This window comes from Leptopilina heterotoma, unplaced genomic scaffold (assembly GCF_015476425.1).
Source record: "Leptopilina heterotoma isolate Lh14 unplaced genomic scaffold, ASM1547642v1 Lhet_493, whole genome shotgun sequence".
In the NCBI taxonomy this organism is placed as follows: domain Eukaryota; kingdom Metazoa; phylum Arthropoda; class Insecta; order Hymenoptera; family Figitidae; genus Leptopilina; species Leptopilina heterotoma.
Window position 1 is genome coordinate 1 of NW_025111107.1, and position 63,132 is coordinate 63,132.

At 30.0% G+C, this 63,132-nt stretch overlaps 3 protein-coding genes and 1 long non-coding RNA gene across 7 annotated transcripts; 2 read left to right on the top strand and 2 right to left on the bottom strand.

Moving 5' to 3' along the window:
* Positions 1-1,759: 1,759 nt before the first annotated feature.
* Positions 1,760-6,774, bottom strand: LOC122507641. Its single transcript, XM_043620456.1, has 6 exons — positions 6,365-6,774; positions 6,091-6,227; positions 5,685-5,861; positions 3,692-4,177; positions 2,444-2,639; positions 1,760-1,869 (listed from the first exon to the last, which is right to left on the bottom strand). Exons 1-6 carry the CDS (start codon positions 6,537-6,539, stop codon positions 1,760-1,762), a joined length of 1,281 nt encoding a protein of 426 aa, XP_043476391.1. The 5' UTR covers positions 6,540-6,774.
* Positions 6,775-20,258: 13,484 nt separating this feature from the next.
* LOC122507642 (head-specific guanylate cyclase) lies at positions 20,259-34,425 on the top strand. Of its 2 annotated transcripts, XM_043620459.1 has the most exons (12): positions 20,259-21,641; positions 21,811-21,884; positions 22,527-22,609; positions 28,786-29,131; positions 29,830-30,199; positions 30,698-30,877; positions 31,980-32,118; positions 32,526-32,692; positions 32,899-33,042; positions 33,261-33,415; positions 33,524-33,704; positions 34,070-34,425. In XM_043620459.1, exons 1-12 carry the CDS (start codon positions 21,375-21,377, stop codon positions 34,079-34,081), a joined length of 2,118 nt encoding a protein of 705 aa, XP_043476394.1. In that variant the 5' UTR covers positions 20,259-21,374; the 3' UTR covers positions 34,082-34,425. The 2 variants fall into 2 exon arrangements, with proteins under 2 accessions (XP_043476394.1, XP_043476392.1); XM_043620457.1 differs by having other exon boundaries at positions 20,260-21,641; positions 33,524-34,425.
* Positions 34,426-34,850: 425 nt separating this feature from the next.
* Positions 34,851-38,677, bottom strand: LOC122507644. The gene is made up of 2 exons (XR_006302130.1): positions 38,553-38,677; positions 34,851-37,183 (listed from the first exon to the last, which is right to left on the bottom strand). It is a non-coding gene; the product is annotated as an uncharacterized LOC122507644 (long non-coding RNA).
* On the top strand, positions 38,582-47,621 carry LOC122507643. Of its 3 annotated transcripts, none has more exons than XM_043620460.1 (4): positions 38,582-39,186; positions 41,175-41,320; positions 41,771-43,391; positions 43,733-47,621. In XM_043620460.1, the coding sequence occupies exons 3-4, from the start codon at positions 41,846-41,848 to the stop codon at positions 44,686-44,688; spliced, it is 2,502 nt and encodes an 833-aa protein (XP_043476395.1). In that variant the 5' UTR covers positions 38,582-39,186; positions 41,175-41,320; positions 41,771-41,845; the 3' UTR covers positions 44,689-47,621. The 3 variants fall into 3 exon arrangements, with proteins under 3 accessions (XP_043476395.1, XP_043476397.1, XP_043476396.1); XM_043620462.1 differs by lacking the exon at positions 38,582-39,186 and adding an exon at positions 39,567-39,767; XM_043620461.1 differs by lacking the exon at positions 38,582-39,186 and adding an exon at positions 39,855-40,083.
* The last annotated feature ends 15,511 nt before the right edge of the window (positions 47,622-63,132 follow it).

Genomic DNA, 63,132 nt, shown 5'->3' on the forward strand with positions numbered 1-63,132 from the left:
TTACTTCCACTCTCACTTCCACTCTACTTCTACTTCCCACTTTTACTTCTCACCCCTTCTCCTAGTTCACTCACTTCACACTTTCTACTTCACACCTCACTTTTCTTCTCATACCTTCTACTTCCTACTCCTACTTCCTACATTATGTATTTTTGCACTTCCCACTCTCACTTATTATCTTCCACTTTGACTTCCTAACTTCTAGTTTTTATAATCTTCTTTTCACTTTTACGCCTTGTTGACACTCACACTTTCAACCTTACACTCATAATCGTTAATCAGGTATTTTCATTTAAAAGTAAGAGTGGTGTGTGAGAGTGGAAGTGGGACGTGAAAGTGTGAAATTGGAGTGAAAAGTGAGAGTAGAGTGTGAATGTTAAAAGTAGAAAGTAAAGTGGAATATGGAAAGTCAAAGTCGGAATAGAAAGTGGAATAATATAAGTGGAAGGTGAGAGTGGAATGTGGGAAGTGGGTTGGGTAGTGAGAGTGAAAGTGAAAGTGGAAGTGAGGGAAGTGAGAGTGGGAAGTGGGAGTAGGCAGTGAGAGTGGGAAGCGGAATGTGGGAAGAGAGAGTGGGAGTGGGATAGTTACAGAATCGACCCCCTGTATGTAAAATTGTCCAAAATTGGTATAAATAAACACTTATCGTAACGGTTCTTTATGGTGCCCTTATAGGTCCTTCTTTTACCTGGTAGGTAAAAAAGTAGGTTACATTTTCCCTAATGCGGATTTGTAGGAATGATTTACAAAATCTGTAAATAAAATATACCATCCTAAAAATAAAATTTAATATAGCTTTTTTAAACCCCTTCCTTAGGGATCAATAAGTCATTAAAGAATAGTCATCAACTTGTTTGGGAAAGATTACAACAAAACGGGGTTTCTCTGGTTGGCTTCTTCGGAAAAGTGATGTTCAGATAATTTTATTTTATCGATTTTTGTGAAGTTAACCTAAAATGGTCAAAAAGAAAGTTTTCACACAGATGTTCTTGTCATTTCCGGTCAATTTTTTGAGAAAAGTTAACCTCATAATACAAAAATCAACAAAAACAAAATCGCGCAAGTTTGGTCCTTGCTAAAACCCAGTTTTAAACGGTGCAAAGTAGGGAAATTTCTCCATGGGAACACCCAGTTTTCTAATTGATGTTCAGGTCGTTGCAGGATGCCTTCTTTGAGATAATATTATTCGTCTAATGTTGAGATACTTTCTGGTTGACTTATTATAAAGAAGTTGAACTCAAAATGTAAAATATTTTAACAACAAAGTACCAATGTAATCTTCTATGTAGAAATTTATTCCTGCCAATTCTTAAGGGATTTGACTTCAAACTATGAAAATCATTAACAAAAAAATTAGCTATAAACTATTGCCAAATTTTGCCGGTCTTGTCTTTTTAACAGTTCAATTTTCCTACATCCCTCTGTATGGAATGCGCAAGAATTTTTAACCATGTCTACTGATTCTATGTAAATATGTGAATGTAATATATATGAAAACGTGAGTCGTAGGTACTCTAAATGCAATAAATCAAAGACAGTTTTATAAATGCGTAATTTTGTGTTTTAAGAAATAAATCACATAATTTTATATTAAGGAACAATTGAAAGGAAAAGTGATTCATATTTTTTAATGCATATCTTGCAGAATAGAGAATAAAAATAGCAAAAATATCACTAAAATCAACATGTCAAAAAAACTATTTTAATTTGAAAATCCAAACATTTTGAACACAATTTTTAGAGTAAAACACAAACATTTTCAATTCATTTTGTTTCTCATCTCGCGAATTTTACTGCGAATGCTTGATTTAATAATCTGGTCATCTACGGGTTTCCAGTTCACTCTTTTGGCAAACGAGCGAGAGTATTCTGTAAAAAATTGGTTTAATTTATGAAATTATATTAAATGAAAGTGAAAAGTATTATGCGAAATGTAAAAAGTGGAAGGTGATAAGTGTAATGCGGAAAGTGAAAGTAGAATGCGAAATGTAAAAAGAGCAATGCAGAATGAGAAATGTAGGAAGCGGAATAAGGAAAGTGGAATGTGGAATCTGAAAAAAATGGAATGGAAAATGTGTAAAGTAAATTGCGGAAAGTAAAAAGTAAAATGCGTAATAGTTTTGTGATTGTCACACTTGCTGGAAAAATTTACTAGAAGAGGGACATTTCGATAAGTTGAGGAAATTTACTAAAAACTTCCGGAAATCCTGGTAGTAACTGACATAATAGTGGAAAATAGAATATTTATTTGTAAAAGGAGAAAAGTATAATATTTTATGTGCTTTTGATACTATAGCGAAAAAATAATAAGGGGAAATAAATAAATAAATAAATAAAAATAAATAATAATAAATAAATTATTATTATAATAATAAGGGGGGATAAAGGAAAAGAAGGTGAATTAGATCTAAAAAGGGATCCCTAGATCACATAAGAAACTTACTTAAAATTTTATTAACTGCATCTTGTTTCTGGTCCTTTTCTTCTTTTGACAAACTTTTAGATAATAGAACCTCTTCTTTAATTGTAGAAATTAAAAGAAATCTACATAATATTGCTTGGGAAGTTGATTTTTTCTTTGCATCATTGAAAGCAGTTTTGTCTATGTAAAGGTCACTCTCTGGATATAATTCGACAGCCTAAAATTTGATTTTAATTAATTATGGAACTATTACACTTAAAAAATTTATGGCATAATGGTTTAATAAGAGAGTTCAGTTTTTGTAGTGAATTTTTTATAAATGAATTACAGTACTAGTCTAATTGCGAATTTTAAGAAATTTAAGGTTTTTTAAAGACATTATTTCTTATGTTTTTGAATTTAGAGAGACAAAAAGAGATAGGTATAAAAAACGAGAAGTATGAATAGAGAACAGAGAAGGTTTAACAGAGAATAGCAGAAGGGAAGAAAAAAGTAGAACATTGAAGAGACATAAAAGGAGAGAAAAGAGCGATAGAAGAGAAACAAGAGAAAATTGAAGTTGACAGTGCGAAGGAAGAAAATGCAAGATAGGAGAGAAAAAATGGAATAAAGACCCGTGTAGAAATTAAAAATAGGCTTTAATAAGGCCCTGAATAGATGCCCTTTCGAAAGTGAGACGCAAACTAGGAAAATTCGTCAGGACATGTCTAATTTCGTCACGCTTGGATTATCAGGTGATGATGTGGAAAAATAGACAGGTTCTAACTAGATCGCCTTGTCAGTGCCTGAGTAGAATATCAGAATGTGTGAATTCAACTAGAGGCATTCTAGCCAGGGCCTGATTGAAATATTTAAAAGGGACATAAATAGATCCAGTTAGATTTCCCTATCTGAAAAAGAGGGCATTCTAGTCAGTGCCCGATTATCACCTATCTAGAAATTTCTAGTGTGGTTGACTTTACTAATTCCTCATCAGCGCCCCTTTTCAAGTAAGGCGAAGTAGGGAAATTTCTACACGGGGAATAGTGGAGGAAAGAAAATTAAAAAATGGTGGAAAAAATAAAGAGGACAAAGATAAAAGAGGATAAAGGATAGGAATTGATAAGACTGAAGAAAAAAAATTAAGGTGGAAGGAAATGAACCGAGCAAAAGAAGAAAACAAGCAAATAAAGAAGGTAGAAGAAAAATAAACGAAAAGAAAAAACGAAAAGAGAAATGAAAATATCTATACGCAAGACTTCTTGCTAAATCTATTATGCACTATATTACCTGATCATTTGCAGTCTGCTTTGTAAATAAAAAAATATTTAAGTCTGTGTTATTAACTGCGTTCGGGTCAATATCATCTTCCGTTTCTAAAATGTTATCTTCAGAATGGTTGTCCAAAGTCGGTCTTAAAGAATTAGAAGGTGGTTCTTCAATCGTAGAATGATATTCAGTCAAAGAAGAAAGTTGACCCTCAATAAAAGGACGAAGCTGATTTTCAGTCGTAGGATCATCTTGTTTTTGATTCGAAGAAGATGACTGCCCTTCATTGACAGGTCGTGGCATTTTTTCAGTCGAAGGATCATCTTGTTTTCGATTCGAAGAAGATGTCTGCCCTTCAAAGACAGGTCGTGGCAGATTTTCAGTCGAAGGATCATACTGTATTTGATTCGAAGAAGAAGGTTGTCCATGAATGACGAAAGTCGACGTTTCACCGGTATCAAGATGAATTAGCTCCGAACTTTGATCTGACAGGAAATCTTCTAATGACTGAAACAATTTTTATATTTTAATATTATAACAAAATTAAAATTGTACGTATTATTAATAACTTCAATCTAATAAATTTATAAAAAATTATTGAAAAATTCGTTACAAATTTTGTCAATATTCAAAAATTAAGCAAATGTTGAAAGTTAATTTTAGGTTAGGTACATTTTTATTTCTCGTTAAAAATTTTTTATAATTCTACTTTTGAAGTATACTTATATAAAATGTATAACAATGATATAGTTTATTTATAATTTTAATGTATACTCAAAAACATAAATATAGAATTATCTTGCTATTTAAATTAGTTTTTTTAAATAGCTTCTATATTCCCAGGTAAAAATAATTCTTACGAAATTCGTACGATTTTTTTTACAAATTTTGTTCAGAAATCTGGCCAGATTCGTACAGAATTCCTATCAAATTCGTATGGAATTCCGCACGAAATGAAAGCTAAAAGTTCCTCAAAAGTTTTCGGCTGAAATTCGAGCGAATTACGAACGGATTTATTTTGGAAAATTTTTTATAAAATTCTGCTCGGAAATTCGTACGGAAATTCCGCCGAAAATTTTTGAAGGAATTTTTAGTTGCCATTTCATGCGGAATTTCACACGAATTTCTAAGCAGAAATTTTATAAAAATTTTCCAAAAGAAATCGATTCGTAATTCGTTCGAATATCATGCGAATTTCGTATGGGAATTTCGCCGAAAATTTTTGAACAAATTTTTGGCTTCCATTTCGTGCGGAATTCCATACGAATTTCCCAGCAGAATTTTATAAAAAATTTCCAAAATAAATCCGTTCGTAATTCGCTCAAATTTCACACGAATTTCGTATGGAAATTTCGCTAAAAACTTTTGAGGAAATTTTTAGCTGATATTACGTGCGGAATTCTATACGAATTTCCGAGCAGAATTAAAAAAAATTTTCAAAATAAATTCGTTCGTAATTTGATTGAATTTCCCACGCAGTTCGTAAGGAAATTCGGCCGAAAATTTTTAAGAAATTGTCAATAGAATTTCCGTGTCAATTTCCATACAAAAAAATTTCACATATCCATTAAAATTAACGATAATGTAGAAAAATTGTAATAAATTATTCATTTTTAAATATTTTTTCTATTTAAAACGCTCTGTTTGTAATTAAAGTCTATTTCAATAAGGAAATTCAAACGTTTTGGTAATTTTTTCAAATAAAAAAATTTAAATTAAATATCATCAAGGTTAGGCCAAAATATTTTTTAAATTGTAAATTCTTTGGTAATAAATTTCACTTCCTTAAATTGGACAGTGATAAACTTATTTCTAAGGACTTTAATATTTGGAATATGTGTTTATGTCAATTTTTTTGAAAAATAGATTTATCAACTTTTAAAAATTGCTTAAAATAAAATATAAATAATAAATAAAGTGCTAAATCATTTAGTAAATTATTGAACCATGTAAAAAATTGATCGAACTTGTACTATTTCAGATTTGTAGAGTAGTAAAAATTAATACTTATTACCTTTTTAGCTTTTTCCAAGGTAGGTGTTATATCTTTTGCTAAACGTAAAGCAATATTAATATTGTTTAGTGCATAAGATAATGTAGAGCATTCCAAAGTATCCATATCCAAAGTTTTCAATATCTCCTTTGCACTAGAAATGTTTGCTTCTTTGCGCAGAAGTTTCTGATTTATTTTCTGAAAATCATATTTAATAATTACTTAGAATTTCTTTTATAATCTTATAAAATTCAGTAAAATAAAATTTTTTATCACCTTTCTTATTAGAAATAATGAACTTATGATGAGTATCAACAAAATTTAAAAACAATTTTTAATAATAGAAAAGAATCGTTGAAATAATAAATGGAGATTTGTTTAATTGCAATATCAAAACTAGTAATAATCATAATATTAATAAGAATACCTTCTGAGGATTGTCATCTGACAGTGCTTGATTTTTTTTACAGCTTGTTGTGGATTTTTCGTTTCTTTTTCTTTTTAAACTTCTTGTTGCTTCTTGTAATTTTTGAGTTTTTAATTTTAGCAAATCTGCTTCATTAGCTGAAATAAACAATGAAAACATTTCTTAACTACAAATTTCATGAGTGAACGATTGTGACTTTAACCTTAAAAATTATAGTATATAATTTCAGGGAATTAAATTGAAGTTTGATTTTTAACAGATAAATAATACTTACTTGAGATTCCAACTATTTTCCCAGAATACTTTTTTTTGTGTCGTGCACGCTCTGGCCACAAATAATTGATAGTTGATCCAACCTTTAACTCCACTATTTCATTCTCATCAACAGCAATTGAACTTTTTTCAATTATGGTAAAATAACCATCGCCTTCCAATAAATATTGTTCCATTTTTACCAAGTAATAAAAGACCGAAAAAAGAAATTGGAAAATGTCAACTTTATCTTTGACAACATACAACAAAACACTTGGTTACCTTGGTTTCCTTGGTTACCAATTAAACGTTATGTTAACAACGTTCAAGTGATTACGGATTTTAATTTGAATCTTCTTCAAAGTAAAATTTATTCTCTTTGTTATAAATCAGTGGAAAACTTTTAGACCAACGTGTAAATAATTTATATTGTAAGTATAAGCAACAAATTTATAATTATTAGTTTTTATAAATTTAAATAGTTACATTATTTGAGAATAAAATTTTTGATCATTCTTGTCATAGAGGCCAAATATCATACTACTATTAATTATTATTTTTGATATTATTATTATTATTATTATTTATATTATTATTATTATTATTATATTATTATTATTATTATTATTATTATTATTATTATTATTATTATTATTATTATTATTATTATTATTATTATTATTATTATTATTATTATTAAAAGGAACGAACAAATTTTTTGATTAAAATAAAAGTAAATAAATTAATTAAATTTTAATAAATTTCTTTTTATGGTTATTATTCCTAAATGGAAAAAATAATAAAAATCAAACACTTCTTACTACTTAATTATGTACGAAAATAATTTAGTTCTAATACAAATTTTAGGATAAGAACTCCGGAACTGATTTGCATCCACGTAGACCGTCAAAAATAAGCATGGATGAAAACGAAGATGCGGACTTTATAGACGAAGTAAGTAATTTTATGCTTTATATGTATAATATGTGATTAACAATACAATTTATAATCAATTTTCATTGATTATAAATAATTTTTTTAAAATCTAAATAATTTTTCGCTCCTTGTCGCAATGCAAAATAAACAAGAAGCTACTATTTTCATAAATTCTTAATCACATTCACTCATTAAAAGCGAAGTATCAGCGAAATCAGTAATATTATTTTTAATTCTGAGAGTCCACTCTCACAATAACTCAAAAAATATTATTATTGTTATCAATAATAATAATAATCATTCAAACAACGGGACTTTCTTTATCGACTATGAAGATTCTTGAACAGGGATGCTATTCTGTAATTCACGCTGACTTTTATTTCAGCCTCACTATGTCTCACTCTTATTTAACCCTCATCTCACTCTTATTTCACTCACACTTTCACTAACTCACATTATCCCTCTCATTTCACCCTGACGATAACATCATTTTCACTTTCACTCTCACTTCCCCTCACTATCATTCTCGCTTATCACTTACTTTCTCTCTCAATGTCATTTTAACCTTCAAATGGAGTTAGAAACACTCTTATTTCACAATCACTTTCACTCTCGATTCACCCGCACTTTCAAATCAAATGACTTTCATATCACTCTTATTTTATACCCTCACCCTTACTCTTCCTTTCCTTTCACTCATAATTTCACATACGTTTCAAGTTAACTTTTTCTCTCATTCACACACTAGCTTTAAATAACTTTCACTTATTTCATTTCCTATTCCCCTTACTTTCTTCCTCACTCTCACCTTCAGCCTTACTTTCTACTACTCTCACTCTTAACTTCAAATGGCTTTCACATCACTTTTATTTTACCCTTACTCTCTCACATTCTTATTCTAACTTCAAAATAAATTTTGCTCACTCTTACTTTACCCTCACTTTTACTTAATTCTTACACACACATTCATTCTTATTTCACACGCACTTTAACTCTCGAGTCCCTAAGCTTACTTTCTCACTTTTTCTTCAAATAACTTACACTTACTCTCATTTTTACTTCTCTCTGACTCACACTTTCTCTCTCGCATCACCCAAACTTTAAATGATTTTTTATCTCTATCACTTCACCCTTACTCTTATTTCATTCTCACTTACACTTCCACTCTCGCTTCACCCTTTCATTCACTCTCACTCTCATTCCTCACATACTTTCCCTCTTGATTCCCCAAACTTACTCTGTTACTCTAAATTAAAATAACATACACTTACTCTCAATTTTACTTCACTCTGTCTCACAGTTTTCCTTTCGCATCACATTACTTTCACTTTCACTCAAACTGCAAATGCTATTTGCTCACTATTACTTTACCTAGACTGTCACCTCATTCTCACTCACACTTTCACTTTCGCTGTATCCTTACTTTCACTCTCATTTCACACACTATCACTTTCGATTCTCTAAACATACTCAACAACTTCAAATAATTTACAATTACACTCATTTTTACTTCACACTGACTCACACTTTCCCGATCGCAACACTCTTACTTTATCTTTCACTCACTTCTTTTTCTATTCCCCTTTACTCTCTCCCTCACTCTCACCTTCACCCTTACTTTCTCCTACTCTCACTCTTAATTTCAAATGTCTTTCACATCACTTTTATTTCACCCTTACTCTCTTACATTCTTATTCTAACTTCAAATAAATTTTGCTCACTCTCACTTTACCCTCACTTTTACTTCATTCTTACTCACACATTCACTCTCATTTCACTCACTATAACTCTCGAGTCCCAAAGCTTACGCTCTCACTCTTTCTTCAAATAACTTACACTTACTCTCATTTTTACTTCACTCTGACTCTCACTTTCTCTCCCGCATCACTCAAACTTTAAATGTTTTTTTATCTCTATCACTTCACCCTTACTGTTACTTCATTCTCACTTACACTTCCACTCTCGCTTCACCCTTACATTCACTCTTACTCTCATTACTTACATACTTTTACTCTTGATTTCCCAAACTTACTCTCTCACTCTAAATTCAAGTAACATACATTTACTCTCAATTTTACTTCACTCTGACTCAGCTTCCCTCTCGCTTCACTCTTACTTTCTCTTTCACTCAAACTGCAAATGACATTTGCTCACTATCACTTTACCTAGACTGTTACCTCATTCTCACTTACACTTTCACTCTCGCTTTATCCTTACTTTCCCTCTCACTCTCATTTCACTCGCTATAACTCTCGATTTCTCAAACTTAGTGTCATACTCTATCTTTAAATAACTTACACTTACTCGCATCACTTACTTCCTCTATTACTCAAACTTTAAATGAGTTTGGTTCACTGTTACTTCATTCTCACTTACACTTTCACTCTCGCTTCACCCTAACTTTCACACTCATTTCACATTCACTTTCACTCTTAATTCTCTAAACTTACTCTTTCACTCAAACTTCAAATGACTGTTGCTCACTATCACTTTACCCTCACTTTACCCTTACTTTTCCTTCCCCATAATTCAAATGAGAGTGAGTAAGAAAGTCAGGGTGGTGCTAGAGTAATAGTCTGTAAGTGTGCAGTGAGGGTAAAGTGAAGAATGTGTAAAAAAACGTGGTGTGGTGTGTGAGTGAGTGAGTGAAATTGAGAGTGAAAGTTCTGGCTAAGTAAGAATAATTCTGAACTAAAAACGAGTGAATGTGAAACTAATTAAATATTAAAAGGGTAAAATGTATATGAAAGTAAAGATGAAGTGAGAGAGTGAGTGTTAAGCGAAACTGAGAGTGAAATAAAATTAAGGGTGATGTGGATATGAAAATGAGAGTGTGTGTGAAATGGAAGTGGATTTAGAGTAAAGTGAAGTTACAGAATAGCATCCCAGTATGAACGAACCAAATATTGGCGAGCTAGTGTTGGGGAAATAAAAATCCGATGGTCAGTACCGCAATATAATAGATTTTCTGCTTGGGGGTTTTAACAAAAACATCAACATCAAAATACCAAGATATTTTTAAGTAGAGCAATAGTTATTAAAGAAGCTCCAACTAGCACACAATTATCAACACCCATTGTATTTTGGACAATCAATTTTAAAGTGTAATATTTTTTTGCGTAAAACCAACATAAAATGTTGAAAAATAAAGTGTGTGCTGATGATTGTGTATAAGTTGCAGCTACATTGATTTCTGGGATTACTATATGTCTGTAAACATTTTCTTTTATAGGATCCCGACAATGGCTCTGGTTTCACAGAAGATAGTTGGTCAACAACATCGGATAATTTAGCTGACAATTCTTCGACTGGTCAACTTTCAACCTCATCATTGTCGTTGACATTAAACTCAAGTAATAGAGCTTCTGTAGAAATTGATGATTTGTCAACATCGGATGTCTTAGTTAGTTCTCCTGCTTCGACTAGTATTAATTCACTCTTATTATCACCATCGAGATCCGGCTCAAATAGTAGCGCTGCTTTACAAGAAGCTATTTTGTCTCTTGCTTCGATTGATTCTACCGCTTCGAATAGTCAACCATTATCCGATAACGCAAATGTGTCTATTAGTAATTTTGAATCACTTTCCGGGATGAATGATCTGTCTAATGTTTCTTCAAGTGTATCAATCATTTCTAATACTTTTGCAAATTCTGTTCTTTCGGAATTTGAAATTAGCACCGACGAAGATAAAGAATTTACAAGTGAATGGCTATTTTTACCACTGTATGAAGGAACAGACACGTCAAATGGGGATGTTTTACGCCAAATACTGGATATTCATATTTCCAGTGCAGGAACAAAACAAATTTTGGACAAGACAATACAACTTATTGTATCTACATTGCCACCAGGAGCCAGTAATTTCCCGAAGTCGAGATATTTTGTTTTAAAAATTATAAATCAATTAATGCCTCATTCGTTCTCTGAAACATTCATCAGACACAGGATCTGTGATGTATGTTTTAATTATATAGGTAAATTGGATCTAATCCCACGAAACACAACCTGCAACGTTTGTTCGAACTCCGATTTAAATGGTTTGATTATGCAATTTAGTATCACAACTGCCATACAGGATGCATTCGAAGTCGGGAATCTGAAACGTTTCATAGATGAATATGAAGAAGAGTGCAATTCTCAGCAACTAGATCACATTATTTACGATATAACTTCTGGTCATGAGTTCAAGCATTTGAAAGCCACAGTAATTATGGGGAAGTATGATTTATGTTTAATTTGGAACGCTGACGGGATCCCGACGGATAATGACACTGGACAACTTTGGGCTTTACAAGCGCAAATTGTAAATGTCCACCCAAGGTATAGAAGAAGGTTTCAAATTCTTTCTGCTTTATACTACAGTAACAAGAAGTCCAAGCATAAACCGGAGATGTCATCATTTCTTAAACCATTTGTTGAAGAAACAAGGCAAATGTATGAAAATGGAGTTAATTGGAAAAATAAGGAAACAGGTGAAACTGTAACTAGTAAGGTGATTGCTCCAGTTGCTACATTGGATGCTCCAGCTAAAGCTGCTGGTATGGATACAATGCAGTATAATGGTGAATGCAGTTGCCCTACTTGTGAGCATCCTGGTGAGAATTATCAAAGAGGAAGAGGCAGAGGGTGTAAACGAGTTTTTCCAAACAGTGATAAGGAATATACGCTAAGAACTAAACAAAGAATATTGAACCAGGCAACGAAAGCGATTTTCACTGGCAAGGAGCACGTAAAAGGTATAAAAGGGCCGTCGATTACATTTCTCATTCCACATTTTGACCCATCAAAAGGATTCGTGCCAGACTATATGCACGCTGTACTTTTGGGCGTTATGAAAATGTTACTGTTTCTTTGGTTCAATACAAGTAATAAAGATAAAGCTTTTTACATCAGCCCAAAAACAAAGGAAGAAATTAACTTACTTATGTCTGATATTAAACCTGAGGATAATGTTACGCGGACGCCAAGATCGCTAGAAGTTATAAAACACTGGAAAGCTTCAGAATTAAGAGCCTTTCTTCTTTTCTATGGACCGATTCTTCTGAAAAATAAACTGGAAAAAAAATATTATGACCATTTCTTGCTGCTTGTAAGAGCTATTCACATTCTGTTACAATCAGAGATCAACAGTGAAGAGATTAACTTAGCCGACACATATTTGTATTTGTTCGTAGATCAAGTTGAAGACTTGTACGGAATTGAAAAATGTACTTATAATGTTCATCAGCTATTGCACCTGGCTAGACACGTCAAAATGTGGGGACCTTTGTGGTCTTGGTCGGCTTTCCCGTTTGAAGATGGAAATGGATATCTTGTACGTATGGCACATGGAACGAAAAATTTAGAAGTGGAGTTAGCAAATACTATGAATTTTCGAAATGCTCTCAGGTTCATTGAAAATTTAATGGATTTACGACTTCAAGATAACGACTCTATTGGAACTACACTTGGAGCTAAAGTAGATTTTGAATTAATGGAAACACATCTTGCTGCCTTAAGAAATGCTACCGGATATTCAGAAGATCAACTGAAAAATAAAGTCAAATCAATTTATCGAAGATATAAAGTAAAAAATCAAAAGTATACTTCCATTCTTTACGCTAAAGAAACAAAACGAGTTAACTATTGTATTCACTGGAACAATCGTCAAAATTTCGGCAACATAAAATTCTTCATAAAAATTGACAATGTTATTTATGCAATGGTTCAAGAGCTTTTACGTTCATTTGATTATAATCCACATCTGCAAATCAATAACTCAGAGCTTGATCTGCGTTTTAACGACATTTTCATTCCGGTTCGAAATTCCTGTTGTATACATGCTCTACCTGTAGCACAAATAAGTGGAAAACTCGTTTTTATAAAGAATTATGTAAGCTTTCTCCCAAATGAAATGGAACATAAATAGAAAGTATTTGTACTACGTAAAATTTATTCGTTATTAAAAAGGTTTCGAAACTGTTATTGTTGTGCGTATGCTAATAAATTAATAATTTTTAAAAGTCAAGTTTATCTAAGTTTATTTTGACTATTTTTGAAACAAAAAACCTAAAAAACAGACTGCTGTAACTACTTTGTTTAATAAATTTATCATTTTTAAGCGTATAAATAACAGTTTTATTATTCCTTAGCAGGGCTTTTACATTTTTAGCTTAACTTCTTTAAAGAACCATAATAGCACAACATTTTAGCTAAATATTGTCTGACAATATTGCGCGAACTCACTTAATCTAACATTTTCTTTAATTTTACTTACATTTAATTCACCCTCACTTTACCTTCATCCTCATTCTTACTTCGACTTCACTTACTTACATTTAGTTCACTCGCAATTGCACTTTACCCTCACTTTCAATTCACACTCACTTTCAATTTTACTTCTTTACATTCAATTCTCCCTCACTTGAACTTCATTGTCATTCTTACTTGAACTTCACTCACTTACATTTAATTCACCCTCACTTTCTCTTCACACTCACTCTCATTTTCACTTCACATTTACATATAATTCACCCTCAATTTAATTTCGTCCTCATTCTTACTTCCACTTCACTTACTTACATGTAGTTCACTCGCATTTGTACTTCACTTGAACTTCATTGCCATTCTTACTTGAACTTTACTCACTTACATTGAATTCACCCGCACTTTCTCTTCACACTCACTCTCATTTTCACTTCACACTTACATATAATTCACCCTCAATTTAATTTCGTCCTCATTCTTACTTCCACTTCACTTACTTACATTTATTTCATTGCCATTCTTACTTGAACTTCACTCACTTACATTTAATTCACCATCACTTTCTCTTCACACTCACTCTCATTTTCACTTCACATTTACATATAATTCACCCTCAATTTAATTTCGTCCTCATTCTTACTTCCACTTCACTTACTTACATTTATTTCATTGCCATTCTAACTTGAACTTCACTCTCTTACATTTAATTCACCATCACTTTCTCTTCACACTTACTCTTATTTTCACTTCACACTTACATATAATTCACCCTCAATTTAATTTCGTCCTCATTCTTACTTCCACTTCACTTACTTACATTTATTTCATTGCCATTCTTACTTGAACTTCACTCACTTACATTTAATTCACCATCACTTTCTCTTCACACTCACTCTCATTTTCACTTCACATTTACATATAATTCACCCTCAATTTAATTTCGTCCTCATTCTTACTTCCACTTCACTTACTTACATTGATTTCATTGCCATTCTAACTTGAACTTCACTCTCTTACATTTAATTCACCATCACTTTCTCTTCACACTCACTCTCATTTTCACTTCACAGTTACATATAATTCACCCTCAATTTAATTTCGTCCTCATTCTTACTTCCACTTCACTTACTTACATTTATTTCATTGCCATTCTTACTTAAACTTCACTCACTTACATTTAATTCACCATCACTTTCTCTTCACACTCTCTCTCATTTTCACTTCACATTTACATATAATTCACCCTCAATTTAATTTCGTCCTCATTCTTACTTCCACTTCACTTACTTACATTTATTTCATTGCCATTCTTACTTGAACTTCACTCACTTACATTTAATTCACCATCACTTTCTCTTCACACTCACTCTCATTTTCACTTCACATTTACATATAATTCACCCTTAATTTAATTTCGTCCTCATTCTTACTTCCACTTCACTTACTTACATTGATTTCATTGCCATTCTTACTTGAACTTCACTCACTTACATTTAATTCACCATCACTTTCTCTTCACACTCACTCTCATTTTCACTTCACACTTACATATAATTCACCCTCAATTTAATTTCGTCCTCATTCTTACTTCCACTTCACTTACTTACATGTAGTTCACTCGCATTTTTACTTCACTTGAACTTCATTGCCATTCTTACTTGAACTTTACTCACTTACATTGAATTCACCCGCACTTTCTCTTCACACTCACTCTCATTTTCACTTCACACTTACATATAATTCACCCTCAATTTAATTTCGTCCTCATTCTTACTTCCACTTCACTTACTTACATTTATTTCATTGCCATTCTTACTTGAACTTCACTCACTTACATTTAATTCACCATCACTTTCTCTTCACACTCACTCTCATTTTCACTTCACATTTACATATAATTCACCCTCAATTTAATTTCGTCCTCATTCTTACTTTCACTTCACTTACTTACATTGATTTCATTGCCATTCTTACTTGAACTTCACTCACTTACATTTAATTCACCATCACTTTCTCTTCACACTCACTCTCATTTTCACTTCACACTTACATATAATTCACCCTCAATTTAATTTCGTCCTCATTCTTACTTCCACTTCACTTACTTACATTTATTTCATTGCCATTCTTACTTGAACTTCACTCACTTACATTTAATTCACCATCACTTTCTCTTCACACTCACTCTCATTTTCACTTCACATTTACATATAATTCACCCTCAATTTAATTTCGTCCTCATTCTTACTTCCACTTCACTTACTTACATTGATTTCATTGCCATTCTTACTTGAACTTCACTCACTTACATTTAATTCACCATCACTTTCTCTTCACACTCACTCTCATTTTCACTTCACACTTACATATAATTCACCCTCAATTTAATTTCGTCCTCATTCTTACTTCCACTTCACTTACTTACATGTAGTTCACTCGCATTTGTACTTCACTTGAACTTCATTGCTATTCTTACTTGAACTTTACTCACTTACATTGAATTCACCCGCACTTTCTCTTCACACTCACTCTTATTTTCACTTCACACTTACATATAATTCACCCTCAATTTAATTTCGTCCTCATTCTTACTTCCACTTCACTTACTTACATTTGTTTCATTGCCATTCTTACTTGAACTTCACTCACTTACATTTAATTCACCATCACTTTCTCTTCACACTCACTCTCATTTTCACTTCACATTTACATATAATTCACCCTCAATTTAATTTCGTCCTCATTCTTACTTTCACTTCACTTACTTACATTGATTTCATTGCCATTCTAACTTGAACTTCACTCTCTTACATTTAATTCACCATCACTTTCTCTTCACACTCACTCTCATTTTCACTTCACACTTACATATAATTCACCCTCAATTTAATTTGTCCTCATTCTTACTTCCACTTCACTTACTTACATTTATTTCATTGCCATTCTTACTTAAACTTCACTCACTTACATTTAATTCACCATCACTTTCTCTTCACACTCTCTCTCATTTTCACTTCACATTTACATATAATTCACCCTCAATTTAATTTCGTCCTCATTCTTACTTCCACTTCACTTACTTACATTGATTTCATTGCCATTCTTACTTGAACTTCACTCACTTACATTTAATTCACCATCACTTTCTCTTCACACTCACTCTCATTTTCACTTCACACTTACATATAATTCACCCTCAATTTAATTTCGTCCTCATTCTTACTTCCACTTCACTTACTTACATTGATTTCATTGCCATTCTTACTTGAACTTCACTCACTTACATTTAATTCACCATCACTTTCTCTTCACACTCACTCTCATTTTCACTTCACACTTACATATAATTCACCCTCAATTTAATTTCGTCCTCATTCTTACTTCCACTTCACTTACTTACATGTAGTTCACACGCATTTGTACTTCACTTGAACTTCATTGCCATTCTTACTTGAACTTTACTCACTTACATTGAATTCACCCGCACTTTCTCTTCACACTCACTCTCATTTTCACTTCACACTTACATATAATTCACCCTCAATTTAATTTCGTCCTCATTCTTACTTCCACTTCACTTACTTACATGTAGTTCTCTCGCATTTGTACTTCACTTGAACTTCATTGCCATTCTTACTTGAACTTTACTCACTTACATTGAATTCACCCGCACTTTCTCTTCACACTCACTCTCATTTTCACTTCACACTTACATATAATTCACCCTCAATTTAATTTCGTCCTCATTCTTACTTCCACTTTACTTACTTACATTTATTTCATTGCTATTCTTACTTGAACTTCACTCACTTACATTTAATTCACCATCACTTTCTCTTCACACTCACTCTCATTTTCACTTCACATTTACATATAATTCACCCTTAATTTAATTTCGTCCTCATTCTTACTTCCACTTCACTTACTTACATTGATTTCATTGCCATTCTTACTTGAACTTCACTCACTTACATTTAATTCACCATAACTTTCTCTTCACACTCACTCTCATTTTCACTTCACACTTACATATAATTCACCCTCAATTTAATTTCGTCCTCATTCTTACTTCCACTTCACTTACTTACATGTAGTTCACTCGCATTTTTACTTCACTTGAACTTCATTGCCATTCTTACTTGAACTTTACTCACTTACATTGAATTCACCCGCACTTTTTCTTCACACTCACTCTCATTTTCACTTCACACTTACATATAATTCACCCTCAATTTAATTTCGTCCTCATTCTTACTTCCACTTCACTTACTTACATGTAGTTCTCTCGCATTTGTACTTCACTTGAACTTCATTGCCATTCTTACTTGAACTTTACTCACTTACATTGAATTCACCCGCACTTTCTCTTCACACTCACTCTCATTTTCACTTCACACTTACATATAATTCACCCTCAATTTAATTTCGTCCTCATTCTTACTTCCACTTCACTTACTTACATTTATTTCATTGCCATTCTTACTTGAACTTCACTCACTTACATTTAATTCACCATCACTTTCTCTTCACACTCACTCTCATTTTCACTTCACACTTACATATAATTCACCCTCAATTTAATTTCGTCCTCATTCTTACTGCAACTTCACTTACTTACATTTAGTTCACTCGCAATTGTACTTCACTTGAACTTCATTGTCATTCTTACTTGAACTTTACTCACGTACATTTAATTCACTCTCTCTTTCGCTTCACACTCACTCTCAATTTTACTTCACCTTTACATTTAATTCTCCCTCACTTTAACTTGATTCTAATTCTTACTTGAACTACACTCACTTTTACTCTCTTAAATTTAATTCACCCTAACTTTCTCTTTACACTCACTCTTTTTTTCACTTTACACTTACATTTGATTCACCCTCACTTTAAACCCATCCTCAATTTCGCTTTATTCTCATTTTTACTATCACTTCGCACTTACAATTAATTCACTATCATTTTCAACTTTATCCTCAATTTTACTTTAACATTACACTTACATTTAATTCACCCTCACTTTAAACCCATCCTTAATTTCACTATACTCTCACTTTCACTATCACTTCACACTTACATTTAATTCACCTTCACTTTTTCTTCACACTTACATTTAATTAACCCTCACTTTAACTCCAAAGTTAATTTAACTTTACTCTCACTTTTAATATCATTTCTCACTTACATTTAATTTAACATCACTTTAACTTCGTTCTTATTCTTACTTCAACTTTACTTACTCACTTTTACTCACTTACATTTAATTCACCCTCACTTTCTCTATACACTCACTCTTATTTTGACTTCACACTCGCATTTTATTTACCCTAACTTTAACTGCATCCTCAATTTCACTTTACTCTTACTTTCACTATCGCTTCACACTTACATTTAATTCACCCTCACTTTCTTTTCACGCCTACTTACATTTAATTCACTTTTGTTTTAACTCCATCCTAAATTTCATTTTACTCTCACTTTCACTATTACTTCACACTTACATTTAATTTACCCTCATTTTAACTCGATCCTCAATATCACTTTCACTATTAGTTCACGTTTACATTTTATTCACCCTCACCCCCATAGTTTACAACTATTTTTGAGCTATTTTGCCATGGTTGTGTCTCGGGAGAGACAGTGTTTTCTAAGCTGGAATTTTGGCATGGAAGAGGATTTCTACAATTTTTAAATAGCTTATAACTATTTTCCATGTTGGGCCTGGGTAAAGAAATTTGTGTTTTTTAAACCAGAGTTTTGACATGGATGGGGATTCCTATTTTTTAATTATTCGTAACTATTTTGACATGGTTAATCGAACTTTGTAAAAATAGATCATGAAAATTAAATAATGATAAAAAATAGATGAAATAAAAATCATTTGGTATGAAAATAGATGATTTTATACCAACTTTATTGACTTCATAGAGAGCCCTCATAGGAACCCTTTTTTACATGTAGGTTAAAAAATAGGTCAAATGTGACCTCAATTTTGACCTATGGTAACGACCCTTTAAAAAGCTCTGATGGGACCTCTTTTTGACCTGTGGGTAAAAAGTAGGTCAACATTACCTACATTTTGACGTAACGTGACGGCCCTCAAGAGGGGCCCTTAAAATCCCTGACTCTGGCGCGACAATATTTTGTAGCTCTAATTTGACTTAAGTTTTAACTTTTATATATTATTTGTCTTTTATATATTATAACTGCCTAAGATTCTATAATGGTCCCCTCTCCCAAAAGGCAAAATATGACCTACTTTTTTACCTACCAGGCAAAAGAAGGACCTATATGGGCACCATAAAGAACCGTTACGATAAGTGTTTATTTATACCAATTTTGGACAATTTTTATATACAGGTCAAAAGTAGGCCGCATGGCCTAATAAATTCCTTATTAACCTGATAACCTGCCAATGTTGCGTCAACATAATTAATGTTGAGTCAATGTTGTGTGTACATTGTTCGGAAATTTTTGCAATATTGCTATGCAATATCGGCACAAATTCGCGTAAGTCTGTAGGGTGAGATACTCATGTGATACTCAAGCAAATTTTTTGTGATACTCACGCGAATCTCACGCGAATCTCACGTGAGATACTCACGCGAGTCTCACGTGAGAAACTCACGCGAATTTTTCCACCTGGGACTTTATAATATCTTGATACGAATACTTGACAGTTAGCGCGATGATGGTATAAGAATTAATTTGAAATATTTATTTTAAATGAAAACCTCTCCAAGTGAAAATTCTCTTAAATTTGAAAACCAAAACAATAATAATAATTAAGAGGGTGTGTTAAAAACTCTTGGCATACATATTTTTAAATATCTAAAAATACCTTCTGGGTAAAAGCATTAAAATGTCATGACAAGCCGCTCGCTGACTGAGAAGCAGAACAAGCAGAATGTAGGTAAGAAACACTACGTTGACCTGAAAAATTAGAGGGAAAGAAGGGTCGCGCGCGAGGCCAAGTAAGCGAGAGTTGTGTTCGGGTGTCTTGAGTAAGTACATAGTGAAGAGCACAATTCGAGACAAGAAACGATGAGATGAGGGTAGAGAAAGTTGGAAAAGCACGTTGCAGCCATAAGAAGAAGATAGCAATACAAGAGTGAAGCAAATAAAATGAACTTTTGCGCTTGCGTTTGCACCACCCAAACCCTTCTTTTCCCTTTCTACATTCAACCCCTCAACTCTCGCAATCATATCGGTTCTTCTCCAACTATTTTCCTATTGCTGTCCCTCAATCTTTCACTCTGTCGCTCTCACTAAATTCTCCTCGCGCATCCGTTCAATTCACCCTCCCACATCACATGGCGCTGCTGCTGGTTACTCGGCTCAATTTCCAACTTTCAGTATGGCGCTACGCGCTCCAAGACGGTATCGCACACCACCCCCATATTATTATTATTATTATTCTCTAAAATAATCAGTCCATCATTACATCATTTAGGCATTAATCTCACTTATTGCTATTCACTGTGAATGTGCGCGAGAAGAAACTACAATAATGAATTTCAAAAAGAATGTGGGTGCAAGTGTGAGTTCAAGTGTTCTAAAGCCCCTTCTCATAGCTTCCTGGATATATAGTTGATGATCAGTGACAGAATTTCATTTCCTTCACGAGATATGTATACATATACATACATCTGGAACAATCCTTAAATAATAATAATAATAATAATATATAGACAGCTATTTGTTTATGTAGAGTTTTGGAAAGATAATGGTATTATTAACTAATAAAAAGGACTCGCTATAACACCTTAATAGGTGTTAAAACACCACAATAGGAAAAGTCACCTTATATTAATTGAATTAATGCATAACTAAAAACAAGAATCGAAATGGCTTGTCCTTTTTCACAATCGTTTGCAATAACTAGTTGTAAAGAAAATGAAGAAGAAGAAGAAGAAGAAGAAGGAAAAGACGTTACAGACGATCATCCGAGATATAATCGAGGAAGACGAGATGATAAGCTCAAGCCGTTTAGACAATCTTCAGTGCAAATTACCTCGTCCTTGCTTGGTGAGGAAATTGACGAAGAAGAGGATACCCAGACGCTCAACCTTAAACATTTGCGTGCCGCTGTACTTATGCTAACAAATCCATCGGTAAGAAACGGTTCCTACTTGGCTGTTTACTTTTATCTATAATTATATCCACCCACAAAATTCAACCATTTAACGATTACAAAAAATGAATACTAGATAAATGGTTATTATTTAAAAGGTTCAATAACCCTATAATGAATTGATAATGTACAAATTTTTTTTATTACAGAATGAAGTCATTGCTGTCGCTCTAGAGGCTTTCTTAAGCAAAAATCAAGTTCCATTCACAATTTCTACATCATTGTAAGTATTTCAAGCTCTTTTAATTTAAAAAACTAGCAAACAGCCAATCATTTATTTTCATAAGTATAAATTACAGTAACATTTTACAAATATAAATTCTTCCCTTCAACTGAATCAAAAGTATGCAGATAGTTGAACATTTTTTTTTTTTTTTTCATTAATTAAAATAATATTATAATACTCTCTTGGCAAATTAAAAATTTTGTTTAATTCTGGTGCAGAATTGGTAAACATATATACGTATATAAACTGCTCTGATTGATAAAAAAGTATTATCGCGAAAATTATTTTTGGAAATTGTTATACATATATTACAGGAAGAGAGTTTTGTTTGAATTTTTTTTTTACTATTTTAGTTCACTTTCGCAATTTGTTTTATATAAATTAAAAAATTCAAACAAAATTCTCTTCAAAAGGATAGGACAGCAAACATAGAAAAAACTATTTTTCTTAATGATTTAAAATTTGAATTTTCTAAAGAAACCTGTTTTTATGCGTAAATGATTAATCAACTTTATTAATTCCTTATAAACGTTTCTAAATATTAAATATTTAATTGTAAATAATCCTTATTGCATATAAACGCATGTAAAAATAATTTTCTAAAAAAGATTTACAATAATATTAATGTTTATGTTTTAGAGAAAAACTCCTTTGCAATATTGAAATTGAAGAGAATTACAACCTATTGGAAGACATTTATGAGACTCTCAATGATAAATGCGGTAAGTTTTTACCAAATAAAAAGAATTATGAATGTAGATAGTGGACTTGTATAATAGGAACAATAAATAAGTAGTAGGATATTTTTAAAGAACGCAGATAAAAGTGAGGTGAACAAGTCATGGTGGTATATTGGATTTTATATTTCGTCAATATTGGAAGCTGAAACATATATGTCATACGAATTATAATAATTAAGGAATAAGGTAAAAGCACCAGTACCTGGACATTGCCAAAATGGAACCAATAGATGAACAGTAACAAAATAGTATATTGTGCAACAAGTACATCAGAAAGAAGCTCTTTTCCGACTAGTGCAAAGTTTGTAGAATTTGCACGAGGTCGGAAAATCTTCTTTCCTATACGTATTGCACACAGTACTTTGTGCAACACCTTTTGGTTTTGGTAAAAAAAAACTGTATATATTACTGTAAAAACAGGTATTCTACCTATAGAAAACGAATACCTATGTATATCACCAAAAAAAAACTCGAAATTTTTGGACAAAGTACTTTGTCGCACTCGTGCAGCAAAGTACTGTTTTGCGCCTACTTTACAGGCATGTAAAGTAATGCTTTTCTTAAACGGTGGAAAAAAGCATGTTTTTAAGAATTTTTTTTTAGCGATACGCAAAAAGTTAATTTATTTTATCGCTTTGCATATAATATTGCAACATTTGAACAATATTTCTCTGAATTTTAATTAAAAAATATTAAGAATTGAGCGAGATAATGAGATTTTCCTCAGGCGACTCAAAAAAAAATTGATTTGCGGTGTACGCTCACGGAAAAATGTTTGGGAGAGTATCTGTACCTTTTGGTGCATAGGGTTATCCCTGACTAAAAATTTTACTATTCAATTCACTTCACACTTATTATTTAACGCTGGGAGCTTTTTTTTAAATTACCAATTTTACAATAACAAATTAATCGATTTTATTATAGCGAAAATCGACTTTTTGGCTTTCAAGTGCTACAAAAAATCTAACAAAAAAAAAACAAAATTCCTTCCAGCGTCACCTCAAAAAACATCTCCTTTAACAAATGCACTTTGATTTTTTTGTTTTAGATGATTCTATTGCGAGTTAGAGTGTACACCGCAAATCAATTTTTTTTGAGGTGCCTGAGAAAAATATTATTATCTCGCTCAATTTTTAATAAAGTATTAAAGTATGATTTCATTGTACACCCTTTCGGGTCTTTAGCTTTACAATCTCCTCAACATCACTACTAAACTCTTTCTAACTCACAAACTCTTGGGGTCCCTACTTTTGCGGCTGCAGCCGACTTGGGTTAGGAGTACTTGCATTTGCCTGGACATTTGGCCAGGAGAGAGGAAAACTGCAGAAAACCTACTTCCCGAGTACAACCGTGGTTTATTGACGTCGAGTCATGAATGTACATTTGGATAGCCATCACAAATGCACAAACATAGCCTCGGGCGTCAAACCTCCCGTTTGATATAATATCTCAATCAGTGAAAAAACCGAGACTGTAGCGACTGTCACAGAAAGTCACCCATCCAAGCACTAACCGCGCTCAAATGGTGCTTAACCTCTGTGATCGCAAGCCACGAGTTCCGACAACCGAGCTATACCATCGGTTGCTCAATTCTTAATATTTTTTAATTAAAATTTAGAGAAATATTGTTCAAATGTTGCAATATTATATGCAAAGCGATAAAATAAATTAACTTTCTGCGTATCGACAAAAAAAATTCTTAAAAGCATGCTTTTTTTCATATCGTTTAGACCATACCCCACCCCCCTTAATCTATTTAAATATTGAATTAATTAATATAAAATGACTCACTGGTGCTTTTACCTTATGCCATCTCAGATGTCCAATTTTTTGTTTATTTTAGGTTGACTGAGATATACTCATGTGGCATGTAACATTATTGCAATGTTACATGGAATGTTGGAAATATTACAATGTTACATTGCAGTGATATTAAAATGTACGTCACAAGGTAATATCACAGTATAATGTTAGAAAGAAAATTTATAAAATTATTTTGTTTAGACGGAATTTTGTTACTTTTTTTGTAACATTAATGTTACAAAACATTTAGACTGTTCAGAGAACAAAATCGATTCATTATGGGTTCAAAAAAGTTTATTTGCTTATAACCCAAAAAGCAACCTATATGCCTCTTTTATAAACTATAGCATAACGTTTACTATAAGTAGACATAGTCTTCGGAAAGGTTAAATTCTTCCAACACCTCGTTCATCAGCTTAGCTTTTATATTACAACAATTTGTAACGTAATATGGTGGAGAAGATTTGTCAAAGTAAAAGTTCCTTTTATTTATTTATTTATTGATAATGCATCATATAAGAATAAAAATCAACTTTTAGAAGAGTTTATTAAATTAAATTGACAAAATTCAAAAGTCAAAGACAGTTTTTGTCCATATATCTGGATGTATCAACTATTCCCTTCTTTCCGTGTAGGGACAATCGAGGTATATGGTTATCGAAACATTCTAATAATTATGAAAAGACATTGATCTGTTCAAGTTGCAAAATATATATAGTAGGGTAAAATGTTTGAAACAAATGTTGTTGGGCAATTTATTAAAATTAATATCACCTAATTAAAATAAATTACCCTAAAATACAAATTTTTAGAAATATTTTTTTTTTTTTTTTTTATTGTTTATACTCTTGCCCTATTGGCCTTACGCACTTTAACAAGAGTCCCCGAGAAATACTTTTTTGGATTAAGCATAACCATCATTCTACTTTAGAAATTTTCTATATATATTAACCTAATTTTGCGTCTACAGAGCGACTTTTTATTAGGAGTACTCGCATTACGCCTGGAACACCCGTCAATGAGTTTTCTCGCCAGTGGAGAGGGAAACTGTAGAAAATCTCTCCGAGTACAACCGGTTTATCGACAGTTGAGTTCTAATGGTATGTACCGGACAATAATCGACGGTGCACATCATTATACCTCATCGACGTCAAACCTCCCGCTCAGATTGTCTCACGTGCCGGAAAAATACCAAGCCAAGTGGGCGCGAACCAAGGGTACTTATACCCTTGGTCCTTAAACGACCACCAACGCCAGGCATCTATCCGACTGAGCCAATCTGTCGGTTTTTTAGAAATATTTAAGGGGTTCCATACTTTAGCTACGCCCGATATACATTATATATTATAGAATTGCTATAGAGTTCAATTGTTTAATTATTAATAACTATTAAAATGTCTTTAATGGAATACTTTAATGGCGATGTTGAAGCTTGGGTGATGGCCTATATTTACTGCTGGTCTTTAGCTGCAAATTTAACAGTTGTATTATAAACACATACATTTTCACATTTTCTAATTTATGATTTTTTAACATCAAATAGTACTCTTTCCACAATAATAATCAAACTTTTGCTACCTAAAATTTACAACAACAGATAAAGAAAATAACACTATTTATATTCTTATTGTAGTAAAAACTATTATCATCCTACCTCGATTGTCCCTAAATACTTGTATAGAAATATATGGAAATGCTTTTTAAACGATTCTCACACCCAGAGAGATGGTATATTTGTCTCAGAACCAATTAGACTTTTTATTTGGTTTAAATAAAACACTGTAAAAACAAAGTCTTCCTTTAAGCCAGAAATTTGTCTTTTTTCAAGGTGTAAACGGAAGTAGACCATATTGGCTGAATGTCAGTAATGATTAGAAGTTTAAAAAGAATACTCCCCAATTGATACAAGTGAGGTGTTAAATGAACTGAAATTCAACTGTAAGCTAGTAAGAAGGCTAAAATTCAGCCAAACCATCTAGCTAAATTTCAGCCTTCTTACAAGCTTACAGTTGAATTTCAGTTTATTTAACACCTTACTTGTATCAATTGGGGAGTCTTCCGTTTACACCTTGAAAAAAGACAAATTTCGAGCTTAAAGGCGGTGTCAAAGTCGATACGATTTTTCCATTGAAGCTCAATGCAAAAATCCAATCGACTTTGACACCGCCTTAAAGAAAGACTTTGTTTTTACAGTGTATGTTCATATTCTTGAATTTTATTAAAATAAACATATGTCACATTTAATTTCTTATAACAAACAACAATTATTAAAACTATCAGTGGAAATTTCTCTCTTTAAGATAAAGAATTAAATGCTAATGCACATATATATTAGGTGAAATTAAGATTATAAAATGTTTATAAACTTGTTTATAATCGAATTAAAATATTAACATACTAATAAAACTAAACTTTCTGTCTAAGATTCACCAATTATAAATATAATTTATGGACTTATATATTATTAATAAAACACGAGTCAAAAGTAAACCGGCGACGCGACGCGCTATTCAGACTTTTCACGTTTGCAAATTGCGTCCCTTGTGACGTCACAATCAACTTTTTCAGCCTCGCCAGACTTACAGTCAGCTGTTAGCGTACCTTTTATTAGAAGTTAATTTCATCCAACTTTTTATTAATACCATTGGATCTGAAATTAAGTCCAGTGTATTACAAATAAATTACAAACTGATTTTTATTTAAGTAAGAGTACAACTAACTTTAATTTTCAGTTAGTTTTTATGATTAAATAAAGTTGATAGCTTAAGATAAGTCAAAAATTAAAACTAGCCACCATTAAATTTAAGACTTGGTTTTTACTGTGTAAAAATGTTTCACTATATACATAGATACTAGAAAGAGCAGCAGCAGCAGCATCAGTAAACTTGGAATAGGAAAAAGGATGATTATAAGCGTTTCCTTTTCATCTCCAACTCAAATTAGTGGGAGATGAGCAAGATGAAAATCGAATTCGCCATCTAATTGTAATAAGATTAGAAGCATTAAGAAAGACGATAATACATATAACTTGTTATTTCTAGATCCACTGACATTTTTATTTGAGATTTTTTGTTGAACACACCACTGAACTGCATAGTAGTAATCCATGTTACCGTATATGATTAGGCTACAGTATTGCTGAAAGATGTACTTTAGAGCTGGTTGCTCGATGATTTTAAAAAATTTGTTCAGTTTGCTTATATTATAAAAAAATATGAAGAATTTATTTATAAAACTACCTTTATATACATAGCACAAATATAGAGATCACTTATACATATAAGAAACCTTCTGTTCTCATGATCTTTCTTTGCCCAGACTTTGAAAATTATCCGACATTATTAGGCTTCTTCCTCTCTCTCTCTCTCTATTATTCCGAGAAATTTTTCTGGTGCTTCATTCTCCCAACATTCATAATTATTATACCTACACATAATTATGTAAGAGTGCTTTTATGTATATAGAAAAAATTGAGCAATTACTTTTCTACTCAATTATCTCGCTTTAATTAATAAATTAAAAACAAAATAATGCATTAATAACAAAATGTTAATTTTTAAAAATATACCTACTTGTATTTTTAAATAGTCAATCTGACCCAACGCCTATATTGAATGCCTCTCAATTATAACTAGATGTTCTAAAGTATATACCAAGTGGTTGAAACAATAGTTGAAGACTTCAACTATATACTATATCACTGCCTAATGGACCACACATTTTACAAATTTATCAACAAAATTCTCAGACAAAAAATTATTGCGGCTCAAATCGCAGAGAGCCAGTGTGTCACTCCTGCGATTATAAATTTTTATAACTGCATACACACCATTGAATTTTTAGAATCAATTCGAAAGTAGAATCCTCGTAAAAATTTCCAAATAACAAGTAGATTAAATTCAATCAAATTATTCGTTTGCTTTATAGTCTTTACTCCTATCTTAAATTTTCAGAAGAAATGTCAGTATTCAATTTAGTGAAATAAAAATTTATTAATTTATCTTTACCTGCATAAAGATATTATGTAAAGAATGTATCTTTCAGACGCTATCTAGACGGTCAGTTTAAGACCTTAAAATCCGCAACTATAAAACAATTATTTTATAATTTAAAGTCGTTTTTAATTTATAATAACAATTATTATTATTATTATTGAAAAAATATGAAAAAGTTCAAGTATTATTAGGTATAATAATTTGTTAAATATTCATTTTTCCACAACAATAAACAAAGACACACACACACACACACACACACATATAATATATGTATTATTTAGGTATCAATAGGTTATTTAAATTTCTCTTTTTTTATTTTCAATTTAAAAATCTAAATTGTTTTTTATTGTTTTACAGATATTGACGCAAACGATTTTCTAGATCACCTTGGGCAAAATGTAATTGCAACTGCGTGTGTAGGCTTATTAGAACGAGCCTTCCGATGTTTAGGTAATGATTTAATGGCTTTTCTAACAACCTTAGATGGTGTTAACGATGTTGTACAACATCAGTCGGGCTCTGACAACGAAGCTGAATTCGTGTGTATAGCAACCCCAGGTGCATTGGAGCTTCATTTTACTACTGATCACCCGTCCATTGCATACCTTTTAGTCGGAAGTCTTAAAGGCATTGCCAGACAGTTTTATAACGACAAAACAGACGTGTACATATTGCCAGATCCCTATAACATCAAATTTTTTAGGTATAAAATATTACATATTTTCATGCATATTTTTTTCAGCAATACCCTGTGAATTTTGGTAATAAGTGTAAAAATGGCGTTTTAAGTGCATTAGAGTGTACACACTTTTTATAATTTAAATTTTTCTTTTTCACTTTTTAATATTAACACTTGCACTTTTTCTATTCTCATCATTCTTTTCTTTTCCCTTTAAATACCAAGATATTTTCCGTCTATAATACTTTGACTAGAATAATATATGTGTGTACATCTGCGCATGAAATGGAACAACTTGGTCGATTTTATTTTAGGAGATGATTGAAATTTTCTAAAATTGGTCCAGATTTTTTAATCATCTGTTTGAAAATTAAATAACTACAAAAGTTGTATTATACGAGTAATTTACTATGAATTATTTTATCTTAATTAAAACAACAAATAATCACATCTTTATAATTTTTAATTAACATGGGATAGCTAATGCTATAATTGCGCTATTATATCATCAAACTCGGGGTTTTCTCTAATATAAGAAGTAGGTATCATAATTTCAAATCTTTCAGCAAAATAAGCAACTAGCATGAAATGTTACAGTAATATTAAAATAATATCGACCTGCGATGGCCATATTTCTATAATATTATATAGTAAAATTACAGTAATAACGTTGCAATCACATGTCAAGAATTTTAATTATATATTATACATGTTTCATTTAGGTATCGCATAACTCCAGAGCGCTACGCTGAACATTTAGTTATTGACGATGACTTGGACGTTGCGTCACCACATTTCTGCCAACTTTCAAATGAGGCAAAAGACCTTAGAATAGGGGTAGCTAGTTTTTGCAAAGCTTTTCCGTGGCATTTCGTAGTGGATAGACAACTGGAACTTGTTCAACTAGGTGTTGGATTTATGCGAATTTTCGGACACCATTTAAATAGTATTGGCAGAGATATCTCAACATATTTCGTATTTACGAGACCAAAAGGTGTGACACTCACTTTTCATGAAATTCTCAAAAGAGCCAATACTCCATTCGTCCTTGCACTTCAAAAACCTAAAAGTGCGGATAAATTTCAAACAGAGGTTAGTATATATATTAATAAATAATAATAATAATAAAAATTGTTGCAAATTTAGGGAAAAGAAACTTGCATTTACCGCAACCAAGAAGAAGACATAATTTTACAACCAGAAAAATTCCTAGTAGATTTGACTACTTTTAACTATATTCTGCTTGGTACAATAAATCCCCAATCAAATTAAAAATTTGTATTAACCATCAAAAGAAGTAGTTGAAAAAAACTAAAAATGTACAATATATAGTAACTTTCTTTGTTGAATTTTTATTCAGTAGTTGAAATTTTAAAAACAAGATTTTTTTAGTGTACAAAAAAAGAAAACTTTTTTAATTTCAAATCTGCATAATTTCACTGATATTGACAGCCACAAAAGTATATCTTGACCGCGCGCGCGTCGAGCGAGTTGTTTGATACAGCTCCTCATATCCTATAGTTTTTTTTTTTTTTTATTAAAACTGTCTATAACTTTACGAATGTATTATTAAAAATATTTTTTCAACAGGGATTGGAATTTAAAGGCCAAATGGTTCACTGTCCGGAGTCTGAATCTATTCTTTTTGTTGGATCACCCTTTCTTAATGCATTAGAAGGATTAACCGGTAGAGGATTGTTCATCTCAGATATTCCTCTTCATGATGCTACAAGAGATGTAATATTAGTTGGAGAACAAGCTAGGGCACAGGTAATTGCGCGCCATTAAACATTGTAAATGCAGATCTATATTCATACATAAAGTTTTCAAAGATAAAACGCAGCAAAAACGCAAAACTTTCCACCGCTGGTTTGCACAACAAAATTACTATACCGGAAACCTACTGCGGAAAGTGTACTATTTCGGTAATGTATTATAGCTGGAAATTGGTGATGAAAGCAAATTTGCTTTACGATATTATTTCAAAGTCAATTCTTATATATTATTGTTGAAAAATGTGTACACTGAGAAAACTGGAGTGTCAAATTCAGAGGTTCAAAAAGTGTATGTTTCCTTTGCTTATGAAGAGAATTAAATAGTCCTTCTAAAATAAATTTTAAATTGGTAATGGAAATCTACTTGTATATTCTCTCCCATTATATCTGAAGGTTAAAAGTTGCGCAGAAAATGTGTACGATCTGATGCGCGCGAAATTATTTTTCTGACATTTTATGTATTTAATTTTGGGGGTTAGGTTGCCATATTTATTCATTTCGCGTCGGATAAGGAAGGGATTTCTCAAGATGGTTAATTTGTCCCTCTGTTATAAACTCATTTTCCCTCCAAGAGAAATGGCACGAATATCTGTCAATGGTGTATTTGAACATTTAGATTGTTATCCAATAGCTAACTCTCAAATATCAACGATTTGTCCCTCCAGATGTTTAGTCCAATACTCCAGTTTTCTCAGTGTATACACATAAATATAAGAGCAAAACTATATGAACAACTTGATGCGAATAGCAAGTTCTTTTTATATATATATATATATAATAATAAATGAGAAATGCGTGTGCTGGTTCAATGATGATTGAGACTTTTTTTTTTATCTAATCTCTTCTTTCTCGTATATGATAAATTTTTCAGAGTATAACTTTAAATATTTACCCTAAAAAGAAGAAAAGTTTAAAAAATTGATAAAAACAGAACCTACAGTTTTTTATAGCTTTAATAAAAACTTTTTTGTTTTAAAAAGAATTTTAGGGAAAGCATAAACAATATTAAGAGAATATTAAGAAATTCATTTTTGCAGTAAATTACATTATACACATCATTTAAAATGAAACCTATAGATGAATTAATTTTTATTAAGGATGGTTTACGGCGACGTATGGATAAATTAAAGAGTTCTATTGAAGAAGCAAATTGTGCAGTAGACACGGAGAGAGAAAAAAACGTTAGTCTTCTTCATCTTATATTTCCTCCAGATATAGCTAAAAGACTTTGGTTAGGTATGTCGATCAACATAATATCAATTAAGCATGTTTTGCTATTTGCTTTCTTTTTTAGTAACAACTTGACAATATGAGACCGTAATACATCAAGATATTCACAATGTTTATTTTTTTGTTAAATTATTATTATTGAACTTACACATTATTAAAAACTGTAATATATTTTACATATTTATGTGTGTGTGTGTTGAACAGAAAATATGAAAAACTATGAACAATTCTGTCTTTAAATAATTAAAAATGGCAGACTAAAAATAAAATTGAAATCTCTAATCCCATCCTCAGTTTTAAACAGATTTCCATAATACATGCTTAAATTGTTCACTGATATGGTACTAAAATGTCAATCAAGTATTTAGATTGATTAGATATTGATGGAAAATAATTAATTTTTACATGCTTAGGAGAAACAATTGAAGCCAAAACTTATGCCGATGTCACCATGCTTTTTAGTGACATTGTAGGATTTACAGCAATTTGTTCAACTGCAACTCCAATGATGGTTATTAATATGTTACAAAATCTTTACGAACAATTTGATATTTACTGTGGACAACTTGATGTTTATAAGGTATACAATCATTTGCTATAATGTATTTACACTGAAAAAATATATAGGTACATATTACCAAACATTATTATTTAGTTTCCCTATATACCTGCTATATTATTCTCTTTCAGTGTAATTACATAAATATCGAGAATAATGTTGAACAATATATAGCAATATAAAATTCCATTACTCAAACATGATAAATTCTTTTCCAAAAAATGTAGGTTGAAACAATCGGTGATGCCTATTGTGTAGCTTGCGGGCTTCATCGAAATACAAATACACATGCCCAACAAATTGCTTGGATGGCACTGAAAATGATTGAAACATGCTCACAACATCATACTCATGACGGTAAACCAATAAAGGTATAACGAATTTGATCTCCATCAAAGCAATATTTCAATAATAATATTAAAAATTATCACTATGTAAATTTTCTTTTAATTTGAACCAAGATTACAGCCGCAATTTTTATAACAAAAACTGTTTATGTTAAAGTAATCGCGCGCACAGAGTAACATAATGAAAGAGAAGAAATATATAATTATTATATGAAAAAAAATTTTACTTTTGTTTTACGCAGATGCGAATTGGTGTCCATACAGGAATGGTATTAGCGGGAGTAGTTGGAAAAAAAATGCCTAGGTATTGTCTATTTGGACATAATGTAACTCTTGCAAATAAATTTGAATCCACCAGTGAACCACTTAGAATTAACATCAGTCCAACAACGTATCAGTAAGTATAAAATTCTTATGACACAATAACTTGTGTGTAATAAAACTATAATTAATGAACGATATAGAGTTTTTGACCGAAATATAAATAATTTAAACATGTTGATAGATTTCTTATGCAAAAGCCAGGATTTATACTGGAAGCGAGAACAAAAGACAATCTACCAAAAGAGATGCCTCCAGACATTACAGATACATGTTATTTTTTAAATAACTACAAGCATACAAATATAGATGCAAGCGAAGCACTGGAAATTCACATTCAAGCTGCTATCAAGGAGCTTGATATAGTAAGCAGCAATATGTAAATAAAAAAAAAAAATTATTTGCAATTTGTCAAATTAGAGTCAAAAGTCCGAAACGAACCCGTGTATGTACATGCGTATACTAAAGAACAACGTATATTAACGCTGTTATTTTATATCTCGTATCCTTCAATATTGCTAAGAATAATAAAAATGTTTGCAATTTAATATGTATATGAAACAACTAAAATAATTTAACTGCGCTGACATGTATGTTTCGTAATCAATTCTATAGGTATTTATCACGTACAGACTATATGCATTCTATATAATACATTAGAGTTGTTCAACAACAAAATTTTTCGAACCCACGTATACTATAAAAATCAGAAATATGATTCTCTTTTCAGCATGCAAAATAAGGATAACATATAAAAATAACGAACAACTATCTCATGAAATAATGGACTTGGAAGAGAGATGATATTGTAATAGATGTAAACTTTCATCAAATTGATCAATTTTTTTCCAGTAAGATAACTGCGCGATACAATGTGATTTGCTTTTAAATTTATTAGTTGTAAAAATTTCAATCTTTTAATGGTATTCTTTTACAATTTCAAGCCTTTCTAGAATATCGTAAAAATATACATGGGTCTGAATTTAATTTTTACGGCCCAGGTCAAATTTTCTCTAAACTTTGCCAAAATGTTATTACTATAATAATTAGTAAAAGTGTAAATAGGTATGCAATATTATTAAATTTGATGAAATATTTTTTGAGTTGCAGAGTTTCAAAATTTTTAATTTTTTTTTCAGTGTATAAATGTTTTTTTCGATTTAACATATTGTCAAGTAAAATTATTCAAATTAAAAATGTAGATAGTGATTTTTAAAGGGTTTTTCACGAGCTGCAAGCTGGTGATGAAAAAAATTGTTTTCTTTCAACTTTTACCTTCAAATTCAAGGTCAAATTCTTAATTTCAATATATTTCAAAATCAATTTTTTTTTTATTTCTTTATAACAACCTATCTCAATAATGAAAAGTTTACCTTTTTTCCCATATGAGCCATGTAAAAATCACCTTGAAAAGTTTTGCAGAAAATAACTATAAATCATCATTTTTTTTATAAAATAATAATAAATTATTATTTTCTGCAAAACTTTTCAAGGTCCCACTCTGATTTTTACGTGGCTCATATAGGAAAAAAGGTAAACTTTCCATTATGGTATAAGGTAAAAGCACCAGTACTTGGACAGTTTTAAAATTGTAGCAAATTTAGCAAACACTTTTACAAAGATATAATATAGTTTTACTTGACAAAATTGTTCTATTTCGTTTGTACTATGATTAAAGGATTAAAATTAAAAGAAATTAGTCTAAATTTTTATTTTAGTTGAATGTAAATCTAGAAAATAAATAATAATTGCTTCTTTACCGTAATATGTAGTTATGGACATGCCATTTTAGGGGGTCCAGTAACTGGACATATATAAGAAAATACGCATAATATTTATTTGCATATAATGTTTGTATTTGTATATTAGTCGAGGGGCAAACAACTAATGAATTATGGTGTACACTTGTGTTGAATTATCCTGAATTACCGTGAATTACTGTGAATTACCTTGACTTATCTTGAATTACCTGAATTATCCTGAATTATTGTATTAGGTATACACCAAAATCCTTAGTTGTTTGCTCCTCGATATTAAATCATGTTGTCAACTATTAAATTTATTAGTTGGTCATTTTATATTAATTCATTCATTATTTTATTAGATTAATGCCTGTAAAGTTTTTGTCCAACTATATACTGGTGCTGCTGGTGCTTAAGGTTAAAAAGCAGAAGGTAAATTTGGACACTCGATTTTGAGTAGTTTGTGACGTATAATTTTTTGGTTTAGAAATTGAAAACTTGAGAATTATATCCGCAAAAACTAACATTCAGAAAAAGCCTATATTATTTTTTCATTTACATTGGAAGCAGTTTTAATTCTTTTTGTTACTCTCTAAATTTGTATTTGGTTCCATTTTTTGTAATGTCCAAGTACTGGTTCTTTAACCTTATATAGGTTACAAAAAAAACCGATTTTGAAATATATTGAAATTAAGAATTTGACCTTCAATTTCAAGGTCAAATTGAAAAAAAAAATTTATTTCATCACCAGCTTGCAGCTCGTGAAAAACCCTTTAAAAATCAATTAACATTTTTAATTTGATTAATTTAACTTGACAATATATACAATTGAAATCGAAAAAAAAAATTAATGTATTCCAAAAAGTCAAAATTTTTAAACTCTGCAACTTGAAAAATATTTCATCAGATTCAATAATAATTTATATTTACATTTTTATTAAAAAAAATAGTAACATTATTTTGGCAAAACTTTGAAAAAATTTAACAACATTTTTTTTTACCTAGGCAGTTGATGAATTTTACCCCATATATTTCTTTAATTCAGTTCTGAAGAACAACCCTAATGTACAGAATTAAAAATAAATTATTATTATAAAAAAATTGAAAGGGATCAAAAATATTATACGCGCATCAGAGGAACGCTTGCCTATAGAAAATGAAAAACATATAATATGTTTACCTATATAATTTTCCAAAATCATTTTCTTTGAAAATTTGTTTTTATGTATATGCGAATAATATATAGTGGGAACAGGAGCGTTAAACATATAATGCACTTTTTACTCTTTGTAAATTTATTTTATTGTCACTTTAATTAAAAAGTTGAATATAAAAAACTTGAACTTTAATATATCTCAGTTCTCATTGAAAAAAAATTCCAATAAATCATTTAAACTTTTTTTTTTTTCTATAGAAAAAAAAGTATATTTAGCATGTATTTAAAACTCAAACTTGGTAAAAGTAAATTTTTTTACTTTTAAATTAAGTTTACATTGATTGACACAGTTTTTCTATTTTGAAATTCCCTGACAATACCCGTTTTTCCATAGACCTGCGCGCGATTACCCCTGATTGATTTTTCAAACTTTATGCAGAGATTGAAACTACAAATAATATATAACTTTGATTCATGAAAGCTTAATAATAATAATAATAATATTTTCAATCATTTAGTGATTACATTTTCCATAATTTAATACTTTTTCTTAGCTGCATCCGTTAATGATTATATTTTCTAAATTACAAAATGTAGATGTTACAATTCTTAATTTAACATTTAGATTCAATATAATATTTAGAGCATAAAAATTAATACCTTTTCGGTAATTGGACAAAACATTCAAAAAATTAATTCCTCTCTATACTACTGTAAATAAAGAATACGGAATAAATAAACTTTAGACATGTTTTAACTATATTTATTAAAAAACTTTTATAGTTTATCCTCCATTTTATAACTCACCGCACATTATTTAATAGAATTCAGTTTCGTGAATATTAGTCCAACATGTTTTTGGCGTGAAATTTGCAGGATTAGAATTTTCCGTGTAATATATAGGGGCGAGAGGGCCCCAAGATGGACACCACTTCGATTGATGGCTCTAAAATCCAAACCGAATAATAAGATATGTTAAAATGTTTTATACTAAATGAAAGTACAATTTATTAGGTAACTTATGGCCACTGAGATAAAATTTTATTTTGAACTTGAACATTTTTTATAGCATTTTTTCTAATTGTTAAAATTTTTGACCAAAAAAAAAGTGGCCCCAAGATGGACGCACCTTCTTAAAAATCACTTTAAAGTGTGTGGTAAATTAAAGATAAACATCCTGTATTAATTTTTAAACTAATGTTTAATCATTTTATTCTATTTACTATTAGGAATAACATTATTAAAAATCTTAATTTTATATAACTTGAGAATAAAAAAAATAACATATATTTAACTTTAATTTGCCAAGTTAAGATATATCGATATATCGAATTCTCTATCGATAGTTCTACATTCCATGGCGGTAAAAATAAAAAAAATCTCAATTGCGAGGCTTACAAAATTATTAAAAAAATGTGTAATCGAAAGAATAAAAATAAATACATTGAAATGTGGTGTTCATCTTAGGGTCTCGAAAGTGTCCATCTTAGGGTAAATGACACCATTTTTTGAAACCCAGAAAAAAATTGTATACAAACAAAATATTAATAAAATTATTTTAGAATATTATTATATGATAAATAAATAATATTATAACGATAAATACCTATCTAAAATCAAAAATTTAAATAACTTTATCGACTTGAGCAAAATCGGAAATAAAACTTTTTTTGACAAAAAATTCAGGTGATGTGCGCAGTAGAAAAAAAAACTGGTTTTATTTTTCAAATATGCATAAAAATCTTTGTCTATACAAACAACAAAAATAAAAAAATTGAGAAGATTCTGTCACACTTTAAACAAAAATTTTATAGGAAATGTCCATCTTATGGGGCCCTCTCCCCTATTTATATATATATAATATATACACACGGAGAGAGAATATATTTTACAAGTATTTTACAATTTTGCTTTGTTGCACTTTTCCCCCAAATTGTAAAATAAATATTTTACAAAATTGAATATATGAGTATTCATTCTCCGTGCATATTTATTATTAATTCAATAATACAAAGTACCAAAATATAGTGATCAAGTTTTTCGTATTCATTATGCGCATTGTAAATGTGAGTTTGTGCGGAGCAAAACAAAATTGGAGAAATGAGAGACAACAAATTTGCATAATTGAAACTATTAAAAGTATTTTAAATGAGAGGATGGGAGTAATAACGCATACTATTATGAAGAGTATGCCAGAGTAAACGAGAATAATGAGAGAACTAGAGCAACAGAGAAAACGGATAATTTTATGTGATAGAAGAGCAGCAAAGTACGAATGGTTCAGTTTTGCAATATAGAGGTCGCGCGCGTCTTACACCAGTCGCAATGGAGACTGTTGCACCCACACTGCTAACCACCACCATCAGTCACCCATGCAATAGTCTGTGAATCCGCCTGGCCTGTGTTGTGTATACTGTGTGTTTTGCCAGTGCGATTTTTTTTTATTTACGAGTGTGTTCCAGTTGCATATGTATATACATACATATTTATATCAATGAAGAGATTCCATTTTTTATAGTGTTATTTTTTATGGTTATAACCTCCAAACAATAACATCTCTTAAACTTGATTATTAACAGCATCTTCCGCATTGAGGCGAAACAAGAAAAGCACTTTCAATTAATTTCAACTCTACTTTTGTTTGCGGCGTCCCCACGTGATTATTTCATTATAAAAGGAAAAGTTTTTTTTCTTACTCCAACAAATGTGAATAAGATTATAAAGTATTATCAAGTTTATCAGTTTGTGTTGATTCATCTCTTCTTTCATGCATTGGTTAAAGAACACACACACAAGTTTCAATATTTGGAAGTGACAAGAGATGTTTCATAGTCTGAAGAAGGATCCGTCGATAAGGCAGGAAACATGTATCACAGCATCATTACAGTGCTAGAATATATGAACCATTGAGATAATTTCTCACACAAAAGGAATTTTATTTATGGATCAGTAAGTATTGATTATAAAAGTTTGTTTTTGTATTAATGTTACAACATTTTATATATTACATTCGTTGCAATGAATCGGACGCTTTTAATTATTTCAAAGTAATTTACAATTTTTCAATAGATGAAAAAAAATTATCACTTGATTAATCAAACTATAATATTCACGCAATATAATAATTATTCAAAATACATAGGCACTTGAACATTTTGCAAATGATGTTTATAGACAGCGCGCGCGCAGACAAGCAACAAAAAAATCATTTAAGCATGCATTGTCCCGACAAAAACTTTTGATTGAACAAGGTCCCGCTTTCCCCAGAGACGGACCTGAAGCACTATGTATAAGTTTGTACAATCTTCATAAATATTTTGCGCACGCGCAAACATGTAAACATTCAGTCAAAGAGCATCTCTAGCTCTACCCATACACGTATATAAACAAATTTTCCAATTATGTTGTTCTGATACATTGTATTCACAAAAAGTCATATAAGAAGAAGAAATTTTCCAATTCAAACCATAATATAGTCTTCCAACTCACAAATGTGAAATCGCTAAGCCAACATACCACTCAAGAGTTGTGTACGTCAGAAACCTAAATGAAATATTTATTTGATAACTCGAAGCTGATGTTGAGGACTAAAGTCTCAATTTTCAATATAATAAAAGTCAATAATATATTCTTAAAACAGTCAATAATATATTATTATTTGTTGGAAGAAGATACAAAACTATATTAAAATTTAATATAAAAATTTTAATTAAAACTTGAATAAAACCTTGAGATGAAATTTTCCATATAATCCATATAATATCCGTTTGACATAAAAGCAACAAAATAGATTTCTTAAAGAGAACATTATTTTTTATTCAAATTACGAAAATGGCAACATCATAGGTACATTTAACATGTTACTAATGCATAATTGTTACAGAAAATTTATATCCCACTGACATGCTGACTAGTTTACTATTCTTGAGTGTTTTGTAATTGATATGTACATATGTAAAATAATACACTTTTGTTGAGCAAACAAATTATTTCAATGATATTTTTTTGGGAGAAGAAATTATATTTCATTGACTCGTGATATTATACTTTATTTCTCATTTTTACCAATTTTAATTAGTTTACCATTTTTACAAAATTTAAATTTAGTGATTAAATTATAAAATTATCAAGTTTAGTACTAAATTATTAAAGTATACATATTGTGAAATTATTGAGAAATTAATGAACTTGACTCAAATACATTTTTAACAAGGGTTTATTATTAGTATATTATTTTATTCAATTTTGATACTTTAGTTGGAATAACAATCTATAGCAATTCAAAGTCGAAAATTGTCAACATTTTTAATTTTGAATTGCTATAGATTGTTATTCCCTGGAGGTCTTTTATTCTATTTTATGACAATTACAATTAAAACTGCAATGAATCGATTTCCAAGTCTAATGCGCCCAAAAAATAAACACCATAAAAATTCAAATTTTTAAGGAAAACAGTTTATGCCCACGTGAAACGATGATTCTACTGAAATTCTGAATAGAATTCCGTAAAGAATTTCCGTACGGAATTTCTGCAAATATTCCACATTGTATATTCTTGAAGAGATTTTTATCAGCCAAGGATTGTTTTCCGTGAAAAATTAATAAAAAAGAAATTAAAACTTGAAAAAATATAATCATAAGGAAATAATATTAATAAAAAGTATAATATAATAAACTGTTACCAACTCTTTAACAATTTTTTTTAAAAGTTGACGAAAACTCTACAAAAATATACAATGTGGAATATTTGCAGAAATTCTTCACGGAATTTCCGTAGAATCGTTTCACGTGGCGGTGATTTGTGTAATTATGCTGTTTCTGCTTTAAATACATATATATATAAAAACATTTTTTGACTTGCAATTTTTTTAGCGTCAATTGCTTCAACATGATGATTCTTTTGCATAACACCAACATATTCAAAATTAATGTTTCAGATATTCACTAAAGCATGCCGCTTGGAATAAGAAGAAGAAGGAAATCTTACCAAAAAGGACAATTATTTATTTACATCAATGCTACCATTAATTCTTATTCAAGATCTTCTTGGACACGAGAAAGGGCGAGGAACAAAAGTGTAAACGTTAGTATAGTAATTCATATAATTCAATTTAATATTTTTTAAATGGCAAAATTACACAAAAAATAAATAAGGAATTATTGACATTACAACATATAAAGTAGTTTCTTTTCTTGCAGCCGATAAACATTTTTCCATTATTTCAAACGTCATATGTTCAAATAATGCATTGAAAACAATTAATCATTTATAATAGCGGCATCCACATTATTTTCCCATCAATTCAAAACTTGGTTCTTTTTGACGTTGAGCGTTTATTTATATATATGTTGATAAATTTCAATTAAAAATGTTTGACAAAACACACCCAAATATTAATGCAATTGACTATGTGCGTAAATGTATACCAATAAAAGTGTAACATTTTTTTTTCCCCCAATATAAACTTGACAATTCTTTAAAAGTGCCACAACTTTATCGCAGATTAACAATTTCATAATTTTTGTTTTACAGAGGCACAGTACAACAACATTTATTTTTAAAAGACAAAAGTTGCATTTATTAACTACAACTATAGTTGATTTATAAATGAAAATGGAAAAATTGCAATGCTTTCTTGTTTTTATAATTTTGCTGCTTGCAAGCAGCAATCAAATTATTGGACAAGACAATTGGGAATGTCTATCACCATGTAAATGCAAGTGGGTTTCTGGTAAAAAAACAGCTGAATGTATAAGACAAAACCTTGATCAAATTCCAAGTTTTTTGTCATCAGAAATTCAATACCTTGATCTGACAGATAATTCCATTGTACATTTACATGAATTTGCATTCAGTCAAGTAAACTTGGTCAATCTACAAAAACTAACACTAAAGCAATGTGATATAGAGACAATAGACAGAAAAGCCTTTACGGGACTCAAAATTGTTATCGAAATTGATTTGTCGGGAAACAGTCTCAGATTTATTGAGCCAGGTACATTTTTTGAAACACATCGACTACGAGTATTACTTTTAAATGAAAATTATCTTGAATCATTGGAAAATGGTTTATTTGACAATCTAACATACTTGCAAAAGGTCGATTTATCAAGAAATCGAATAAAAGCAGTTGGAGAAGAATCATTTCAAAATTTGCCCGGTCTACAAACGTTATTACTAAATGGCAATAATATTACTGACCTCAAACTTGCAACATTTGAAAAGCTTCCAAAACTTGGAAGTTTAGAACTTGATAACAATCCTTGGAATTGCAACTGCTTCTTAAAAGAATTAAGAGATTGGACGATTAAACGAAAACTATATACAAAGCAAACGACCTGTCAACATCCATCATACCTTTATGGAAAAAAGTGGGATGAAGTAAGCAGTGATGAATTTGCATGTCAACCTAAAATTCAAAATATTATACCAAGCTCTCGCCAACTCCAAGTGGAAAGTGGAGAATCAGTCAGATTAGATTGTCTAGCTGTGGGCATACCTCAACCACAAATTCACTGGATTCATCGTTCTCGAATATTAAATAATTCGACAAGACGGCATCACAGCAGTGCTAATAATGGCGGCGCTGTTGAACCACTAGGTTATATTTTAATGGAAAACACTAGTGGTGGTGGCTGGGTTAATTTAACTGTTCCCAACGTTACAACATCAGATAGAGGGGAATATATATGCATAGCTCAAAGTCCAGGTGGTTCTGTTGAAGCAAATGTGACACTTGCTATTAGTGGTGACATATTCAGTGGTGGTGATGAAGAAGGAGGCTCAAGTCATTACAAAATCAGTTTACCTCTTGCATCGGGTTTAGGCGTAGCATTGTTATTTCTTCTTCTACTGATAATAGCCCTTTGTCTATATTACTGCCGACGTCGGAGACAAGCACTGCCTGATGAAAAATTTAATCACCTGGGTTCAGACAGTGGTGGCGGCGGCAATAATGACTCAATGGATCAGCAGCAAGGATTCGCAGAACTTGAAAAGTCTTTAATCACTACCGTAAATCCAATTGGGGGAGAACCAACAACATCAATTGTTATGAAACCGGTTAGGCGGTATGACACTCCATCAATAACATCTCATGGAACAGAAATGACTGAACTCAATAGAACCTTACTGGATAACGACTCTTTTTTTAGTAAGCACAAATTTATATTTATTTGTACAGTAATTATCTCATTATTATTATCATTTCTTGTTTAATTTCTTTAATTTTCTTCAATTTAACATTTATTCTTTTAATTCTCATTACATTCACAACTAAAATTTAGTGTAATCCTCACCAACTCGTTTATATTGGCAGCATGACATATTGGCAGCAATCTGGTTGTTTGGCTTATTGGTTGCGTGTTGCTTGTCATCTTTTTTTTTTTTTTTATTTTAAAGCCAATTATGCTGCGCTGTGCAATACAAACATTTTTTTATTACAATGATCATTTTAAATAGTTGAAAAAATTAAATACATGAAATTTTTTATAGCTGACGGCGTCGGAAGAATGATTGCTAATGGTATCGGGGATATTAATAACCATGATGACGATGACGAAGAAGAAGACAGAATAAACGATGCAACTTTAGAACTTGAAAACGTATTTCATGGGACCAGTCCATATTTGTTGGGTAACAATAGTTTTAGTAGTAGACAATACCCTCCGGATTTGTTGGCATTCCATGGTGGTGGTGGTGGTGGACGAGGTGTTTCTCCAACCAGTCTGGCATCCACAGCTCCTGATAATTCTCGACTTTTGAATCATTACGGGCAATTTAATGCTACATTGAGTAGTCCATCACCCCAATATTATACTGTGGGTGGTAGTGGCTTTAAAACTTTACCCCATAATAAAAGTGGAACACCATACAGCACAACTGGAGGAGGCAGTATTATTCCTGCTTTATCTCGTCAAGGATATGTTACAATTCCCAGACGACCTCGAGCACCGAGTTGGAGTAGTGGTCCACCAATTTCACCACCGTTAGACATTGATATTATTGAACAACCAGTGTACGATAACCTCGGTAGGCGAACTACTGCTGATGGAAGCTCTGCAATCTCATTAAATAAAACCCCAGAATTGCGCGACGGTTGTAGTCGAAATTTTTCCATTTCTCCAAGCACTATTTTGAATAATTCAATTCAACAAAATACAAATAATAATAATAATGTTATTGCTAATAACAATATTAATTCTAATGATGTTGATAATGTTAATTGCAATAATGATAACATGACGTCGTTTGATAGATCTGCACCAGAGGGCGCTGCAGAGTGTTCTTTACAACTTGTAGATGATGTAGAAAATTACCAGCCACAAGAAACTACTAAACACAATAAAGTAGAAAAAAAAGTACCCCCAAGACCACCTCCGAAACCTAAAAAGAAACATCTAAATGGTCCTCTTTATGAAGATGAAGACGAGGATGGAACAGAAGTTTGATTACGCGTACAATGAAATGAAAATATATTTAACGCCTTTGAATATTACAATATAACTGCTAATGGTTCGATGATAATTGGTAGTGCCTTTAGAAAGAAGAGATTTGTGTGAATGCTTAAATATGGACACAAGAAAAAAAATTAATTAATTTTCCTCTCTGTATCTATCAATTTTTCATGTCCATTAATATATTTCTTTGTTCTCCTGCGCACGCAAGAGAATGACTGTGTGATACAATTTTAAAACAAAATTGTTCGATCTGGGGCAGGGCTTCCATTTTCAAAACCAACATTTGCAAAAAAAAAAATATATATATATATATATATATAGACTGATTACCTTGATAGAATTTGAAAATTATATGCTTCAAAGGAAACAAATTTTCATCTCTATTAGTAGAATTAAATGTGCTTCTTTATACTTTTATACATATAATTACTAAGCATTTATGGCAATAAATTGCCAACTCCCTTGTATGATTGTCCCGTGATGCTCTGTGAAATGAAAATTATTCAATGCTTCATTAGATACACGTTTTAATATTAAGTCTATATAACAATGACTATGCGGTGTAGCTGCATATTATAAATTATTAGGCACAATCTGAAACCAAATTCATAAAGACGAAACATTATTAGTCGTTTAAATGACGACTATAAATAGTAAAAAAAACTGTGTTTTTATTACTTGTAACGATATACAAATAATGTCACTTTAACTAAGCAAACTTTTGGACAGTTTACACTTGATTTACATGACTTTTTTATTGATATATCTCTAGTTTAGAATTTTTAATCTTTTAGATAAAATGAAATGCCTCAACAAAAAAAGTTGCAATTCAAAATCTTTAATTTTTAAAAATAAAAATATTTTCAAAACAATAGGCACATTCTCAGAATGTAATTAAACATTGTTATATCGTAAATTTATTTATTTTTTAACACGCTAATGACATTAGCTTATATAGAAATTTACAAAATGTAAAAGAAAGAACGTATAAGCAGTCATACATTTTTTATACATTTCGTTCACCCCCAAAGTACAATCTACGTTTTATTTTAAAACCATTTTGAAAGTTACACCCCATCTTCCATCACCCTTGTTTTATAAATCACACACAAAAGTTGGAGGATTGTTTTGGAAACTATACGTATCTCTCCGGTTCCGAGCAAAAACTCTCTCTCGGAATCACTGACAGTCGCTTTAGAACCTATAATATTATTAATGTTCTAAATAATATTATAATATTTTTATTAAAAAAATATACATTTTAATCCATCAACTTGCAAAAAAATTCAATTTACAACAAAATATTAACTTGAAAATAATAATAATAAAAAAAAGTAGAGCTTCTAAATAAGCGACTGTCAAAGATGCGTCTACACGGAGAAAAAAATCAGGGCTTTTTAGCATGGAGTGGTCTGTACCTTTAGCGCATGGGCGCTTTCTTACGGCGAAAGAACGAATTTGTACGATTGCAGCAAGAGCTCGCCCTATTTTAGTAAGGAGCCTTGCTGCAATCGTACGAGTTCGTTCTTTCGCCGCAAGGAAGCGCCCATGCGCTAAAGGTACAGACCACTCCATGCTACAAAGCCCTGATTTTTTTCTCCGTGTAGTTTTTGCTCGGAACGGAAAAGATGCGTATAGTTTCCAAAACCATCATTCCAACTTTTGCGCAATTTCTAAAACAAATGTGGATAAAGATGAGTGTAACTTTTTAAAATGGTTTTTAAATAAAAAAGTATATTGTACTTGGGGTGAATGATTTGTAATATATAGGTATATATTAAATTATAGCAAACATAATTTTTACAGTGCATGGTGGAATTGATATAGAAACTGGTACATTGTTTAAATAAAATGCACAAGGCTGTAATAAATTGCACTTACCAACAGCAATAATATGGAATTGTCATTTCCATTTTAATTAACGTTTAAAAATAATAACCATTGCAAAAACTTTTACATTCGTAGCTGTCACTTTTTTTAAATTTTAAGCTTGACAGATTTTTATCAACACTTTAGAAGAAAAGATTTAAATAGAATTAAATTTATACATATTTTATTCAAAATTTTTTTGTATAACAAGACAATTATTTCAATTAAAAAAATTTTTGTTTAATCGTTTTCGATGGTATCTGACATTATTCTTGAAAAATTTTTTAAAAATAAATTTTCTTTGGCAACGATATAGAAAATAATGTAAAATTACAAATTTATAATGAAACAAGGAAAATTTTTCAAAATTGTTGAGTACCATAAATAAAAGAAAAAACGTTTAGTTTTTAGCAAGTGTAGGTATTGATACAAAAAAACAAATAAATTAGTATATCGAGAAAAAAAGTGTAGTAATTAAAGGTCTTGATCATAAAAAAAAAAATCAGAAACCATCATCCAATACTGTTAAATCAAAACATAAAACTCGATTATTTATCAACTATTCAGCCATTTCAAATAGCAACTAATTCAAAGTTGTTTTCGACTATACTCATTAGAGTATATGGAGATTATTAGTAAAAACATTTTTTTATTAATATTTTTTATATAAATATATATGTAAATTGTTTAAATGTATTATATTGTATAGTTTTTAAAAAATGCCATTCAATTATTACAAGCGTACGATATTAGTTTAATGAGAAATTGTGTTTGTGCACAAAGAAAGTTAAAAAATTTCACTTGTCGTGAACCAAAAGTAATTTACCAACTTTCTACCATTGCTGCCTGTAATGCACTAAAATAGATTCTATTTTTTACAACTGCACAGAAAAAATAAAAATGTACATAAATAAAAACGACTCTAAAACTATGAACGTTCGAGTTTTTCAATTATAAGATTACAATTTTTAAAATATAAATATATAATTATCGTAATGGGTTATATAAAAAATTAAATGTTTTTCAAAATGCATTATTAAACTCATTACTATCAACTTTATATACTCTTTCATTTAATAAATAAATTAATTAATTATGCGTCTCATGTTTAGTTAGAGTCCTTTCTATTTTATATATAAAGAGCTATAGCCAATATAGCCTGTAATAAGATTATAACAAACAAAAAGTGCAACATTGCCAATACGTGCACGATTTCAAGTTTTATTAAATTAAAAAATAATTTTTCATTTCATTTTCAAACTATTGTAAAACTAATTTTACACCAACACGAAATGCCAAGTTGAACAAATTGCATCATTTGTTGAAAAAATCAAAATTAATAAAAACACACAATTAGCATAAAAATATTCACTCGCACTATAAAACGACATCAAAATTATAAACTCTAATCATAAATTGCATGTGGTACATTTAATTTTAATAATATACTCTTTCAATTTTTTAACCCTGTCAATATATTCTATGTATTCGAATACATATATAGGTATAGACATAGTCCTCTTTCAAGTTTAGAGAAGGTCCAAGTAAAGAATGTACCTATAACAACTTGATTTTGTTTATGACAAGCAAATAATATAGAATCTCACTTTTAATACCCAATTACAGAGACAAATTTCATTCACCCCGCAAGTATATACATTGGTACTTTTTTCCCCATTTTCAATTTGTAGAATAATTCCAATTTTTAGTAAAATTTTACAAAAAGTTTTAGTGCAATTCTACTAATTGAAAGTCACTTGATTCACTAAATGAATTATTAGATGTGTATAGTTTCCAAAACAATCCTCCAACTTTTGCGTGATTTATAAAACAATGGTGATCAAAGATGGGGTGTAACGTTCAAAATGGTTTTAAAATAAAAAAAGTACATTGTACTTAAGGGGTGAACGATTTGTATAAAAAATTTACATACAGACACCTACACGGAGAGAAATTTATAGTAGTGGGTAACATAATTGTGGTTAGGGTGACCATCTTTAATGCTACGTATACAGACAGCTATCTAGATAGTCACCGTTACCATCAATATCATCAGGAGTAACATCTTGGTAGTACGGGGTAGCATAACTATATTTTTTTAGCATCTGTGATGGTTGGCAGTAGCATAATGATAGTATCGTGTAACATCATCTTTTTAACATCAAAATCTGACTATTCATTTCTCTCAGTGTACAATATGATGATCAACATTAAAAATCCCTCAATTCCCCTCAAGTATAAACGAAAAAATATACTTAAAATCACAAACAATAAAGAAATTTATAACAAAAGTTTCAAATATTATAAAGCATCATCTACCTTTTACGCATACTCGACAAATCAAAATGATGAAATTATTCGCAACAACGATACATCGATATATACCTTTGCACACGAGAGAAATAATATATTTATATTTTTTTGAATTATCCAATAACAACAATAATGTGTAATAATGTGTGCGGGCCAGACTGACAGAGATAATTAAAAAGTATTTTTAATCATTCGATATAGGAAACAAAATAAATATATTATTATAATAAAAAGTAAAACATTCCGTTGCGAAACCAATGCGTCTGCTATACTGTGTAATTGTAATAGTATAAAACAACAAATTTATTGTAAGATTTGTATATTTTTATTTCTTTAAATTTCTACTGTACAAACTTTAAATAATTATAATAAACTAAATTTATCATGTTCTATATAAACAGAAGAAAACTTTTTATATTATTATTTGTAAAAGCATGATTTTTACAAACATTTGATTTATATGCACACTGTATGTATTCTCTAAACCTAAAAAAGTGATAAAAATAACAATGAATTCAACAACATAAAATATTTTTTTTAATTAACAAATGTATAATGAATTTCAGTTTTTGTTAATTTGAATTCTGGGTGTATAGCGAATATTATAAAAGTTTTAGGATTTTTACTATTTTACGCCATATTCAACATAATGTTTTTTGAGATATTTATATAATAATTTATAAACAATACGTAAAAAAATGTTATAAGAAGAAATTAAGAATCTTCTTTGATAGAAAAGGTAAATATGTTATTTTTTTAAACTAAATATCTCTTAAGGAAGTTTTATCGCTTGACGCAGCTAGTCAAAACATGAGAAATATTTAATGATTTGACTCACTTGGTAATGTAAAACGATTGGCAACACTGAATTATTATTTCTAACCTGTGATGAAAATTATCATTTAAATTTCGCGCTCAAATTTATTTGCATAGTTTATCAACATTTTTGAAAAAAATTGAAATTCTTTCAATCAGAGAGGTAAAAAGGGAGGCGCTTGGGAAAGGTCCGCGCCACCTCTTGCGACGCCGATGCATGAATTCATCCCCACTCCTTCCATACCTCTCACTCTCGGCACTAGTAGACTCGCGCGCGTAGAAAAGTTGCATGTTCAGTCTTGTTTTCTCCGCGCTTGTGAACAGTCGCGTAAACTAGTAGAAATATTCTCTTAAAAAAATAATATAAAAAAGTGTTTTTTCTTTAATAGTGTGTTTATTTAAGCTTAAAGTTTTTTTTTTGCTAGTGTTAATTGTGGTTTATGTGTATTGAGATTTCAGTATAATTATAGTAAATGTTTTTAAATAATGTTTTTAGCAATTTTAAACATTTTTGCTTAAAGTGAACATGGAAGTGTTTTTAATTTTACGGGAGTGTTGGATCTAAAAGTGCGTATTTTTTCTTTTTTTTTTTAAACTCGAAACGCATTTTAGGAAACAAATTTCCGTCATTTGTTATTTGTTATTTTTTTACTATATGTATATGTGAATAATTATTTTAAACTTTCAATTCATAGAGATTAATTCAGTTTTATTTATTTTACAAGTGCTTTTTTTGTGTAAATGTGCGTGTTTCACACTTTTTTAAATTGAAAAGGAATTTGGAATATAATAGAGATGGATTAAGGGCTGTGAGAGACTAAGCACTGTAAGTTTAAACAATTTTCTTCTTCTTCTTCAACTACATTACTATTACTGGCAGTTGATAATTGCGTTACAAAATACTATATAATTAAGGCGTAAAACAGGCATCACAGCAGTACTCTTTTTCTCAATGCAAATTGCAGGCTTCAAAGTGACACACTTTTCCACTTTTTTGACAAATTTTTTTGGTCCAGCCTACTTTTTGCTACTTATTTTGTCAAAAAGCTACTAAATGCTACTTTTTTACAAAAAAGGTAAAAAAAATTTACGCAGAATTCAAGAATTTTAGTTTTTTTGGTGAATTTCGTAGATTTCAAAAAACCCGCCAAGTGAATTAAATTTATTATTGGACGCATGATTATAATATATTATAACAACTAGCATTAGATACGCGCGCTAAAGCGCGCGTGCACATTCTATTTTCATCATTAGAGGAATACAATTGGTCACGAATTAAAATTACAATTTATATTTTCATTCCTTTTCATCATTAAATTTAAAAAAAATAGTTAATTGTATCAAAACAATTATTATCGTAGTATTTCTAATCTTTACAAATAAAATCAGACTTATTTTAGTACGCACTAACTAATTAACTCGAAAAAGTTCACTCCCAACTCCAGTGACCGTCAATTCTCTAAATTTGTTACAGTGTAGTACAAACATAGCATAACAGACATTAAATGGAAATTATTAAATGGAAATTATACAAATTTATATTACATACTTCCAAAAAATCAGAATTTTTTTTGGACATATTTCATTATTCGCTTTTCTGATACGGGCGGGTGGGGCAGCTGGCTATCAAAAATTTTTTAAACATATTCTTATTGGTCTAGTGATAAGAAGCATTAATCCTTCTTTAATTTGCGACCAAGAAACAAGAATTTAGTCTAAAATTGTTCGAGTTATGAATTTTTATTGGACATATTTCGATATTTTCGTTTTTCCGATACGGGCGGGTGTTGACGCTAGCTATAAAAAATTTTTTAAACATATTCTTATTGGTCCAGTGACAAAAAACATTAATCCCTCTTTAATTTGCGACCAAGAAACAAGAATTTGGTCGAAAATTGTTCGAGTTATGAATTTTTTTTGGACATATTTCGATATTTTCGTTTTTCTGATACGGGCGGGTGGGGCAGCTGGCTATCAAAAATTTTTTAAACATATTCTTATTGGTCTAGTGATAAGAAGCATTAATCCTTCTTTAATTTGCGACCAAGAAACAAGAATTTAGTCTAAAATTGTTCGAGTTATGAATTTTTTTTGGACATATTTCGATATTTTCGTTTTTCTGATACGGGCGGGTGGGGCAGCTGGCTATCAAAAATTTTTTAAACATATTCTTATTGGTCCAGTAATAAAAAGCATTAATCCCTCTTTAATTTGCGACCAAGAAACAAGAATTTGGTCGAAAATTGTTCGAGTTATGAATTTTTTTAGGACATATTTCGATATTTTCGTTTTTCTGATACGGGCGGGTGGGGACGCTGGCTATCAAAATTTTTTTAAAAATATTCTTATTGGTCCAGTGACAAAAAGCATTAATCCCTCTTTAATTTGCGACCAAGAAACAAGAATTTGGTCGAAAATTGTTCGAGTTATGAATTTTTTTTGGACATATTTAGATATTCTCGTTTTTCTGATACCGGCGGGTTGGGGCGCTGGCTATCAAAAATTTTTTAAACATATTCTTATTGGTCCAGTGACAAAAAACATTAATCCCTCTTTAATTTGCGACCAAGAAACAAGAATTTGGTCGAAAATTGTTCGAGTTATGAATTTTTTTTGGACATATTTCGATATTTTCGTTTTTCTGATACGGGCGGGTGGGGCAGCTGGCTATCAAAAATTTTTTAAACATATTCTTATTGGTCTAGTGATAAGAAGCATTAATCTCTCTTTAATTTGCGACCAAGAAACAAGAATTTGGTCGAAAATTGTTCGAGATATGAATTTTTTTTTCGACATACATATTTCAATTTTCGTTTTTGTGATACGGGCGGGTGGGGACGCAGGCTATCAAAATTTTTTTAAAAATATTCTTATTGGTCCAGTGATAAAAAGCATTAATCCCTCTGTAATTTGCGACCAAGAAACAAGAATTTGGTCGAAAATTGTTCGAGTTATGAATTTTTTTTGGACATATTTCTATATTTTCGTTTTTCTGATACGGGCGGGTGGTGACGCTGGCTATCAAAAATTTTCTAATCATATTCTTCTTGGTCTAGTGACAAGACGCATTAATCCCTCTTTAATTTGCGACCAAGAAACAAGAATTTGGTCGAAAATTGTTCGAGTTACGAATTTATTTTGAACTTATTTCCAATTTTCGTTTTTCTGATTCGGCAGGTGGGGACGCTGACTATTAAAAATTTATTAAACAAATTCTTATTGGTCCTGTGACAAGAAGCATTAATCCCTCTTTAATTTGCGACCAAGAGACAAGAATTTGGTCGAAAATTGTTCGAGTTATGAATTTTTTTTGGACATATTTCGATATTTTCGTTTTTTTGATACGGGCGGGTGGTGACGCTGGCAATCAAAAATTTTCTAATCATATTCTTATTGGTCTACTGATAAGAACCATTAATCCATTATTGTTTCATTCTCTCTTATTCTTTCATATTTTCTCTTATTCTTTCTCATTTTCTCTCATTATTTCTTATTTTCTATTATTCTCTCTCGTTCCTTCTCATTGTCTCTCATTATCTCTTATTTTTCACTCATTCTCTCTTGTTTTCCCTTATTTTTTCTTATTCTCTCTTATTGTCTCTCTTTCTTTCTTATTTTTCCTTATTACTCTTTATTTTTTCTTAATCTCTCTTTTTATCTCATTTCCTAAAGCTGTCTCTCATTCTCTATTATTATATCTCATTCTCTTTAATTTTCTCTTATTCTCGCTTATTATATTACTCATTCACTCTTATTCTCAGTCATTTTCTCTTATTCGCACTTATTCTTTCTCATTCAGTCTTACTCTCTCTTATTCTCAGTCATTTTCTCTTATTATCATTCATTTTCTTTTCTTTTCTCTTATTTTCTCTTATTTTTACACATTTTCTCTTAATCTCACTTATTCTCTCTTATTTTCCCTTATTACTCTTTATTTTTTCTTAATCTCTCTTTTTCTAAAGCTGTCTCTCATTCTCTTTTATTGTCTCACATTCTCTTTTATTTTCTCTTATTCTCGCTTATTATTTCTCATTTATTCTTATTCTCTCTCATTCTCTCTTATTCTCAGTCATTTTCTCTTATTCCCACTCATTTCTTCTTCTTTTCTCTTATTCTCTCTCATTCTCTATTATTTTTACTCATTTTCTCTTAATCTCTTTTATTTTTCTCTCATTCTCTTTTATTTTCTCTTATTTTTTTTTCATTATCTCAGGGATCACAGAGTGTTACCTATTTACCTTTTTGTACCTATTTTGAAATTTGGTACCTTTTGTACCTATTTTGATTATTTGTTACCTTTTTTACCTATTTTAAGTTATCACAGTAAGTTTTAAAAATTATTTTTTATTTCATAATTATTTTTCTGCGTTTGAATATCTTTTTTCTTACATAAAATTAACCCTTATTTAATAAGCATTAAAATAAAGCATTAATTAATCGGTTGGACGTGTGGTCACTTTTTCCCCCGTTGGACGATGTAATTTTACATTTTTTGCCAAAAATTCAGAATCAATGCAAAATGCTTTAAAAGAAGCAGTAAAAAATCATGCCAAAGAGATCGTCATCAAAGAAATACAGGGTTGCCACAGACCTGGAAAACCTTGAATTGTCAGGGAATTTTATAAATTCTCATTCTGAAAATTCAATTTTTTCTATTTGAATATTCAAAATCTCAAGTTTTAAGTTGTTATTGTACAATATCTTTTTGATTTTAAATTTAGTGCTTACAGTTAAAATCTAAATCGTTTCTAAAGTTTAGTTTCTTCTGGTCAATATTTTCCTTTGCATAATTTTAAAATTAATATTTTTCAATGCATTTTAGATACAGGGAAAAGCGGGAAATGCGGGAATTGTACGGGAATTTTTTTTGTACGGGAAATGTGCGGGAAATGTACGGGAATTATTTTGTTCAACGGGATTTTTTACTTAAAATGGTCGTAATAATGAAAAAATTTGGAAATGTGCAAGCACCTAAAAGTTTATAATTGAGGTTGAGTCCACAATATAATTGCTTGAAGTAGAATTTCAAAGTAAAAAAAGACTTAAAAAAATAATTTTGTTTGATATTTATTTAAAATAATTTTATATTTCGTTGTTTGAATTTAAAAAATATGTACTGGGGTCACAAAGTTTCAGTACATTTGGACTGATTACATTTGAATGCTCACTTCACTTCAAATTCAAATATTTTAGTAAAAATGGGTGTAACAGATATCAAACCAATTTGAGATATAACAGATATAACCAATTTAATCATGTCAAAATTAAAATATAATTAATTAAAGTTAAATAAATAATATTTTTAAGCTTTGACAGTTGTACAATATGAAGTATAAATTCCATTTTTAATTCTAGACCAAAATCATTCACAAATATTAAGTATTTTTTTCAAATTCTGTAAAAATAACTTCTCTTGCTCTAAATTTTTCACAGTATATAAATTGCAAATTCGCCTTTTCCGTTCACTTGTTTTATCAATTAACCACATTTTTGAAAAACATTTATCTCTTATTTATTGTAAAACAAGAAGGATGTTACATAGAAATGAAATAAGTAACAATAACACAGTTAATATTTGTAACATTATAACAATTAATAATAAATAATTATCTTAAATTCCCTACAATCAAGAGGTTCTATATTTTTCAAAAGTGTGGTTAATTAATAAAACAAATGAATGAATAGAATCGACAAATTTGCAATTTATATTCTGCGAAAAATTTAGAGCAAGAAAATTTATTTTTATAGAATTTGAAGAAAATACTTAATATTTGTGAATAATTTTGGTCTAGAATTAAAGAATATAATTAATACTTCATATTGTACAACTGTCAAAGCTTAAAAATATTATTTATTTAACTTTAATTAATTATATTTTAATTTTGACATGATTAAATTGGTTATATCTGTTATATCTCAAATTGGTTTGATATCTGTTACACCCATTTTTACTAAAATATTTGAATTTGAAGTGAAGCGAGCATTCAAATGTAATCAGTCCAAATGTACTGAAACTTTGTGACCCCAGTATGTACTATAAAAATATTAATACTGATTAAATGTTATTTAAATAATAAAAAAATAAACATTTAAAATTCTATTACTTTTTCTTAATACTTTACCTTTTATATACAATATTGTATAAACCCTTATATTTTATGTACGGGAATTTTGTAAAAAATGTGGGAAATGTACGGGAATTTTATTTCATATTTTCAGCGGACACCCTGTAGAAACTCAAAATGTTATTAAAATGATTAAAATACTCGTTTAATTGTGAAAAATTCTGAACAAAACTAAATTTTTAAATTCTTATTATTTTTATCTATATTTTTTCGTTTACTTTAAACTATGTAAGTGTGATGCGCTCTGAAGAAAGATACTTTAGAAGCAAAAGATTGTAGGTTATGGTTGTAATTTTTTGAATGAAATTACACAAAGGGGATTAACTCTCAATATAAAAAACTGATATTAAAATCTTCATTACAACTAACATAATAAATTAAAATTAAATTTGGTTTTACAAAATTAAACAATAACTTTTAATTTTTTACTTTTAATTAAGTTAAAAATAACACAAACAACGATTTGCTTCTAAGGTTTTCATAGGACTTTTCTTTGGAGTGTGTCACAAATAATCTAGCAAAGTTTAATCTTAATTTCAATTATTCATAAAATTAAAAAATAATAACTTATGTTATTTATAATTTACTTGGAGATTTTTAAACTTTTTGTCGTAATTAGAAAAAAATTTATCAAAACGATTTCACTTTTGGGTCTGGAATTTTTAAAAAAATGATCTGGAAAACCTGGAAAAGTCATGGAATTTTAAAATCTATGTTTTGTGGCAACCCTGAAATAAATATATTTGGAGTAAATTTTGATTATATATATTTTACAAATTTATAAAATTTATAATTATATATTTAGATATTTGAAAAAAAATACTTTAAAATTTATAATTATATATTTAGATATTTGAAAAAAATACTTTAAAATTTATAATTATATATTTAGATATTTGAAAAAAATACTTTCTTTTAACAATAAAAATGTTAATAAACCTTAAATTACATGTTTATTCATGTTTTACAGTACTTTTATTGTTACCTATTTGTTACCTATTTTCAAAAAAAATTGTACCTTTTCACCTTTTTTCATGATAATAGGTACTGTGATCCCTGTATCTCTTATTGTCTCTCTTTCTTTCTTTTTTTCCCTTATTACTCCCTACTTTTTCTTATTCTTCCTTTTTCTCTCCTTTCCTAAAGCTGTCTCTCCTTCTCTCTTATTATCTCTCATTCTCTTTTATTTTCTCTTATTCTCGCTTATTCTTTCTCATTCATTCATATTTTCTCTTATTCTCAGTCATTTTCCCTTATTTTCTCTTATTCTCACTCATTTTTTCTTCTTTTCTCTTATTCTCTCTCATTCTCTCTTATATACACGTTTTTTCCTCAAGCGGCGCCATTAAACGAATTTTTTCCCACTTGTACTTGGGTCTTTCACTGAGCAGTAGACTCGCGCTACTATTTTCTTTATATAATGTGAAAAAAACTTTGCCTTTGAACAATTTCTTGTTTAATCAAAATCTAAAAATTTATCATACCTTTCGAGAAAAGTAAAAAAAAATTAAGATTTTTTCCTTTTTTAAATTTTAAGGTAGGTGAAGTTCACAACGTTTACGATCAACGAATTTAAAAAAAATAAAAGTATAAAAAGTTAATATGTAATAAAAATTATTTAAAAATGCCGTTTTCTGCAACGCGCGAAATTTTCTTTTTGGAAATCATTTTACATTCAGCCAATATTACAAACAAAAATTTTGATCCTAATCTGAGTGGGGAACCGCCCCATTTACCACCCCCCATGTAATAAAAATGATTTAAAATTTTATTTTCTGCCACGCGCGAGATTTTCTTTTTTGAAATCATTTTCCATTGAGCCAAGATTACAAACAAAAAATTTGACCCAAATCTGAGTGGGGGAACCGCCCCATTTACCACCCCCCATGTAATAAAAATTATTAAAAATTATATTTTCTGCCACGCGCGAAATTTTCTTCTTGGAAATCATTTTACATTGAGCCAATATTACAAACAAAAATTTTGACCCGAATCAGAGTGGGAGAACCGCCCCATTTACCACCCCCCATGTAATAAAAATGATTAAAAATTATTTTTTCTGCCACGCGAGAAATTTTCTTCTTGGAAATCATTTTACATTGAGCCAATATTACAAACAAAAATTTTGATCCCAATCTGAGTGGGGGAACCGCCCCATTTGCCACCCCCCATGTAATAAAAATGATTTAAAATTTTATTTTCTGCCACGCGCGAAATTTTCTTTTTGGAAATCATTTTCCATTGAGTCAAGATTACAAACAAAAAATTTGACCCGAATCAGAGTGGGGGAACCGCCCCATTTACCACCCCCCATGTAATAAATATGATTAAAAATTTTATTTTCTGCCACGCGCGAGATTTTCTTTTTTGAAATCATTTTACATTGAGCCAATATTACAAACAAAATTTTTGACCCAAATCTGAGTGGGGGAACCGCCCCATTTACCACCCGCCATGTAATAAAAATGATTAAAAATTTTATTTTCTGCCACGCGCGAGATTTTCTTTTTTGAAATCATTTTCTATTGAGCCAAGATTACAAACAAAAAATTTGACCCGAATCAGAGTGGGGGAACCGCCCCATTTACCACCCCCCATGTAATAAAAATGATTAAAAATTATATTTTCTGCTACGCGAGAAATTTTCTTCTTGGAAATCATTTTACATTGAGCCAATATTACAAACAAAAATTTTGATCCCAATCTGAGTGGGGGAACCGCCCCATTTGCCACCCCCCATGTAATAAAAATGATTTAAAATTTTATTTTCTGCCACGCGTGAAATTTTCTTTTTGGAAATCATTTTCCATTGAGTCAAGATTACAAACAAAAAATTTGACCCGAATCAGAGTGGGGGAACCGCCCCATTTACCACCCCCCATGTAATAAAAATGATTAAAAATTTTATTTTCTGCCACGCGCGAGATTTTCTTTTTTGAAATCATTTTACATTGAGCCAATATTACAAACAAAATTTTTGACCCAAATCTGAGTGGGGGAACCGCCCCATTTACCACCCCCCATGTAATAAAAATGATTAAAAATTTTATTTTCTGCCACGCGCGAGATTTTCTTTTTTGAAATCATTTTCCATTGAGCCAAGATTACAAACAAAAAATTTGACCCGAATCAGAGTGGGGGAACCGCCCCATTTACCACCCCCCATGTAATAAAAATGATTAAAAATTATATTTTCTGCCACGCGAGAAATTTTCTTCTTGGAAATCATTTTACATTGAGCCAATATTACAAACAAAAATTTTGATCCCAATCTGAGTGGGGGAACCGCCCCATTTACCACCCCCCATGTAATAAAAATGATTTAAAATTTTATTTTCTGCCACGCGCGAAATTTTCTTTTTTGAAATCATTTTACATTGAGCCAAGATTATAAACAAACAATTTGATCCAAATCGGAGTGGGGGAACCACCCCATTTGCCTCCCCCCATGTAATAAAAATTATTAAAAATTTTATTTTCTGCCACGCGCGAGATTTTCTTTTTTGAAATCATTTTCCATTGAGCCAAGATTACAAACAAAAAATTAGACCCAAATCTGAGTGGGGGAACCGCCCCATTTACCACCCCCTATGTAATAAAAATGATTAAAAATTATATTTTCCGCCACGCGCGAAATTTTCTTTTTTGAAATCATTTTCCATTGAGCCAAGATTACAAACAAAAAATTTGACCCGAATCAGAGTGGGGGAACCACCCCATTTGCCTCACCCATGTAATAAAAATGATTAAAAATTTTATTTTCTGCCACGCGCGAGATTTTCTTTTTTGAAATCATTTTACATTGAGCCAATATTACAAACAAAATTTTTGACCCAAATCTGAGTGGGGGAACCGCCCCATTTACCACCCCCCATGTAATAAAAATGATTAAAAATTTTATTTTCTGCCACGCGCGAGATTTTCTTTTTTGAAATCATTTTCCATTGAGCCAATATTACAAACAAAATTTTTGACCCAAATCTGAGTGGGGGAACCGCCCCATTTACCACCCCCCATGTAATAAAAATGATTAAAAATTTTATTTTCTGCCACGCGCGAGATTTTCTTTTTTGAAATCATTTTCCATTGAGCCAAGATTACAAACAAAAAATTTGACCCAAATCTGAGTGGGGGAACTGCCCCATTTACCACCCCCTATGTAATAAAAATGATTAAAAATTCCTTTTTCTGAAACTCGCGAAATTTTCTGTTTTGAAATCATTTTCCATTGAGCCAAGATTACAAACAAAAAATTTGACCCGAATCAGAGTGGGGGAACCACCCCATTTGCCTCACCCATGTAATAAAAAGTATTAAAAATTCCTTTTTCTGAAACTCGCGAAATTTTCTGTTTGGAAATCATTTTACATTGAGCCAAGATTTCAAGAAAAAAATTTGACCCCAACCCGAGTGGTGGAACCGCCCCATTTGCGCCTCCCCCATGTAATAAGAATTATTAAAAAATACATTTTCCGCAACGCGCGAAATTTTCTTTTTGTAAATCATTTTCAGGGTTGCCACGCTTTTACTCATTTTAAATTCCCTGACTTTTCCAGGTTTTCCAGGTTAAAAAACGGAATTTTTCCAGGTTTTTAAAACTACATTTATATTTTACAAAATTTTTAATTCTAACCTTTTTGAAATTAAATATGTTTTATAATAATTAAAAATGTGGGACTGATAAAATCATCATTTTATACGTATTATAAGAATATTGTTACTGTAACTTATTCAAAATTACTTTTATTATTTTAATTCAATTATTGTTTTCCACAATTTCTAACTAAAATTCTTCTTTATAAAGTGTAAATTAATTATTATTAATAATTTCTGAAAAATTTCTTTCAACAATTTCAAATCCTTTTGTTTACAATATTCAATTTTACGAAATTTCATCGATTATTCAGGTATTCGGAAATTCTTCAATCAAATATAATATATTAGAAAATAAAAACTTGAAATAACTTCAAAAAAATTCAATTCAACTTTTACAAAAAAATGAAATCTACACAATTTTAAGTTAAAAGTATGAAAAATTCAAACATTCAAAGATTATAATTTGAAATCTTTTCAAAACTCAATTATTATCTAAAGTTTTAACTGAAATTCATATTTCAATCAATTATTATTAGAAAATTCTACGACAATTCAATTATTTAACCCGTTGCCTGTTTCCAACCCACGGGTGGGTCGTGAAAAAGTGTGGCCTTAACTGTTTCCGACCCACCCGTGGGTCGTGTTCACTATGAGTCAAAATAAATATAATTTGTATATAAATTGATAGATATTTTTCTTTATATCAATATTATAAGAAATTATAAGGGTCATTAATGATATTTTAGAAAATAATTGAATAATTAGTTATAATTTAAATATATTATACTATTTGAAGAAGTATCACATTCCGCTGGGCAGTTTGGGACAATCATGTTGTATTTTCCTCAAACAGTTAAGGGGTTAAATACAAAAAAATAATTTATTGAAAAATTGAATGGTTTTTAAAATTCAACTCTCATTTAAAGAATTTTATCAACAATTTAAGAATAATTTCATTTTTCGAGAAATTAGATTAAAAATGTATTAAAAATAATTGAATCTCTGTAAAAAAATTTCATTGAATTGAGAAAAGTTTTTGAAAATAATTGAAATTTTGTCAAGAATTTTGTTAAAATTTTTTTTAATAATTGAAATATTGCCAAGAAATTTATTAAAATTTTTAAAAATAATTGAATTTTAGAGAAAAATTTTAATATTTATAAAAATAATTGAAATTTTGACTATAACTTTTTTTAAACTTTTGACCATAATTGAATTTCTGCTAAGAATTTTATTACTTTTAAAAATAAGTGAATTCTTAAGACGAATTTTTTAATAATATTTCTTTTTTAAATACCTAATTATTTTTAATACAAAAATAAATAATTTATTGAATAATTGAATTCTCATAAAGAATTTTATTAACAAATTTTTAAATAATTGCATTATTTTGACGAATTTTAATAAAATTTTAAGAATAATTACATTTTTCGAGGAATTCGACTAAAATTGTATCAAAAATAATTGAAATTCTGCATTGAGTTTTATTATCTATGAAAATAATAATTGAATCCCTGTAAAAAATTGTATTACATATTTATAAAAATAATTGAATCTCGGTAAAAATAAATTGAATATTTTCGAAAATAATTGAATTATTGCGAAGAAATTTATAAAAAAATTTTTTTTAATAATTCATTTCTTTTGGAAAATTTTATTAAAATAGTAGATATATTTAAAAATATTGACTGGAGGAGAATTTTTGAAAAAAAATTGAATTTGTTAAAAAGAATTTCATTAACATTTTTGAAAATAATTGAATTTTGGAGAAAAATTTTAATATTTATAAAGATAATTGAAATTTTGACGATAAATTTTTTAAACTTTTGATCATAATTGAATTTCTGCGCAGAATTTTATTACTTTTGAAAAGAATTGAATTTCTTTGATGAATTTGAATAAAATTTTTAAGAATAATTATACATTTTTCGAGAAATTCCATTAAAATTGTATTAAATATATTTGAAATTTTGCGATGAGTTTTTATTATTTATGAAAATAATTGTAAATCTATAAATTTTTTGATTATTTATGAAAATAATTGAATTATTGCGAAGAAAAATTGTAAAGGCAACTCTTTTAAAATTGAATTAAGAAAATTGAATTAAAGAAAAATTAGATTTCAAGAATAAGTACAATAACTTTAGAAAACAATAATTTTCCAGGATTCCAATCAAAGTTCCCTGACTTTTCCAGGTTTTTTCAAGGTTTATAAAAATTCCCTGACATTTCCAGGTTTCCCAGGTTTCCAGGTTGCGTGGCAGCCCTGATTTTACATTGAGACAAGATTACAAAAAAAAATTGACGCGAATCCGAGTGTAGGAACCACCCCATTAGCCTCCCCCCAAGTAATAAAAAAATGATTTTAAAATACCGTTTTCGCTACGCATGGAATATTTTTTCTTAAAAATTAAATTAAATCTCACCAAGAATCTAGAAAAAATAGTTTAACCCTATCCGAGTGGGGGAACCACCCTAATTACGCAACCCCCTAGTTAATAAAAATTCTACAAAAATACGTTTTCTTTTACTATTCGCGAAATTGTTTACCATGATATCAATTTACATTATACTAAGAGGGTAGAAAAAAATTTGATCCATATCAGAGTAGGGGAAGTGCCCCATTTGCCCCCCCCCCCTTTATGCAATTAAATTTTTTAAAAAATACAATTTTTACTACGATCGAAATTTTTTAGCTGGATTCTTGTTACTATTA

Excerpts from the sequence above, each read along its gene's own strand:
- LOC122507641 (XM_043620456.1), bottom strand. The coding sequence starts at position 6,539 with ATGGAACAATATTTATTGGAAGGCGATGGTTATTTTACCATAATTGAA. Across the intron at positions 5,862-6,090 it reads CAGATGACAATCCTCAGAAG|AAAATAAATCAGAAACTTCT; the intron begins GTATTCTTATTA and ends TATGATTTTCAG. Across the intron at positions 2,640-3,691 it reads AGCAGACTGCAAATGATCAG|GCTGTCGAATTATATCCAGA; the intron begins GTAATATAGTGC and ends ATCAAATTTTAG.
- LOC122507642 (XM_043620457.1), top strand. The coding sequence starts at position 21,375 with ATGGCTTGTCCTTTTTCACAATCGTTTGCAATAACTAGTTGTAAAGAA. Across the intron at positions 29,132-29,829 it reads TATAACATCAAATTTTTTAG|GTATCGCATAACTCCAGAGC; the intron begins GTATAAAATATT and ends TGTTTCATTTAG. Across the intron at positions 32,693-32,898 it reads GACAACTTGATGTTTATAAG|GTTGAAACAATCGGTGATGC; the intron begins GTATACAATCAT and ends CAAAAAATGTAG.
- LOC122507643 (XM_043620460.1), top strand. The coding sequence starts at position 41,846 with ATGAAAATGGAAAAATTGCAATGCTTTCTTGTTTTTATAATTTTGCTG. Across the intron at positions 43,392-43,732 it reads GGATAACGACTCTTTTTTTA|CTGACGGCGTCGGAAGAATG; the intron begins GTAAGCACAAAT and ends AATTTTTTATAG.